The sequence below is a fragment of the Dipteris shenzhenensis genome, chromosome 13 (genome assembly GCF_047967505.1).
Source record: "Dipteris shenzhenensis isolate YYH24624 ecotype China chromosome 13, Dip_SZ_1.0, whole genome shotgun sequence".
NCBI lineage: Eukaryota > Viridiplantae > Streptophyta > Polypodiopsida > Gleicheniales > Dipteridaceae > Dipteris > Dipteris shenzhenensis.
Genome location: NC_141608.1, coordinates 31,682,439 through 31,754,527, shown reverse-complemented (window position 1 = coordinate 31,754,527; position 72,089 = coordinate 31,682,439). Strand labels below are relative to the sequence as shown.

The following is a 72,089-nucleotide window of genomic DNA, read 5'->3' as shown; positions in this document are numbered from 1 at the left end:
TGTTGGCGTTTGACCCATCACGCATTAAATCACATGGGCTCATTTACATTGCACTATCTAGAATAATAGACCAAAAATTTTATTTTTGCTCCACAATATAGAAAACAAACATATCAAATGTGATAGAATAGTATTACAAGAAATTCAAAGACTAAAAAACGAAAAAGCATGGATGTTCGACCAACTAGACTTTTCAAGAACAAGCAAAAACACACAAAACATTCAATCACTAAACACATCATCCTTAATCTCTCAGAAACAAGAATTTTGGCAAACAAAAGCATCATAGCAGCAACATTCATCTGCATGCAAGAAACACATATGAAAAATATGATGCATTGCACATTTCAACTAATACACAATGACGAAGGAGTGGGATTTGGAACATTTTTTAGGAAAAAACTTAGGCTTCTTAAAACGCAATACCAAAATGAACAAGGAGCTCAATGCTTGCTCACAATATTCGAGAAACAAACAAAATCAAATGATTGCAATAATCAATGTTTATAAGAATCCTACATCAATTATAATATCTTACTTGAAGCACTAAAAAAAAGGAGCAAATTCATAAGTCAAAACACAACCACCTACATAATTGGTGATTTTAACATTGATTTTAGCAAGAGTGCATGTATGCATGGGAGCACTGGCTCTGGTTTGTGAGTTGTATGAGTCGCTAGACACATGGAAGACTTATTAGGCTATGTAGTTCCAATCAAATTGATTATTAGGGTATGAAGTTTTTTATTTGAAGGCTAGTAAAACCGGTGCTTTTTTAAAGGGGAAAAAAAGGAAACCTAAGTATTGGAAGGTAATTGGGAGCTATTTTGCTCTGAACATTGGCAACCGTGCTGGGAATTGGTATGCGATGTAGATGGGGTCATGATCCATGCTTGCGTTGTTCTGAAGAAACTACTCGTCAAAAGTGCGCCTATCCAAATGTGGTCAATTTGAGACCTGTAAATTGTTGTGGAGGTTTTGTTCACTAATAGGAGACTAATAGCAGGTGATTTTCTTCCATGAGATTTTGTAGGGGCAGTTGCTTTTGAGAAATTTGTCACATATTAATGTGTTACAGCCTTGACGTGGCCATTAGCCCCATTCACAAGACCATCGGCTATGTTGTAGTTGCCTGCACATAGCTCGACAACATTATTTGGTTTTAGCTTTATTTCTTTGTGCAAGCCAATAGTCTTGCTGGGATCATTCGATAAGGAAAGAGTGTTGGAACAAGCCAATAATCTTGCTAAAGTCATTCAATAAGGAAAGAGTGCTAGGACAATTGCCATATTTGTTATCCACTGCTTGGAGAGTGTAAATGTTACCAATTGTATGGCAGAACACCATTTCGTTATGCGCACGCACAAGTTTGTTTGTGCAGAACAGATGAGGTATCATCAAGTCTAGTGGTGGCTTATGGTAACATACCGAATTGATTGTATCAATGTCTTGTTGACTTTGTGCGTTTGTCCAAAATTTGTCTGTGTTAGTGAACAATAAATCATTTTGGCGCATGACAGTGGTGAGTTGGTAACACTTGATCCGTTCTTTTCAAAAAAATTGCTTTAGAGGGTTTCGATGTTGGAATACCCACTTGTCACAGACGGGGTAACTGGTATAGGTCTCCTATTATTATGATGTCCAAGACCCCAAATGGGGTGTTGTGAATGTGCTTGATAGCGCATAACCGCTTATCCAATTTAGGCAAGTTTTTGCAGTTTATCAATATATTCAATGTGGAATGGAGAGTAGCACCATTGATATGGCAAGCGGCCCTTACTTGTGTAAGCCATTTTTAGTATTTTCATAGTCGATGGGTCGGAGGTAGAATCTTTATTATATTGACACAATAGCTCTTGGTGAAGAGCATGCATGAGTGTTGTCTTGCATGTTCCAGCTCCTCCAGTCAAGAATATGTAAATGCACTCATCTGGTCTATTTTTCTTTTTCCACATTATGTTGTCAAACACACGCCTTTGTTCTGCATTCAGTCGTCATACTTGGGAGTAATGCTCTTCTGTGGAGATTAATCTTGCTGGTGGATATAGATACTGGTAAGTGTTAGCACTTTCTCTTATTTTATCGTTTCTTGTTTTTAGAGAAGGAATGTCAATTGGTTGATCTTTGACACAATCATAATGGATCACGTCTACATATCGGATGAGTCCAACAAAATAGCATTGTTGAACATTTCAGCCAATACATTATCATTTGCATTCATAGCCATCTCATGCACCTGTTGCTCAAAATTTGACCAAGCTTTTGCATTTTGATCGTCCGCATCTATCCGAAAATTAATTTTTTTATGCACGTCGTCAATCTGATGGGTGTGTTTGGTGTAAGCGTCTTGCCATGTTTCATGTGTTTGTTTCAAGGTTTCTTCTGATTTGTAGTAAGGAATGTAGAGCATCAATTGTTCTCTATAATAGTTTTCTGGGTCTTGATGTTGATCGAAGTGTGTGAACCTAAGCACTTGCGATTTCTTTAACTTTTTGTACGTTGTTCTATTGTATTCCGATACGAATTCGGCAAGCGAAATGAAGCTCAAGACTTGCTGGTCGTGTGATGTAGTGATCTGTAATTGAAGCACACATGATGTCGGTTGAGTCATCAGGTAATGTTTGCAAGACTTTATTAGGTTTTAGCACAGCTGCACGCTATTGCAATGGTGCTATATTTATGAACTGCATTGTACGAAAAGCATGGTGCATTGGGAGTGAAAGGATTAGGTAGACTGCCTGCTGTGCCGACATCTATTGCAAGTTTTAAAATGCTACTTGCAATGACTCGAGGAGCAATGCCAGATCATAGGATATGTATTAATCCACAAAGCGTGTTACTAGATCAGTGGATTTACCATCAAAAAAAGGGGCCCCTTCCACCCAAAGCAAATCATGATCATGCTTGCTACCATGGTTTTGAAAATTGGTCGCAAAGTAGAAATGTGTGATCTTCCCGAAAAATTGTGAATCAGCCTTTAAAAGCTTTCTCAAGGCTTGGGAGGTCACTCATCATATGTAACAATATACATGAGTTCAACAAAAGGCTATTTTTAATTCCTAAATTTTACAAAAATTAATTTACATAAGGGAATATTTAAAGTAGTTTTGGAAAAAAATTACAGATTTATATAGAAAAAGGGTACATTTTATTAAGAGAAAATTTACAGGTAAGGGATTTTACAAATAAGCCTTGAACGCACGTGATATAGAGGGTGTATACATAGTGAACCCCCCGAGTCTCAAGGCTTTCATTCGGTGATCATAATACCATGCACATGTGACGGGGTCATCACGGACTAACTCGTGCATTGGAAGCTAGGTTTTATTACTATTGCACTCAGTTGACCACAACTCCCTTATTCTGTCCAACAACGGTGACCAATTACTCCCTTAGTCTGTCCAACAATGGTGACCAATTGCTCTCGCCACTTGTAAACGTCACAAAGAATGTCAGTGGACCCTCGGTGGATCTAGTTGGGAATCACTGTAAACAATCTTTTCCGTTGGCGTTGCAAGTAGTGCAGAGATATGTGGATGCTTTCAAGCTCTCGGTAACCAATATCTGACTTCAAGAGTACATCTAAGTTGGGTTTGGTTTTGACATCCTTAGCAATTATAACCCTACTGTTCAACTGTGCCTTCTACATATGAATCCACACTGAACTAGCAACAAAGTGTATTAAGATCTTTACTGCTTTGAAAAAAAGGTTTTGGATGTGAGTTGCAAAGCATCAGTCCCTATGCAGGATCTCCCATTGGGCAACTTTTTGGTAGCTGAGCATATTGAGCATATGCTCATACCTTAGCTGACCAAAGAATAGCATTGGGTAGTTTAGCTCCTCGTGATGTCTGTCTTTATATATACCCATTGGCTTTTGGTTTTCACTTGGAGCAACCGCTGTGATGGTTGAGATTGTATCAAAAATCTCGGCTGTGTCAACATATCCATGTACTAATGCATCTGTGAAGGGGTCAGCCTCTTGTTCTAGAGTCATACTTTCCTCTATAAATCAAGTATCGCTATTGCATTGTGCATTCATCCTACACTAGAAATATGGAAGCCACAGTTGTGAGATGGAGACACCGTCTTGCTTGTACAAGGGTGTTTCAACGAGCCTTTTTAATGCTTTCATTACTAGATTTGGGCAAACATTACTAGTAGTGTATGGAGTTTGATACTCTAGTTTTTGCTTTATTGCGACTCCAATTGTCATGTTATTGTCTAGTTGTTGTAGGAGCATGATTTGAATGATGTCTAAGTTAGTTGTAACTTTGATGATGCTCTCTTTTAGCAAATACTAGCCAAAGTGTAAATATTGTCATATTTGGCCAAAGGTTTTGCCTGTGGTGCAACGAGCCTTTCTTCAAGTCCAGTAAGTAGCTGTACTTGTACAATTGGGCTATTTAATTTTGTATTCATGGGCGACGTTAAGGTAGGCACTTAACCATGCTCAACTTGCCACTTACAGCTAGAACATATAGAACTACTAGTTGCTTTGATACGGTCCTTGTCTCTGATTATAGTCTCTACTAGTAGCGCAATGATTTCTACAGTTGCTTCTTTGATCTAGTATTTGAATAGTAATCTTTTGCAACAATAGCAAGGATGTGTATGATTGTCTGAGATAAGTGATAGAAATTTATTGATTGGCCTGATACGCTTTCATTTGCCTATCCCTTTGTGTGTTTGGTCATAGAATTTGTTTTCAAGATATTGGAGATGGCAAACTATCTGGATTACTATTTGCCCCTCCATCCGCTGCTGTTCCGACATAATTCTTGCTACTTGGGTCCATGTTGATGAAGGCATGGCTGCTACAAGTGATAAGATTTCTTTGTCGAATGTATCAGGCCATTTTCTAGAATGAGTTTGTGGTTGTTGTTCATCAATACCTTCGACTAAAGTTTCTACTAGAACCTTAGTAAACTAGTGTTTTCTTCTGAGGTACCATATGTGAACCAGCACCTTCTCCAAAGGAACGTTTTGTTTGTCATTGAATTTTATGTAGGTCTCGATGATGATCGTTCTTACCGTTTGCTTAAGCATAGTACCCATGATGAGCTGTATTGCCTCGTCATCTTCCTTTGACCAAAGATGTCATATCTTTCTAGTGCCTATGTTGTGCATGTTAGCTTGGCAAATTGTCTCTTTGTGTGAAGTTTTTTGACATTTACAACATGGATTTAAGTGTCGTATTGAAGGTGCATTACCTAGTTGAACAACTCGCTCGAAGTGTGGTCCATCCATTGGATCATTATGGTAAAGAAGTTATAGTGGTTCTATTTCTAACATATATAAACCTTTCTTCTAGACAGTGGCCATATGTAAATTGGCCACTACAGGGACTTAGAAGCCCAATAATTTGTCCCCACGGAGTCTACTCTTTGATGCGAGTCTGCTCATACATGCTAGGTATTCTTCACAATTTTGCATGCCATGGAAATCATGCAAAAAGCTATGTGTTAGAAAATTCTCCAAGAAGACTTTTGCATCTGTGTAGTACATTGTCAGAGAATACATGAATTGGTTTACTATTGCAGCTCAAATTTCTTTGGTTGTTGAGTTCATATTTAGCAAGTATTTTATTGTGTCAAATAAGCAGTCATTGGGTGCATAGGCATAGTTTGCAGCATGCGTTACGTGTTTCTCGTATAGTACAGCATCTATTAGATCAAGGTCTACCCGTACAGGAGATCATATTTAGCAAGTATTTTAGTGTCAAATAAGTAGTCACCGGGTGCATAGGCGTAGTCTGCAGCATGCGTTGTGTTTCTCATATAGTATAGCATTTATTAGATCAGGGTCTACCTATATAGTCTACCTATATAGGAGAACATGCAGTTTCGATAGTGAGTCTTGTGTAGATTTTGGATGGCTTGCTTGGATTCTCAATGATAGATGGTGTATCAATGTTCACTATAGGTTCAAAGTGACCCACATGTGATGGGCGATCATCATGAAGGATCTATAAAGGCGTGGCATTAAAATTCATGCCATGTCTTATATAAACTCATTTTTCCTGTAGTCACCATACATAGGTTGATTTTTTAAAGAATGTTTCATTTGATATAGTTCTTGTGTAGAGATAGTACTTCTCTTTCATTTTGTCAGTGTCAAGTTTACCGTGCTTGTAGCTTGCAAAGTGTGCTTTCTTTCTTGCAATCTATATATTTTCTTTGTGGTACTTTGTATTGTGTATTTGTTATTGGTTTGATCTTTGGCAAATGGATGAGCTATTTCTTTTCACGAATTATGTATTTTTTCCTCATCTTGTTTACTCCATAAAACATATTTCCTTTTCTTATTCATTAGGACTAGAGGTGAATCGGTAGGGGGCTACTTTGTCTCATCAATCAATAAGACATTGCATTTGTTTTACACCACAAGTTTCTCTCGTTGAACGCATGATTTTGGACAATGTCAAACTCATTTGAAATAAAAATGGATTCTATTGGCAATCACAGTCTAATTTGGGCAGATTGCAAATAAGTTAAATGAGAAGGACTTCATCTACAAAACCCTTGGAACATCCTTATCTATTAACTCCTTCTCAGTTCCTTCTTCTCTTACCTGTTGGAGCTCTCTCTCTAGAAACCTCCCTTGTAGCCCAGTGCCTACATGTGGTGCCATGTGTCTGTCTTGGACCTTTCACTTTTAGCCCTCTCTTGGGCCTACTAGTGCACCCTTCATTTAATGGCTAGACATAGGGATCCCCAAGGTCTAGGCCTTCGAATCTACAAGCACTGTCAATCCCTTTGGCTTCCCACCTTGCCATAACTAAGTTGTGGGACTTCCGTGGTTATGGTTGATGTTTTCTTCCCTTAAAACCCTCTCTAGAAAAGATCCGGTCATACTTGCAGAATCAAGATCTACAGAGAGAAGAATAAAGGCCTTCACTTTTTGAGGTACCTTCATGAAGGAACACAAAAGGTACCTTCACAAGTGAAGGGACTCCAAAAGGATACCTTCACAAGGGAAGGGACTCCAAAAAGGTATCTTCACAAGTGAAGGGACCTCAACAGGCACCTTCACAAGTGAAGGGACCAAAAGGTACCTTCACAAGTCAAGGTTCCCCAAAAGGTATCTTCACGAGTGAAGGGACCCCAAAAGGTACCTTCACAAGTGAAGGGAATCACATGTATAAATATCTCTCAAATTATGGAATGAATCTCCCACTCCTTGGGGTTCAATGTTCAGTTCACTTGGTGTTCATGTTCTTGTTCTCCTTGGCTCCATGCTCCCTTAATATGATAGCATGCTCTAACCTTGCAATCCCTCATCCTTCTTCTCCTCCTCCTCCTCCTCCCTTCTCCTCCTCCTCCTCTTCCCTGTTCATTATCCTCCTCCTCCTTCCTCCTTCTCACCCTTATTCACTCCTCAACCCTAAACCCTATTAATGCATGAAGGGGACTAGCTCTCCACTCCTTTGCAACTCTTTCTAAACCCTGGAACTCCTTCTAAACCGTGGAACCCTATTTAGCTTTCTCAACCCTATCCTCCTTCTAAACCCTTGAACTCCCATGGAGGTGAGAAGAAGAAGCTTGCATTTACTCTTTATATTTATTCTGCAATGTTTTTCTGAAACCATCTTTCAAGCTCATGATATTACAAGCAGAGCTTTGCCATTACTCCACGCACACACTGACCTCATCTTTGATTCTCTAGATTGTATTTCTGGCCCTTGTTGTTGTTTGGTTGTTGGGGCTTGTCTGTTGTACTTTCCTTCATGTGATTTTATCGTCGAAGTAGTCCTTGACGTGTTGTTGAGTATGTGCAAAGTTCCTCTTCTCTTGTAGATTGCACAAAAAGAATATGCAGGTTGGTGATGTGGAACAATTGGCACTTGATGTTGAGGGTTTTGAATACCATGTGTACCTTTTTTTCTTTTGAAATTGCTTGGCATTTCTCTTTTTTGTCTTGTACGTGGTATGTAGATGCAAATGTTGAGAGGCCTTTTATTTGGTTACATTGTATGGCATCAAATGTGGCTCAAAAAGACACACTCTTTTACTGGATGTATTCTATTTGTATAGAATGTATGTCTCCTTGGGTCTTTGCCTTTGAGCCATTATTTACTGAGAGGAATGTTAATAAGAGAGAAAAGGATGAGGTTGTTGATGATGAGGCTTTGGGCTTGAATGTATGGCTTGGAGCCCATGGGGGTAAATTTTTAGTATTGGCCACGTCAATAAATTTGAGTTGAGTGTACCTGGTTTTGCATAATTTGCATTAATATCATATGTGGTGTTCATATCAACTTCCTATTGCCACCTTAGGAGTGTAAAAGTGCAAGTTTGGAGCTTGCTGGGTGTCTATTGTTGCCTAAAGTAGATATCCAATATGAACACCTATTCACATAAGAACATTTGAGGACTGTACCTTGATTTTGAGATTGAGTGCTTGACATGTTGGTGCCCTTCCTCTTCAATAGGATTTTATTTGTGCATCTAGCATGTCTAAAGTGTAAAAACTTGTGCATGTGTATGTGGACCTAACCCATGTGTCTAGGTGTAAATTTATAGAGTTGTAGGATTCTAGAGAATCATGTCTACAAATTTTATTCGATGACACCATGGTTGAGAAACCATGTTATTACTTGTGGTTCGGTCCCCAATTGGAGTTTTATCGAATGCCACTTTTGTATTTGTTTTTATCTTTCTTTCTTTCAAAGACCAAGAGCATCATTAGGAACATGTTTCATGGAGGAACGTCTTTCATTTTTTCCTTTGGATTTTCTTGAAGCTTTTCTACTTGAGTCAATAGGCGTGTTGGCAAGCTGGACTACTATAGAGAGGTGACACTTGAATTCATATCTAGATATGCTTTTGGAAAAAGTCCTCTTGATTTTGTAAGATGGATGGTTGGACTGTGTTCCAATCCTTCAATGTTTGTAGGTGGTCATGCATGTAGATCTGTAGAAGCTGCTCCGCTTTTGATCTCTTGGGTTTGATTCTTTTCATGTGTCAAAAGCATTCCATTTGTGGCTGGGATGGGATGTAGCTCTTTAGGTTGAGAAACTTCTGTAATTGATGACTTCATGCTTGGTGTATGTCCCATTTTTGTGGATATAGAGTCACTTCTTGTAGGCTCTGCACACTAGCATCGGGGTACCCATTCTTCTTTTAGCACATTGCATGGTCTAACAAGAGTGATAATTTTTCTTGGGATAGGGGGGTTCTCAGCTTTCTTGATGCGTCTTTAGGGGATCCATGCCCATTTTAATCTAGTGTAATCCCTTGGTTTTTGCCATCTACTTTTGTTAGGTTCAATTGATTGTACATTTATGATACCTTTCTTAGCTCCTTTCTTCTTCTTTTTCTTTTTCCTCACTGGTCGATCTTCCATTGAGCACGTTACTGATCGAGGATTCCTCTGAACACAATGGTAGAGAATCCGCATTACTATCCAATGCCTTTGATGACTGTATAGGCTTTGTTTTATTTGTGTCATTGGATTGAGAATTATTCCCACTTGAATCACCTCTATGTGTGGAACCTATCTTTCCAATTCTGCTTCAATCATTGCTCAATCTCGCTCAATTGATTCTTCAATCACTAGTGCAACATCATATACCTCCCTTATAGTTTTGCAACTATAATGATCCATTAGCTTGTGAATTTCCTCATGCAATCCTTTAACAAAATACTCGATTAGTTGGTGCTCTGTTAGTGACATGTTTTCCTCTATGATAATATTTTTTAGCTTGTTGAAATAATCTATCACAATATCCCGATTCTTTTGAACTACCCTTAGCAATCTCAATTCTTGAATCCCACTATGTGATCTTTTGTGATTGTGAAAATTTGTGGAGGACACATTTTGATTAAGATCCATCATTGTTCCATTTGTGGCTACGAATTGTTGTATAAAATGTTGTTGTAGCATGAGTCATGAGCTTTGTATTGCCAGATCCATTTTGCAGTACCATTTAAATGGTTCTCCCATGAGAGCTTGTGGGAATATGTTAAAATAAACTTCCTCCTACTTAAAGGTGTCTCCTATGTTGAGGATGGTGTAAATTGCACCATCTAGATAGGGTATTAGGGGCAAACCCTAACCCTAAGGGATACTCATGTATATACTCATGTTTATGAGCAATACAACATAGTGTACTAGTGTACAGCTAGCTATCTTTGGTGCACTCCTCTCTCTCTCTCTCTCTCTCTCACACATGCACACACACACACACACACACACACACACACTTTGAGTTTGTTTCTTTTCAAGAGTTTCCATCAAGAGAGAGTATAAGCCCTTGCTACAGCCAACAAGCCCTCCAGGCACTTGACAGCCTTTTCCCCATAGAAGTTTTCCAAAACTTTCATTGTGCTATACATGGGAGATGAAGGTGCCAAGGTTCTCTAACAATTGATGACATTTTAATCTTAAACTAGATAAGAAAATTTTATATAATATATGATGCAAAATACTTTTCAAAATGTTATCGTGCTATATCAATCAAGGTTGCCAGAATGTGAGTACAGGTTCTACCATGTCGATGTTTAGCATGCTCTTAGTTGTCTCAAAGGCTCATATCCACACAATAATGTAACATTGTATCTAGTTGCTATCATTTTTAAATTGCATTTTGATTCCTCTTTTTGCCATGCACATTCATCAAGTTTCTTTAAAGGCTTTCAACTTTCTTAGTATCAAAGCCATATTACCACTCTTTCTAAGCCATACTACCACTCTTTCCAAACATAAAATCACGAGCTCATCATGAGAAGGTCACAAATTTTTTATTTTTCCTTAGTCAAATAGCCAAGATATTCAAGCAACCACTCATGGAAAAATACACCATCCATACATAAATGTGATTCTCTTTGTGGATTTATTGCATAATCGTTTGAAAAGGGAGCATAAACAATAAAGAGTTTAAGCATTAGATTATTAGCATATTTTGATCAAAGGATGAAATCAGGATATCTTTTAATGTTGTAACAATTGTTCCTAATAGTGAATCAATAAGGTAAGTGCACAAACATTGGCCATGCCTTACCATAACAATATAATTATCTATGCAAGTGAGGATGTCAAGAACTCAAAAATACATGAGTGTTTGGAAAGGTATAGCTTTTTCTTTGTGGCCCTATTTTGCCAAATGATAAATGATAAGCATATTGAAAGGCTCATTGTAGCTTGGTCCTCTTATTTAGGACTTGATTTATATGCATAATATTCATTTTCATGTGCTCAATGCTTGATGTGATTTATTAATGTGCTATATTAAATGTATTAATTGGCCTTGTCTATTATCACATTTATGATCTTGTGTCTCTCACAATATGTAATTCAAAAACTCCAATCTTCCTGTTAAAGTTCAACCAATCAAAATGTTCATCCCAAAACTTGTTTCCAACCGAATCTTTCTTTTCTCTTTTGATTTAGTTCTACCTTATTTACTCCCTTTTCTTACTTATAATATCCACCTCTACTTTATCCATATCTCTAGAAGTTAAGGAGCTTTCTTGGAGTGCTTTTGACAAGCGAGGTCTGCATGGTAGATAGAGGTTGTTGCTTGTTTAGGGGAAAACTTTCATGTATAAAGTATCAAAGAGAAAATCAATGGACATATCAATTGCTCTTACTTAAATACTTTTAATGAAAGGTGGATATTCTATTTTACTTTTATATTTATTCATTTCAAAGGTATCAAGGAAAGGTAAAGAACAAATTAAGGAAAAGGAAAAATAAAACTTTATAGGATATTGTATTCACTTTGTCATGTCACACTATTCGACTCAAAAAATGGACAACAGACGTTGTTGAGCCGCATGCTAATAATCATTTTTTAATGGTAATAAATATTATATTCTCGTGCTAGGGATAGAACAAAGGTGCATTATATAAAGTATAACTTTCTAATTCACTTTGTCATGTCACACTATTCGACTCAAAAAATGGACAACTGATGTTGTTGAGCCGCATGCTAATAATCATTTTTTACTGGTAATAAATATTATATTCTCATGCTAGGGATAGAAAAAAGGTGCATTATATAAAGTATAACTTTTTGGCAACTTGATGAGGCTATGAACTCTGCTCCTAAGTATCGACCGAACATTTTTTATAATTGCAAACTAAGAGATAAATATGTTCAAACATACTTTCTAGTTCACAAGGACCTAGTTGAAGGACAAAATTCACCTAACATGGCTAAATGCGAACCAATCAATTTGTTCACAAGGCAAAATTTGAACACCGGTTCAAATTTTGGTCATGAAAATATAACATTTTTGAATGCAATAATTTTGTTCTAAATCTCCTTTGGTTGTAACCGACAATTTGCCTCATACCCCCACTACACTCACTCAATTTTGAATGCATGTATTGAATAGCTCTTTATTTACTTAACATTCAAAGGTTTTTATTAAGTGTAAGTAAATCTAAATAACAATAAACACCACTATAGGTTGGGAAGACAAAGGTAGCTTGACCACGAGAGGGGATTTCGAGGAAAATATATGAAGAGAGAAAAATGCATATTTTTTAAGGCTTAGATGTATAATGGAAAACCTTACAAATTATGCGCTTTTAGAAAATCGATCAAAGGTTTCTAGACCAACAACACATGTCATTAGAGCACACATCAAAACATCTACGCACTTGCAAGGCCAAGCCTAATTGTAAGGTACTGAAAATGAAAGTCTTAGCTCCTTAAACTTTAGTGAATATAAAATAATAGATAACTCCATTTGATATGTAAAATGATGTGAACATGAATATTGTGGCAAGATGTGAGTGTAGCACAACTGTAATGGTTGCCTAGCATAAATACAAGGTAGTGGTTGGATACACAGAATAGTGGAGGTGGTTCATGATTGTTGGATCTTTGAAGTAACCATGAGTCATATAAAGACACATGCATTAGCACTCTCTGGGGCCTGATCATGGGAATCTTAATGTACATAGGTTGCTTTGGACTTAGTTAACTCGATCTTCAAGGTCATGCACATTGGTTATGGAGTGTGTAAAAATAACCACAGATACTTTGCAACAAGTTTGCAACTTTGTGAACATTACTACTTGTGTTGCTTTAGCATGAAAAAATATAAGAAACAAGGCAATTGATTTGCATGCTCTTGAATCCATCACTAATGAGTCATGGGATATATGTTAATATTATCTCATAATGCGAGTATTTAAGTGTGGGTGGATATGTACATGTAAGAGTTATGAGTGATACAACAAACATCCACAAATTCACAATACTATGAGATACTCACTTCACACTTGATGAGGCTTCTACTCTTGCTCTTGCTATAACTTAAGCCTATGAGATATTGTTCGTAGTATCGAGTCATGATTGTCACCGATATGTAGTTTGCTTTTGAAATAGCATCTAATCAAGTCCACCCTGATCTAAGAACTTAAAGTCTAGAATTTGCAAAGTCGTCGTCAACATTGTGAGCATTACCCCATGCGTTGTGTAAGTACCTTGTTATAATCAACACACACAATGCAAGAGTGGGATGAACTTGTGACTAGTGACCTTGTGAGAGCAAAATAATGATAGTGATGTTATTGATAATTATGTTGATTGAGGGAAGAGGAGGTAAGAAAGCTCCAAAGTGAAGTAGAAAATGATGATGTAGTCGAACAATATGAAGGCAAGGAACATGTGAAGTATGTAAAGAATAATGATGATGATGATTTCATGATGAGGATGGGCAGGAACATGCATTTTTCCCAAGTAGAATTGAAAAAAGCAAGAGAGAGTTAGTGCTTTCTCAACTTTAAAAGAAGAAAACAAATTATATTTATCCATTTTCAAAGCTTTATAAAAAGCTCCCTAGAAACAAAGGTTTGGTCTCGATGTATACATACATACATGCATGCACACATACATTCATGCATACGTGCATGCATGCATGCACACATACATGCATACATATATACATAAATATGTAAGTAAATAAATATCTAGAGAGAGAGAGAGAGAGAGAGAGAGGGGGGGGGGGGGGGAGAGGGAGAGGGAGAGAGAGAGAGAGGGGGGGGAGGGGGAGGGAGGGGAGATCATGTGAGTTCATACCTCCTTAGTGTTCGATATTGGAAAAGAAGTTCTTGGGGTGTGTGTGTGTGTGTGTGTGTGAGAGAGAGAGAGAGAGAGAGAGAGAGGGGGGGGGGGGGGAGATCATGCGAGTTCATACCTCCTTAGTGTTCGATATTGGAAAAGAAGTTCTTGGTGTGTGTGTGTGTGAGAGAGAGAGAGAGAGAGAGAGAGAGAGAGAGAGAGAGAGAGAGAGATCATACCTCCTAGTATTATATATTCATAAAGAAATTCTTGATCGAACCATAATGCAATCAATGATATCTTTCCCTTTTGTAAAAACTTGCGACAGAAAGTGTCAATGTGTTTGCTAGATTAGCTATATATATTGAGAGGAGGTGCTTGTACTTAGTTGCAACTTCTCGGATATATTAAGCTAGATATTTAGTGCAATGCAACACATGCTAGGATGTTTCGGCAATCTTGTATCCTTGCTCACTTCTTTGCGCTATTCCTTTGAGCTCTATTTTATTCCTTGAGTGATGTCTGTTATAGTCATGGGGGCTGTGTCCCTTTGTGTTTGCATCACCTCTCATGAAGGCACATTTACATTGTGGAAGTGTATATGCATACATGCCTGTGAGTGAGATACCTTGGCTCTCATGTCTAGTGTGCTTCTTTTGAAGAGGATAAAAGAGAGCCTTAGGTCAGCATCTACCCAACTAAAATTTTAGATTCGTTGGTTGGATTGCTAGTCTTAATAGGCGATCAACCAATTAGAATTTCACACTTTTTAGATATATTGTTCGCCGATTTTCAGTTGGAATTTTGGAGTTACGGGTTTGACTACCCTTTAATAGGAAACGGGCTGGCTAAGCTTCCACACCCTCACCCTCCCTCTCAAACACCCCTTCCCCCCCCCCCCCTCTTTCTCTCTCTTTTCTCCCTTTCTCTCTACTATACCCCCCCACCTCTCTCTCTCCTGTGTGTGTTCTTTTTTTTCCCCCCGTTCACACACCCACTCACCTAGACACACACGGCCATCTAAGAGAGGCACAACTGCCCATAGGTTGCACTAATAAGTAGCAGGGGTCTTCCCAAGGTAATTAAATGTGGGTAGCCAACTTAGGTGGGCGATTGCCCAAATTGCCTAACGTGTTGCTCTATTTAGAACCATCAAAGCAGGTACATACCACCTGGTGCCCACCCATGCGTGAGGCATAATTGGTAGTGTGTGGCTATACATCAAGTGGATAGAAGATTAAACAAGAGTGCATAATTGCTTGTGCACACTGCCTCTTAGTATATTGAGACAAAGTGTGTTTTGGATGCAAAAGTGAAAGCAAATGAATTTTGCCCAACATTGGGCTATTGAAAGGCAAATTTAGTCTTGAAGGTAAAAAGCTTTGGAGGATGATCTTCATAAATGGCAATTTGAAACACACAGCTCAAGAATTGCATATAAAAGGAGTTTCAATCTTCCACCATATCACAAGGTAATAGTAAAAAAAGGGGTGAACTGACGAGTACATAGGGAGGAGATGTCTTCCTATTGGCGGGCACAATCATCAAGACCCCTTGTCAATATGAAGTTTGAAACGGGTGGGGGCTCTTGGTTTCCCAAAATTCATGAAATGCGCCACAAATCAACGAGCACTAAGTGGTAGCCATGTTGAGCGCTTAGAGTATAAATTTCCTAAGAGGGTGTTCCCACGCAACTGTAGCTGGAGCATGTATGCCGAAGAAATGCCCAAAAATGCATGTGAGTGCTTCGAAACCTTTCATGGGCATTGAATTCTCCATCAACAAAATAGGCAAGCATCAAGTGCCACATCCTCTTGTGCTGAAGCATCTTGCCATAGCACATCGTTGGCAACATGCCTTAAGGGCATGCTTGCATGCATACCCGGTGTGCCGGGGTGGCCACTCAGCTCGTTCACACGTTAAGAGTGTTGCGAGTGGCAGATTGGCCTCCTAGTGGCCATATAGATTCTTGGAGGCCCTAGCCCCTCTGTTTGAGCACTTGTGTGCTCAATTGAGTTCGCACATGTGCTTGTGCACCTGGCCAACGATCTCGCACTAGTTGTCTACGTGAGCTTCTCTGTACTTTGCTTTGACCCATTCTATACGCTTGGCTTTGCTCTGCTCCCGCTCTGCCTTGTGCACTCGCATCTCTATTTCGTGTGGCCTCGATGGCTAGAGGTCATTTCACTAACGCACTAGTTGCTGGTAAACTGAGGGCGATGGCGGTGGCTCTGCGAAAGTGGGGCATCGATGCCGAATTCGCTACGCGGGGGGCATTGGGGGGGGACACACGGGTGGCACGTTCAAAACGTCATTCTCAACGCATTCGGCACGTGGGGTGTGTGTGTGCGTGCGCTCGCGTGGGAACGGCTTCGAAACATGAAGACATGGTAGAGATGTAGAGGGATGATTCAGAAAACCAAAGATGATCACCATCATATAATGATCATAATGCGTCATGATGATGATGATCACAATGACCATGATCATCATTGATAAATGTATATATATATATATATATATACACACACACAAATGAGAATCATTAAATTTTCGAAGTGTTGATCGTCTTCTCCATCTTCTTCTTCTTCTTCTGCTTCATTTCCTCCATCAATTTTCACTTCACACTCCAAATTTTCTGCTCCTCCCCTCCCGATCCTCTCTTCATCCTCCTCCAACCTCCCATTCGTAACCCTGGCGCAGAAGATCGGGAAGTCGATCCGTCGCCCTGGTGTCATGTCCAAGGCCCTTGTCTATGCCGATATCAATTTGAATCGCCCCAAAGAGTACTGGGACTACGAGTCCCTCACCGTCCAATGGGGGTCCGCCCACTTCCTCCCTCGCTCGCTCCAATTCCGTTGAATTATTGATCGCCAATTTTAAGACGTTGCTGCTTGCACCCTCTATTTGCTTTTTTGAGCTGATCCGATCCATTTCTGCTGTCGACCCAGTGATCAAGAGGACTACGAAGTGGTACGGAAAGTGGGGCGTGGCAAGTACAGTGAGGTTTTCGAGGGTATCAACACTGTCAACAGCGAGCGTTGTATCATCAAAATACTGAAGCCAGTCAAGAAAAAGAAGGTGTCAGCTCGCTTTCACACTGTTGGAAGGAACTTCGACTCCTGCGCTGACATTTAAAACAAGATCTTCTAATTGAACACTAGTTAATCCAATCCATGCGCTTAAAGGGGCGATACAGAAGCCTTCATATCCTATAGAGGAAGATTCTACTTAGTCTATGAAATATTAGCAATGGTCCGCCCGTGGCCAGTCTTGTCATGCGCCACTCTGAGCTGTGAAGGTTTGGCAGGTTTGTTTTTTTGCGATCTAGTGGTCCGGTATAATTGTCCGCATGAGCAACGAAACACAGTTTAAGTTTGAAAACTTGTCCAAAGTTTTTTCAGTTCTGGACCCAACTCTACTGTGGTCTGTAGTTAGACATCGCATTAGCATAAGTGTTACAGCTATTAGATGTCCATACAAAATCGTATTTACGGTGATTAGTTTGGAGTAATTGACCTTGTTTGCTTCTGTATGGAGTCCTTTTGGTTGGTTTAGAGGTTTTTAATTTAAGCACGAAGGTAGACGTTTATCTTTTATGGCTTGTTATTTGGCTATTGCGGTCACGCTTTGGTAACCTGAGCATAGGCTAATCTACAGGTCTATTGAACCTTTCTTTGCTTCTGTCATCTCATGTGCCTAAAACATGGACAGTGCTTATGAATCGAACAAAAAGCTGAATTGCTATGGGCGATTGAGTTTCTTGGTGCCACAGTGCATTCAGCATAATAACCTAAGAGCTTGCTGACTTTTCTTGGCAAGATGCTGAATGAAACTCTGACTTAGTTGATGGTCTGCTTTTTCTTGTCTGCTGTTTTCTTGATTTATATGTGATCAAGTTTCTGGTCTTGACAGATCAAGAGAGAAATCAAAATTCTTCAGAATCTTTGTGGGGGACCGAATATTGTGAAGCTTTTTGACATAGTTCGGGATCCTCAATCCAAAACACCAAGCCTGATCTTTGAATATGTGAATAACACGGATTTTAAAGTTCTGTATCCGACATTGACAGATTACGACATTCGGTATTACATTTATGAGCTACTCAAGGTAAGTTTTAAAAAGCTTGGTTTGCTTGACTACAGTTATATGGCCTTTTCCTTTTTGAAACTTGCGGTACAGTGAAAGGTACATTATGAGCAGCTCTAGGAGAGAATGGGAATGTAAATTACCAAATAATTAATTGTCATTTGGAGAAGAAAAATTTCTGGTCCAGCATTTCCATTACGCTGGGAATGAATGGCTCTACTCTGAGTCATATGGTTGCGGGCAGATATTTGAGGATTGGTTGTCAATTACCCTTCCAAACCTTCTAGCCATCGAAATGATAACATGTCTTCTTGTTACAAGGGGCCATCTACTTTCCTTGCAGACCTGAGGATTGGGTTGCACCTTCTGAGTGGTGGTGTGTTGTAGATGGCTGAACTTATGCTGCAGTCTTCCTCTTTTTGCTTGATTCTGTGCTCTCTAGCAGATATCATTGATCTCTTTTACTTCCCTGCCCTTTTTCCCATTCTTTATCAGTTTGATGCTTTTTGCCCTAGACATTTATACGGATGCAATATGATACAGGCACTTGATTACTGCCATTCTCAAGGAATCATGCACAGGGATGTGAAACCTCACAATGTGATGATTGATCATGAGCAAAAGAAGTTGCGTCTCATTGACTGGGGCCTAGCAGAGTTTTATCACCCAGGGAAGGAATACAATGTTCGAGTGGCTTCAAGGTTTTGTTCCGATATTGCAGACTTTTAATTTTGGCATTTGGTTCAATTTGTTTAAAGCTACGTTGTACTACCACGAAACTCAGTCTTGTTTGTCTACGCATGCTTTGTAGATATTTCAAAGGTCCAGAGCTTCTCGTGGATTTGCAGGACTATGACTATTCTCTAGATATGTGGAGCCTTGGTTGCATGTTTGCAGGGATGGTAAGTCAGCCATTTAGCGTATGGATAGAAACTTGAAAATTGGTAGATTAGATGTTTTGTGTGAGTTTGTTTTCTTTTTACGTTATATTGCTTCAGCCTTGGGTCAAGAGTTGGTGAGGTTACTTTTAAAGCGCGTTTGGTCTTGCATTTTGTTTTTTGCTTTTGTTTCGCTCGATGGCATATGTTCTATGGAAAACCACATAGTGCATGTGCAATATAAAAGGTCATCTTGCAGATGTAATGGTCTTGTTCCCCAGCATCAAAAAACTGCAGCAAAGACTCTTTTGGGTGACTCTTTGGGGTGATTCTCTTGTTTTTCGGGGGTGTGGTACAGATATCTCAGGCAATTGTTCGTAAATATGTGTGTATAATTGAGATGAGAGGGATACACACATAGTCTGAAACTCTAGACATGTCCTACGTAGTGTAAAATGTCATATGCAGGGCTTCTGGGATGGTTTTTTCGATACTTCTGGAGTGTTGATGTAATTTTAAAATTAGGAAACATTATAGGGTTTTGCAAATGACTTGTGTCTTGTATGAGAATGTGTAGTGGGAATCTACAGATATCTGAGCCAAATGTTAGTAAATGTGTGTGTAAAATTGAGAAGAGAGGCATACACATAGTCTGAAATCCTGACATGTCCTACGTATGAGAAGAGTATTTCTTTTACTCTAGCCCCATATAGGTAATTACAATGAGAGAAAAACGCCCTGAGGTAATCATATAAGAGATAAAAATGACCCTGAGGTAATTATATAGGCAATTACAGTTATATAGGTAATTACAAGATAAAAATTACCTCAAGGGTCTAATAACTTTTCAACTGCTATTCCTGACATCTCAGTATGTCCTAATGATCACCCTCATTTATTAGACGTCTCTGAATAGTTTTGCAAAGCCTGAGCCTTTCGAAATTTCCAATGGGTGAACACTTCCAACTGTGTTCTCTGAAGGCCAATAAACAGTTCTAGGCTGACTCTTACCCATAAGCAGCCTGATCAGCTCCTCCAGGCCCACCTGCCTCATTTTATGTGACCCATAGGCTGCCAGATCTGGTCCGTGGTGGGGTCTCTTGGCAATCCATATTCTGCCTCCTCTTCGCCCCCTGGGCCTCTCTCCTTGCCCATAATTGGCCAATTGTACTTTTCCTTCTGCGAAGTCTTCCAGTCTCCATGGCTGGGCATACTGCCAATGTGGCAGCCTTCCTTGCTGTCAACATGGCAGTCTACATGCTGTCCGATAGGAGGCCAATTGTAATTGTTAGGCCTCCATGTGGCAGTACATTCCAGTTTTAATGCGACATGACTTTGGATGGGTCAGGAGTCAGTTTGACAGTGTTTAGAGAGACCCTAGGGTAGTTTGAGGTAACTCATGCGTGTACATAATGGTTTGGTTTTGTGTATGAAACCATGATAGGTGCCAGGGACTAGAAGGTTCCTTCGATTTTCTTATGCATGGGTATATGATTGCTATGTAAAATTACCTTGGGGTAATTAATGAACATGGCAGTTAATTGTATTTCAAGAAAGGGGCCAAAAAGGCCCTAAGGTAAAGCATAAGGTCTATCACTTGGCATGATGCCAAGTAGTGGTAAGAACATTCTAGGGTCTAGGGGTCATCACACTTTGGGTAGAAGGATCTCGAGGTGCGCGAGTCCCTGACATACACACCAAGAGCTTCACTTTTTGAAGCTTGTTTGTGTGTCATTCTTTAATCATCGTAATCCACAATAGGCTTAGTAATTGATTGTGAAGTGCCAGCACTCAACTGTTTGGAGTGCCATCTACCTCAACATTGTAGTGCATTGATTGTAATTTGTTCAACCTATTGTCCTTTCACATTGAGAGAAGAATGCACTGGTGCTAGGAGTAAATTGTCCACAGGATCAACCTATGGCTTAATTAGGTCAACAGCCTAATTTCATTTGTTTCTAATTTAGTTGGCTGGAGATCTCCTTTGCATACCCGTTATTTGTGATTTTGATTTGTCAATTAACTGGTTGGGACTTGGAGAGTAGACTGTCCATTTTACATTGTGAAGATGCTGACAAAGATATTGCACACACGTGCTTGGTGCTAGTTGTGATCGTGGCAAGGGTCCTTTTGTTTGTGACAATTTGGTATCAGAGCAGTTAGGTTGCATTATGTTGTGCTGTGTTGTACTTGATTCTGTCAACACAGAAGCTGACGTGTGCAAGCGGAGTTAGCTTTTGAGTTAACGAGTAGAAGCCCATAATTCCAGCACAGAACGTCGGAAGTGGCAGAATTGGTTGTCTATTGTATGAAACGAAGGACTGACTGCGATGGTCTATGGAGGCACAAGTTTGAGGTGACAAATTGCAGTGGTTTGGTGACTTGCGAAAAGTTATTGTAAAAAGTGTGGCTATCAGTCGGATTGTGAATGTATTGCTCAGCCGGAATTGCTGAAGATGGGCATCAAATTTGTGACCCAGGAAGTTTATGATGACACCGGTAATTGACAACGCATAGATAGCAGTCTACTTGTTTTGAAATTAGAAGAGCACGACGCACAGAGTGCGGAACTGAAGGATTACTTCACCAGACAAATGAAGGACTTAAAGGACTTGGTTACAGCCCAAACACAGATGTTTATGGTGCTACAAGCTACGGTTACAGGTTTGATAGCAGAACCCGTAGGAGTATACATGTGGTTTCCTCCTTCACAGCCGAGACTTCACAAAAGTGCCTCTCGTCTTTGTTCATCCAACCTCTCTAAAGTGGCTAACCTGACTGTACATGCTTCTACTGCATCCATAGTTTGTTCCACTGCTATTCTCAGGGTAGGCAACTCTAACTCAATTGGCAAAACTGCTTCTGTTCCATACACCAAGTGAAATGGAGAGTATCCTGTAGCCACCGTATGTGTAATACGATAGGCCCACAAAGCAAAGGGCAGCCACTTTTCCCATTCAGATCTGGTCCTTTGGATCATCTTAGCAATAATTTCACACAGTATTCCATTAGTCTTCTCCGCAAGACCATTGCATTGAGGGTAGTAGGGGCATAACATCTATAGCAGACACCTTCTCGGGATCCTCAATCCCATCTTGAGACACAACATGCCCCAAAAGCTTTACTTTATCCTCTGCAAGGTGACATTTAAGAGGATTTAGATTACCCTGGGCGTCATCTATCCTGTGAAGCGCCAAACGGGTCTTTTCCGAATGATCCATTTTAGAGCTATAAATATAGAAATCATCTCTGAAGACTCATATAAACTTGCCTAGGTAGGCCTCAAACAATTCATTCATAAACTTTTGAAAAGTAGAGGGGCATTCATATCACGACTCTGTATGCATAAGTCCAAAAGGTGTCACGAAGGTAGTTTTCTGCTGGCGGTCCTCCACAATCCCAAGCTGAAAGTACCCCAAATTACCATCATATGGTGTACCACCTGCCACCTGATCCAGAATCTCATCCTGAAATGGGAGGGGATAAAAATCTCTTTTAGTGCATGCATTCAAAGGACACATGTCTACACAGATTGGCCACTTTTCCCCTTTCCTTGGAGTTAGTAAACAATTTGTGAATCTCCAACTTCAGGGCATCCGCCTGAATCAAACCCAATCTTCTAAGCTTCCGCACATTGGCTTGGCATTAGGTTCTAACTTGATCTCATGCTGCACCATTGTCACTGTACCCATCTGCCAAAAAAAGCTGAGGGAAATCATCCAACATATCCAAGTAAGCTTCTATCTCTGAGTTGTCCAACTGTGGATTCAATATCCTTGCATTTGCTGGCCTCCTTTCACATCTGTCTGCTGCATCTTCTTCTTCTTCTGGGGTCCTCATTACACTCCAAGTTATGCCAAATACCTTAACATTAGAGCCTCTGGCTCCTCAATAGTTGTCTTCTTTGTATTTGTATCATATTCATTATATCCTGTGGATGAAGTCTCCTCTGACTTCTGATCTGACTTCTCATATCCTGTGGATGAAGTCTCCTCTGACTTCTCATCTCTTGTCAATTCTTTCTTCCCATTTTTCAAGCTGTACTTTACTTTTTAGTGTCATCATGCAGGATTGACTCTCCAGGGGCCCACTTTTGTATTGCTCCAACTTGATGCTGCCACGGCCGCCCCAATATAATGGGGTATGCATTCTTGTCTAGCTTTGTCAGGAGTATGTGGAAAGTACACATGGCTGCAACATCACATACATCCACCCGAGCAATAGCTCCTGAAGACTTATCCCTGGATCTTATGCAAGGAAGGAGCGTTGCTTTTCAAGCCAACCTCCTGCATTGTCTGTTCACTGATAGGATTGATGGTGGCCCCACCATCAACATACGCATTCATTAGAGGCATACCATTTATTGAGGCTGTCACAACAGAGATCTGATTACTTAAATCTATGCTTACATATTTGGTGTCTGCTGTTCCTTTCTTCTTCCTCGATCTATGTGAACTGGTTGCCCTCACAAACTGCCGTCTCAAAGCAGGGATGACTGCAAGCAATTGAGGACTGGTGATACTTGTCTTCACTCCACGCAGATAAGCGATGAGATCATAATCCTGCACTCCTTGGTCCAATGGGAAATCTGCTAAACCAATCTTATGTATGGAAGATTTCTTCTTCTTTCTCTTCCTTTCGTATACCTTTCGCCTCCAACAAAGCTATGGGCTTATCATTTTCCATCTTTCCTACCAATCGAGGGCAATCATACTTTACATGCCCTTTCTCATGGCATTCAAAGCAGATAATATTAAAGCGATCACGCGGAATTCTTGGCTCCATCCTGTGCACATTAGCTGGCGGGGCCTGCACCAGATGCAACTTAAGCTCATTGAACTCTGCTATCATACCGCTAGTAGGTGGCATAACAACTGTACTAGTCATTTTAGAGGATGTACCTGCTCCCATTGAAGTCAATGGCATGGGCTTGATTGGCTTTCCGTCTCAATGGGGGATCCACCCGTAAGAAATCTGTTCAACTTCAAAATGCTCCAGTCCAGTAGTGGACACAAGTACAAGTAGCCTCACCGGCTCACCCTCAGCGTGTCCATGGCTTCCTCTTGCCTTTGCAGACACAGCCCTTGCGGCAGCTGCCTCATACTTGCTCCACACTGATTCAAAGCGTACTTCAAAGCTCTTCACTGAGTGCCCCTCCAGCTGGCTTAACTTATACACTTGAACCAGCAAGACATTAGGAGATTTTCCACCCTGAACAGCCCCCCAATCATTCTGGAAGTGTCCTATGCCAGGCTAATGCCATCCCTTCCAAGAAGCAGACAAGAACGTGGCCCACATAGCTTCTGGCCAGCCAGCATGCGGCTGGCTCTCACAAAATTCTGGAGGTATGCCTCAATATCCTCCCCCTCCTTGCCTTGGAAAATGGGCACCTCCGCCATTCTCACAACAATATCAAATCATACCTGCAACTAAAGGAAAAGAGCAGTCCCCAAACTGTTCAACTCAGCAACTTCCAAGAAAAACAGTTTATAAACATATCTTCACACGGAGCAACACCCAAGTGCATATTTGACAACTCAAAACTATTATTGGTATCAAAAGCCCTCTCCAAGCCTTTTGATTTTTATGGTCAAACTGACTGTATCAGTAGACTATACCCTTTGACTGCAAGTTATCTTTCATTGACAACCCTAGCTGTTTCCTGCATCAGTACTTATGTGACCAACCACAATTGCCACTGGAATTTCAAACTCAAACTCCACTGAAGAACAGACAAAGAAGGCTAAGTAGGTTGGATAAGCTGTAGGCGGGGACGAATGGACACGGCATAGGAAGGTTCCGGTGCAAAGAAAAGCTTGTACACCACTCGGATTGACCGCATCACCACCTTACACCTCAACCACCTTTGGCACTACGCCAAACAGCACCAAATGTTTCAAACAACTTCAAGTAACATCGCCCCAGCAAAGCACTGCCAATTCGCATCCCTTAGCGCCAATAATCAAACGCAGCAAGAAACATAATCCAGAACACCCCTGCAATCAGCATTGCCATACAAGGTGAAATATCAAACATATCACGAACATCAATCGAGAAGACACAACCACCACCAGTACTGAACCAATAAGCCCAATGCAAACAATGCGATCAACCCTCCCGTTGGGCAAATCTTCACAATATGCTTTGAAACGTAGCCAGCAGTAGCACTTCTTCCCGCTTATCAACTACGCAATTCATCACTTTACACCATCACAGCTTGAAAAAACGATTCTATCCATCGCCAATGTTGCTCTCAAAGCAAGACACGAAGCATCAGATTTATCATGTTGTTGCCATCGTGTCATAGTTCATCACACGACATCTATGCCTCCTCTAATTCTTTCCATTAGAATACAACCTCTTCCAATCATGTCGCTACGCTCCTCCTCCACAGGCCGACTCGTTTGCTTAGTGCTTTAGTTACCTTTTTCCTTTTATCACCTCTCCCTCGCGTGACCATAGGCTTATCCGGCATCTCCACCATAAATGAGAGGACATTTGTGCCCGAGATGCAGGCAGGGGCGAAGGAGGGAAGAGGCAGGCTGACACACATGAAAAACCAAACGCCAAAAGCGTCATTCTATTCATTCCTTGTACATCATGTCTCTCTCTGTACATACATTTTTTCCAAAACCACGAGAGCACTTCTTTGTGTCTCTCTCTCCCCCTCTCCAGAGAAATCCCCTCTATCGACACCCAAATCTCTAGATACTTCCCTCTTCAAACTCATTCACACTCGATCCTTACTTCAGAAACTTAAGCACTCTAAAACCCAAACCCCCCTACCCCCCATGGGATCACGTTTTGCACACAGAAAGAAAATCCTGTAACTCTCTTCGTGACTCCAATTTGCTTGATTTCAGAGTTATTCTGGAGCTCTCATGATTTCCCATCTCTCTTTGGATTCTATAGCGAACTGGGATTACATGGCTTGACATTTTTATACACTTTTGCAGAAACTAATTTTTACATATGACACTAGGGGCCTTGCTGAGTGTTATACTAAGAAGCTCAAAAACTAGTATATCCTGAGATGACAAGAGATGTGATTGAGTGTCATCTATTACCCTGGTGCCATGGCAGCTCTTTGGTGGGATGCGAAGATAGTATTTGCCTATGTGGTCGCCTCTTGTTGTGGTGGGAGACGTGGTCTCCGGGTGAAGCTATATTGAGAGTGACACCTCTTCATTGGCTATCCCCTTTGAGTAGAGTTGAGATAGGCTAGACCTCCATCATGTGTGCTCTGGTCAACCTGTGTGTTGTGCATGGTCGCGTCTCTGGTTCTATAGCTCCACGTTGTCTCTTTGTGCTGATCCACTTGCCCTCAGATCAGCTAGCTCCTCCTTCTCTGCTCCACTATGTTGTGGGACTGACTCAAATGTATAGAAATTTGTGACATGTTGATGTGCTCGACCCATCTGTGTCTCTTGTGGCACTCTCACTTCTTGCTGTCTGATCTATCTCAGTACGGTCTCTTTGTGTCTCTGTATCTCAATCAGATAGAGATCAACGGAGGCCCTAGTCATGAAAGTGGATTAGTCCAGAGTGTGCCCCAAAACCGTGTCCCTCCTGAAAAAGGCAATAATATTGTCCACAGATCTCATAATAGATTGGGCAAGTACATAGGAAATGCTCCCTCGTCTCCACCTCCAGTTTGTGTAGCTTGCAGGTCTGCTGCTCTCTAAATGTTCCTTCGGCTCTCCTTGCCTCGATCCTTAGCTGATGGGTGTCCAATGGCAATCCTTGGTGCATGTGAGACTCCTCTATCCTCTAGGTATTGTGGTTTGATAATCACTCGTTCCTTTGATACTTTGAAAATGTGGTCACGACAGAACTAGATCTTGGTGGGGAACTCCTAGTCCCCCCCCCCCCCCTTGTTGGTGACATATAGCGCTAGAATAGATCCAATCGTATGATACGATTGATCTCATCTCGTGGGATTAAGGGGGATGAAGCCTCCAAACTATATTGAAAGGGAGGGAGTTAGTCCAGCTTAATAGCTAACCTGACTAATAAGGCATCTGGATATACATGCGTGCTCGGTCGTGCTAACCCCTCTAGTCGTGTAGATGACTAATGCTAGCCTCGGTAGTCTCCAACTAAGCAAAGTCCAAACTGTGTGAAGGTATGTCACTCTATGAAAGATGGCATCACTTTGGTGTGTTCATGGAGAACTTTGCTTGTACTATTTGATGAGGGGATGAGGGCTTACTTTGAATCATCCATGATTCCATAATCACTTGTAGCCTCTCAAATCTCCTCCAATCAGTCGTCGAGAAATCACTCCCCTAGAAGGATGATGTATACATGGATGTCGGCTTGACTAGTGTATCAAACAGCCATCCCTTCGTCGAGATGTATTGGAAGTGTGCCTGCTCTAGTCGGGCTTGAGCTCCGTAACCTCGTGTAACCCGTGCCTTGTCTGCATGAATCATCATGGAAATTGGTCCCATGAGGACTGCCCCTAGATAAGTGTAGGACTGCAGAGTCTCCCCTCGATAAGTGAAACCGTGTCAATGAAGTGCTATTCGTAAGATATTAAAAATCATAACCTTGGCCTTGCCAAGGTTGATTGTGAAGTCTTTCTCCTTGCAATACACCTCTAGGGCCTCTAGGTGTCTCTGTAGGTCTGCTATTGAAAGTGGATCTAAGGACTATATCCTGTGCGTACAACAATATCTATATCAGAGAGAGAGAGAGAGAGAGAGAGAGAGAGAGAGAGAGAAAGAGAGATGTATTAATGTCTGCAAGAGGCCTCGCGGGCCTATGAGACGAAGTGCAAAACCAAAAGGTTAACTCATACAAGCCATTGAGGGCTGAAGCAAAGGGTTCACTAAGACCCTTGCTGAAAGCTAAAGCGCTAAACTAGTGAACAAAATACCAGAGTCGCAAAATAACAGAAGAGTATCAGGTGCTCAGAGCTAGCGCTCCTAGTACATGCTCAGGTTCCATATATCTGGGTAACCTGGTGGCTCTTTGATGAGATGTGAGGAGCTCTTGTATCTATGTCAGATGGCCAGACGGAAAGAGTCAACCAAGTTCTGGAAGAAATGCTTCGACATTATATTTAGTCACACCTTGTCGAGCTGTCTCTCGATGCGGTGGAGGGTATGGTCTCCTCGATCTCTGGATTCGGTGGGCTACGTCGGTCACCTTTGAGGAGGGCTGAAATAGGCCGAACCTCAATTGTGCGTGCTTTGGTTCCTCTCCGTGTTGCACGTGGAATGTGTCTCTCCTCTGGAAGCATCGTGGTGGACACTCCCATTGCTAATCCATGATGCTCTCATCTCATCAAGCTCCTCTCCCTCAGCCTCACCGGCAGCTGAGTCAGATGCATAGAAGTTTGTAACAAGTGTCTGAGCTAAAGTGTCTGAGCTCTGTTGATCTCGTTGACTTGTGGCATCAGTCTGTGTTGCTCTCTGGTCTGTTGCATCAGTATATCTCTGTGTCGTCGCATCTCAATCAGATAGAGCCCAACACTAACCTGATCGAGAAAATGGATCAGCCGTGTAAGTGGACCAAAGCCATGCCATTTTTGAAAGAGGTAGTGATATTGTCCTCGAATCTCATAATAGACTGGGGGCAGACACATAGAAAGTGCTCCTTTGTCTTGATCTCCTCCATGTGGCATAGTGTGCAAGTCCTCTGCCCTCTGGGTATACCTGCAGCTCTCCTTGCCTCAAGCAGAGAGAGAGAGAGAGAGAGAGAGAGAGAGAGTAGTTTTTTGATTAGAAGCATTTCGTCATATGCACGCTTGGGGCTATTTCTAAAATTTTTGTGTATAACTTGTTTAAAAGGCTTGAAAAGAGTATATGTATTTGGAACATAACTTCATGGGTCTAATGCAAGCACAGATAAATGTTTTAACTTGTTTGTGTCATTGATCAGATTTTTCGAAAGGAACCATTCTTCTATGGCCATGACAATTATGACCAATTGGTGAAAATTGCCAAAGTGAGTAAGTCTAGTTCAAAGTGTGTAGTGAATTTTTGCACTATTTTTTATGCTTTTTCTAACTGCGGGAGTCTATTTACTAGGTACTTGGCACAGATGAGTTGAATGCATATTTGAACAAGTATTGTCTAGAGCTTGATCCCCACCTTGAGGCATTGGTTGGAAGGTTAGCAATAATTCTTAAAGGCAAATGTCAAGATTATGTTAGTAATTTTTTTGCTCTTTGTTGTAAAATCCAATTTATTGATAATTTTTTGGTTCCTTATTAGGTTAAGTTTATATAATCTTGATAGTGAAATCCATGAAGCTGCGTGGATTAACTTGGCTGCTATTTCTTACAACAGACATATATTTGAATGTGTCTTGAATGTCATGCAAATGTGTCATATTAACTTTAAACACTTTTGATATGGCTAAATATGACGTGATTCTATAGGTTCTCTCATCTTTGCACAATCAAGAGTGATTTATTTCATATTACGGGCTATTTAAAAAAAAATGATGAAGAAATCTGCTCTATTCTATCTTTTAGTCATTATATGTTTTGAATTCCGGCTTTGGGTATGTTTAGGATTCTTGAATGTAGAATCAAAATCCAAAGTGGGGAGCTTCAAAGCCCATTTTCTTTTGAATTTTTTGGTTTTTACTATTTTTGGAGTTTAGAGCAGTGTAGTATTCACAAAAAACTGAGGTTTAATGTGAGGTGGATGACATTTTTGGAATTTAACGATCAAATTCCAAAATAGAGGGTTTTAAAACCAGGGAATTCGAAGGCATATTAGTTCTATTTTTTCTTAAAACCTCCATAAAAATCTTAAAATTTTAAGTTGAAGATTTTCTATTTACAAGTGAAGAAAAATGCTTAGCATGAACATTCGCATTGATTGCTAATTTCCTACCTATTAAGAGTGTTCAAGCATGTAAGGCCAACTCTAGTGTCTAATTGAATAAGCATAATGAGCTCTCTCTCTCTCTCTCTCTCTCTCTCTCTCTCTCCCCTTAGGTATTGTTTTGTTTTGGTAACCCCACCAACCTCCTTATTTATTTATTTTTCTTATTTTTAATTTGAAAAATAGTTTCAATTTTGTTTTCTTGTGTTTTGGTTTATCTATGTGTTAGCATGGGTGTTTCTTTTGTTTTCATTAAATATCTGCCCGGCCCGTGTGCCAAGAAAGACCAAAATCCAAGAGGACGGTCAACAGCTGTGACTCCTCCCCGGACCAATCCACTCCCTCCCAGAACGTGAAGATGTTGTCTAGGATGTTGCGCTCTTGGACGAACCCGATTTGTGTGTCGTGAATGATGTCAGTAAGATGGGGCCGTAATTGCAAACTCAAGTCCTTGGCGGGGATCTTGTATGCAGTATCAAGCAAAGTGATCAGTCTTTATTGCCGGATGTCTAATCTGTCTCCCCCTTTTGGGATCAAACAAATCCACCTCTTGCTCAGGGACTGAGAAAGGGAGCCTGTGTCGAAAATCTTTTGGCAAGCTACTTGGAAAGGGGTGGAGATGATCTCCCAGAAGCTCCGGAAGAAGACCAGAGTCAAGCCATCCTCGCCAGGACACTTTTGGGTCGGGAGAGCCTTGAGGGCTTCCTAAAGCTTCTTATCCGTGAAAGGCTCCTCCAGACTGTTGCACAAATCTTGTGAGACTACTAAACTTGTGGTCAGGTCTAAAATCTCCTACGGGTCAGTGTGCTTGATGCTCCGCGGATCTCGAAGACATTGCAGCTGTGTGCTTGTCGATCGGGGCCCAGTGGTTTGAAAGAACTGCTTCGTGATCCTGTCTCCTTGCTGTACCCACCGGGCTCGGGAAGAGTGATTGGAGAACTCGGCCCGCCAAATCTCCGTGTCTTGAAGCTCAAGGCGAGCACACTCAAACTTGCCACTAAGCTCCTTGAGCCTCTCTATGGAGGCGAGGTCTCTCCGCTATGCCCGCTCGCGCTCTTGAAGAGCCCTCCTTCGCCTAAGGGCATGAGCTTGCAACTCCTCACTGCTCCTCTGGATCGTATCGGCCACCCACGAAGCCCAGCCCTCGCACGGTGCCGTCTCTGATTGCTGCCAAATGTCTACCATGACCTGTTGAATCTCCTCGTCCTGCAGGTCCTCTGGAATGCGGATCCCCTTTTGGGGAAGACCTCGGCGGGGCTGCTCTAAGTGGAGTACTGCTGGAGAGTGATTTGACAGCGTGGCACTTGCCAGAATCTCAGTAGAGCCACCTCTGTGCAGTGCCCAGTCCCCAACGTAGAAGCGGTCTAGCCTCTCAAGTGGTCCATCATGTCTCCTTTGTCCGAAAGAGAAGAGGAGACTGCTAGGTATCCTATTGAACTCTGGCTCTCGCCATGGGTCTTTGCCACTGATCATGAAAATGAATTGCTTCCAAATGCTTCGCTCTACTATTGGCATCTCACAGAAGGAGGCGTCGCCCTACTTGTCCTCCCGAAACTCCATGTTGTTGAAGTCCCCTCCAACAAATGAGGAGTCTACATTTGGAAGACACTCTGACAACCTCTTGCAAAAGGCCGGATGATGATGTCTACACGCTGGGGCATACACGTTCAGGATCCCAATCTTGGACTCTCCCATCCTAACTGCCATCCAAACTGCCCGTCTTGGGATAAGCTTGCCTTGATCATAAACCTCTGGAGCCACTGTCTGTGAGACCGAGATACAGACCCCTCCGCTTCGTCCTACTGCAGGGGACCACACCTTCGGGCCTCTCCTCTGGTGAAGGTGGTGTCGCCGTCTAATGTCTGATGCTGAGAACATATGCTCGTGAATCAAAAGGATGTCCACTGTCCGCCCTACCACTGCCCTCTGCAACTCGTGCCGAAGGATCAGGTACTGCGGTTGACTACGAGCACAGTCATGGAGCCCGTGCACGTTCCAACTCACTATGGTCCAGCTCATGAGGACGGGGATGCAGAAAACAAGGCTCTCCTGTGAGTGGGTGGCTGTTCCAGAAAGACCGCCTCGTGTGACTTTGTCGGGGGTTCGGAGGGCGAGTAGTCCGTGTCTGTACGTCGACATACTAAGGTGGACTCCGGCTCAATGCCAATCTTCTGTGCCCACTTCATCATGGAGACTTCCACCTCGAACAACTCGGCACACTTCTGGAGTGGCTAGTAGTATGCGTGATCAACCTTTGCCTCAAGCGGCAATCTGATAACTCCTACCGCCAAACCACACATCGTCTTCTCCCGCGTGAAGCACAGCTGAAAATTCACCTCAACGCCATGGGCGTGTCAAAGATACAGTCCCTGTGGCCCCATCTACTTGTCCATCATGCGTGAAATCTGATCTCCCATAATAGCATCAAACACCACTGAGAACCACTTCTCCAACCTTGTGGAGGCGAACTGGAATCTCCAAACTGGGTGTGTCTGGGAGCCCACTATGTCGATCGAACCCCCTTTCCGGGGCTGCAAGATTAGAAGCATTACCTCCATGGGAAGAGGGTAAGAGCGCTGAATCTCCAGATAATTCTAGGGTTCCAATCTCCAGAAGTCCTGCGGTAAGAGACCCCCAGGCTAGAAATTGAGTTGCTGACCGGGAGGACGAGCCCCTTTCCTATGGCTCCCTCCTCGAGTGGAGAGAGGGGACATGATGCTGCGGTGAGGAAGCGGAAGGGGACGCCATCTTACCCTTGCCTGTTGGTAGGGGTGTCGAGGTAGGGGAGGGGAGGGGGGCTGAAGAACCTGCTAAGGAGGTGGAGAGGGGGGCGGAGGGGGAGGGGGAGGGGGGGGAGGCAGAGGGAGGGAGGCGGGCGGTGAGGATGACCATAGCAGGAGGGGCGAGGGGGGGGAGGGGGCGGGGGGAATCCAGGAGGGAGGGGGGGGAGTGGAGAGGGAGAGGGATCTGGAGGAGGGGGGGAAGTAGGGGCGACCACAGGCCCTCTCTGTTGATCAGGCTTTGCGGGGCTCTGGATCCACTCCTCCTTAGCCATCGTTGCTGGGCTAACATCCACAGCCTCTGCCATCGCAACATCAGGAGCTCTTGGGGATCGTTGTTGATACAAGGGTGAATGCGGACGCTTAACCTCCATCACGAGAGGATCTCGTGGCTGGGCAATGGCCCTTGCAACTGGGGGGGTGGGTCTCCACGTATGGGTTCCTACTGCTGCTCCTCCTCCTCAGGTGCCTATCGAAAAACTCTGTCTCTCTCTTTGCATCTAGCCCTATGCCTGTGGTGCTGTCGGGCCTGTTTTTTTTTAAACCTAGGTTCAGTCCCCTTCTGAAGGGGTCACCCAGGGGGTCTGAGACTCTTGCTACTCTTATCTGGGGGGGTGTTGGGCTCTGGCCTGCTGACTCTGACTGCTCTACGGCGGTGAGGGGGAGGAGATTGGCCTTGGCCGCGGGGGCAATCTCTGGCTAGGTGACCCATTTGTCTACAACGAAGACACTGGCCTAGTAACCTAGAAATCTCCACTCATTGGCGAAGTGTACCCCCTTCAAGGGTCTCTAGGAGGATCAACTTTGGGAGGGACTCTGGGCTCTCAACCACCAGTTTGATCCTGGGGACCTCGTCATCTGCTACCACTGATGCGGCCGAATTAGGCGGAGACTTGAGCACAATGCCAAATGCTCGACCAATGGAGGGGAGGATGATTGTATACTCCTTTGGGAGCCCTGGGAAGCTGAGCGTAATCGAAAAACGGGGAACATGGTGTGTCGTGCATAGTTACCAGGGAACGGCGTTCTGTCATCTTGGAACGTGGGAACGTCGTTCCCAGGTGGAGTGCCTATCGGGAACGCTCGAGAACATTCCCAGTTTGGGGAACGCTAGGGAACGTGGCCGGAACGGCCAAGGAACGGCTAGGGTTTGGCGTTCTCGGTTCGGGGTTGCGCGGGGAACGTCTTTAGCTGCCGACGAGGGGTTTTCCCACACTCCCTCTCACTCCCTTCTACTCCCTCTCCTTCCACTCAGCCCCCTCCCCTCCCACTCCCTCCTTCTCCCTCTCCTTCCACTCCTTCCACTCCCTTCTACTCAGCCCTCTCCTTCTACTCCCTTGAACCTTCTCCACTCAGCCCCCTCCCCTTCCTTTCCCTTTCTCCACCCCCTTCCACTCAGCCACTCAGCCCCCTATCCTTCCACTCAGCCTCCTCTCCTTCACTCCCTTCTCCACTTGCTTCCACTCAGCCACTCCCCCCCCTCTCCTTCCACTGAGCCTGAGATGAGCATGAGGATGATGACCCCCAAGTTGAGGATGATGATGAGGCTCAGCAGGATGAGGGAGAGTCCTCTGTTCTTGTAGACCATTAGGCGGCAAGCCTGACTCTCTATTTTCCTATATACCATGTACTTGACTCGAGAGTCTCGAGTCCTTTTTTGTATTTACTATTTGGTATTGAGGCCTTCTGTTCAGGCTTGAGGCATGGCCTCCTTTTCTTGTATTTTGCATATTATATGCTCGAGCTTTCTATGATCTGCAATTCTATGACTTAAAGCTTTAAACTTTAAAGTTTATGCACATTGCACATTGCAATTTGCATTGATGTATATTTCGGTTTTCTAAGGATTTTGTCTTTAAAAGTCCAAAGATAAAATGGAAAGCTTAAAGCTGCTACATCTGGTTATTCTTAGCATATTTTGGTATCTTTCCATGTGATTTGATGACGTGGTGTTTCTGTTCCCATTCCCCCTTCCCGAAACGTTCCCGTTTCGACCCCCTCCTCCTGTTCCTGTTCCGTGGTAACTATGGTGTCGTGTCCATGTCCTCCACCGTAAAGCAATGGTACCAAGGAAAGAGGTACACCATATGCGGGCCAAGGAGGATGATGGGTCTCTGCTCCACAAGTGTCAAGGCAGTATCGAGGGAGCTCAGCTGGATGAGGAAGACGCCTCTTCCATAGATAGTGACCTCCTGAATGTGGTCACCCTCTAGTGCCAAGCTCGCGTGGATCCACTCTCGCACTTGTCGCTGTGAGACCTACAATTCTGCCCACAATCGCCTTGTTCTGGAGGGATTGAGCTGCTTGCTGTACCTGTTGCTTGTCGGTTGGAGAAAGAAGGACCTTAACGGTTGTGGGATTCAAGGGTGCTGCCATAGAGCCTTTTCGCCAGACCAAAGGTTAGCACCAAGATCTTCCTTCTCCTAACAAGCACAAATGCTTCTGTTGCGAATGAAGAAGAGGAAGGAAGGAGATGAAGAGGCGGAGAGGAGGAGGAGATGGGGCGAGGGGGGATGGAGAAGGCGGGGAGGAGGCGGCGGGAAAAGAGCGGGAAGAGGCGGGGGAGGAGTGGGAAGAGGCGGGGGCAGCGGGGGGAAGGTGAGGTGGAGAAAGCAGCGGGGGGGCGGGAACAAAGGCGCAGAGAGGACGGGAAAGATGTGGAGGGGGAGGCAGAGGGGGGAGGAGATGGAGGTGGGGACGGAGAGGGAGGTGGAGACGGGGAGGGAGGTGGAGGCGGGATGGCAGGAAGGGAGGCGGGATGCAAGTGGGGGAGGAGGCGGAGGCGAGGGATGGCAGAAGGGTGGAGAGGAGGCGGAGAGGAGAGGAAAGGAGAGGAGGAAGAGGCGGAGGTGGAAGGGCGGAGGCGAAGGCGGAAGGGTGGAGAGGAGGCAGAAGGAGAAGGCGGGCATGTAACACTTGCTTTATTAATAAAAAGGCGAACCCATGTGTCTAGGGGAAGGGTGCATTAGAGTGCTGGAGAAATCGCCAATGTTATCATGGGAGTGGCAGTGAATCCCTTTCACCCTGTTGTCTTGCACCCTAGCCCCACGTGTCCTTGCCCTCCTTCCCCTTCTTTCTTGCACATCTTACTGCCCTTGCCTCCCATCTTTCCTACCTATCTCTGCTCACTCCCATGGACATAAAGAGTGGGCTTTGTGGGGCTATTCTGAAAACCAAGGGACAGTAAGTGTGCATGAATTTTAGCATACCGTGCCCGGGGTGCCTGCTTCAAATCATAAAGGGCTTTTCTCAGCTGGCATACCTTGTTTTCAAAGCCAACAGCCTCAAAGCCAGGAGGTTGTGTCACGGAGGAGATGATAGCCACCATGTAGGTGGCTATTAACTAGACTACTAAATGGGTTGATGTGGTGAAACGCGAGCCTACAAGGCGTTTCACTCACCATTCTTGAGCAGCAAACAGAGAACCAGTAAGGCTGTAGCTTGAGACCTTTATTGAGACACTAAGAGGCTCAGGCCTGTTTCTAGCTGGCTTCTTGATTTGATTTTCCTCTACACAGACAATGTGGTCTTACTCTCTTACATAGGGTTTGAAGGTGGGCTTCACATAGACAGATTCCTGCCTTTTAGTATAGTCTCCATGCCCCCTTGATTTTGCGCACTTACCATGAGGCAAACTAGGTCGTTCAGGAGGATCTCATACATTAACACACGTGCAGACCTGGTTAGCACCTGAGCTCAATTTTTACAGAAAGCATTGTCCATAGATCTCAGAGGAGGGTTTCATCGACCTGCTTGGCTATGTTAGGATCCACCTCCCCCTCGCTTTGAGGATCTCGATCGGGCAGTTCTGCGTTTCTTCTCACCATTTTTATGCATTGAGATTGGAAGGGATGATGGTAGCTTCCCAGAGGGCTGCATTTGCAGTTTATGCAACTTGTAAGAGTTTGTTGAGAGGAGTACTGTGCTGCTTTTAGATGAGGCACAAATATGAGGCTTGGGGATCTTCCGTCATGGTCGCTGCTCTGGGGCATAGTAGATTGGGGTGACAATAGCACTTGTCTGACGAAGGGCTTACTTTGAGGCGGCCATCATAGTTACATGAAAACCCGTTTCATCTTGTTCAAAACCTCGAAACGCAAAACAGACGAAACGTTTTGAAATAGGACGAAACGATTTCAATGAAACCTTAGCATAATATCTTAGGAGAGTCCATTGGGATCCATTGTCTTGTGCTCTATGATATAATTCATGAATGCACATGAGACTTCTCATTCAGCTTGGCTAATGCTAGCTCCAATAGGGGGCACCTAGTGTAAGGATGATTAGGTGATCCAAGTTTGTAAAAATAAGTTTCCTCTCCAGATCATTGAGGGAATGCTTAGATGCTCGTATCGCAAAAGAGGTTTTTGTCCCCTTTCAAAAAGAAATTTTGTGGAAGAATTGGATTCTTGAAGGCAAACGCATTGATCACAAGCTCAAAACGACGAACGAGCTAGATTTTATTGGCAAGTGCAAAGGACAAGTGGCTCGTGTGACTCACTTACTGGAGGGTGTCAGTGACCTATTAATAAGATTCTTAAAAACTTGATGTGGTTTCAAAGGTGCGGATTTTTGTTTTCTGTCTTGACTTGCATTTACTCTAGTCTATACACGTGCCAAAGCTTGCTTGCCAGCTTTGGCTGGAGCTGTTTAATGGGACCCTAAAGATTAGCTATTCAATGTATTTGTACAAATGGTTCAAAATATTAGTATGTGTTCTATGTTTGGAAAGCTTTTTTATGCTAAATTTTTCCCGAAGTTAGAAGAGGAAAACCCAATACTACAAAACAAAGATATTCAACTATGAACCTTTTCACTAATATACTATTGTCTTTAATGGAGTACAGCGTGTATGGTTATATGTTTTTAGTGTAATTGCTCCACTATTTATTCACATCCTATTTTCATATAAAGTCAAAGACAAAAGCTATATGCCAAATCTTTCTGTTTATTAAGCTCTTACAACCACGATGTCAAGATTTATGAAATGGAAGGTATTACTATTTGGTGTTGTACTTTTTCTTCTTCTAATGTAATTGATGTTATTGGGTAGTGAGAGCCTTGGATTTCTCAAGAGATACCTTTTGATTGGTGTTTTTCTATTTTGTCTCTTGTATATTTCCATTGTTAGCAGTGTTAGCAACAGGCTTATTGTTACTTGCATGGTTACCATAGCCACACCTCTGAGTTGTGTGACGGTGGTGTGCTTGGATGTGAGATATGAGAAACTAGGGTTTCATCGGAGGTTGAGATCTCAAGCCAGGAGGCGTATGCCTCGGTGATCAAGCCATCCAATAAGAGATGGAGTTCGACAATTGAAAAAGGAAGGCGCTGATCAGTGGAGGTGTGACAAGAAGGTCAATGTGTCTTAAGAGCTCCCTAAAATCTCACAGGTGCACACTGCAGATGTGAACCACACGCTGATGCAATTCCAAACTTTGGTTCGACGGGGATGCTAAATGGGACAAACTACTCGATCAGGAAGATGAAGATTTGGAAGATCAGATTTGGATTGTGGGATTAATTGAAGGACGAGATCCAAAACCGAAGGATCAGAAGGATACGTGAGGGAAGGTACTCTAGGTGGCAAATTGAAATGGCATCAAGGAATGGATGCAGAAAGATGCTGATACATTAACAATGATCATTGGGACGACTGCAGCTTCAGTGCTTGTGGACATACAGTTGGGATGTCCAGTATAGAGAGTATAGAGCAATGGTCAGAAAATGCAGGCTCCCCAGTATATGAGGATGATAGTACATGTTGCTCAGTGCATGCTGAGGACAAGGCTGTATCTTTCGTAGTGGATGAGGGAGATGAAGACCAATTTGAGATGGATTTTGTGTTGATAACTTGCACTGACTGGAGTATTGCTCCGGATCTCACAGGAGTGCTGATGGGAGTACTTCTTGGCTTGTTTTGACAGCAAGCGACAAACTAGAGCCCATGGGTATGTAATCTTCTCGTATTTATATGATGATTATAGTAGAATGCTTGACACTCAATGCTTGTTAGGTTGGAGGGTGAAAACCTTCGAAACAGGTATGGGAGGAACTTTCTTAGCAGAGGCACTAGGAGCTTGCTATTGGTTGGTGGACCTAGTTGGTGTGGATAGCACTACGAAGTCATTTATAGGTGATACTGACGATGAAGACTTCTCAAGGAGGACCAGAGGCATCTACAGACTGGAGTACTACTATACCTTGGTGGGCTCAGGGCTTGAATATGACACTTGGAGCTTGTGTCAAGAGACAGCCCAGATTAATTTCAGGGTTTCTGGATGTATGTTGTGGATCTTGCAAGTTGCATAACAGGTTGAAACAGACATAGGAAACTTGGTACTGGGTTTCTGGATGTATGTTGTGGATCTTGCAAGTTGCATAAGGGGTTGAAACAGACATAGGAAACTTGATACATTTCAGGGTCTGGCTGGCTCACAAATTGAGGAAGGGGCAACTGGAAGTACCCAGAGACTGTACCTGAGTTGTATGGTGTGCTGGGCATGGCCATCTCTATCTCTAGTGGTAAAACTGCCTCAGTACCATACACCAACTCAAAAGGGGTGTGACCTGTAGATGTTTTATGAGTGATGTTGTAAGCCCACACGGCTTCAGTGACCTTTTGATCCCATTGGCTCCTATTCCCTGCGGCCATTTTTCCCATGGTTTTACAAAGGAGGCCATTGGTCCGCTCTGTTTGACCGGATGCTGGATAATAGATGCTAGAAGTGTGATGATCAATGCCCATGCGATCCATGAGTAACTCCACTGATTCATTTAAGAATGGACTCCCATGGTCAGAGACTATCTCCATGGGTGTCCCAAACCTTGTGCAGATACGTTCAAAGATGAAATTTGAAACTGCCTTGCCATTTGCAGCAGAGAGGGCGATAGCTTCAGCCCACTTAGTGACATACTGAGTGGCTACCAAAAGATACTTCTTTTTGCAGGCAGTCATGGGCAAGGGTCCGACAAAATCTATTCCCCACTTCTGAAACGGATGGATGGACATCACTGGGTGATGTTGCCTGAGACGCAAATCCTTCCTACCGAAGAATTGACATGGTTCATAGGTTTTGCAATACAAAGTGACATCCTTGAACAAGGTTGGCCAATAGTATCCAGCATGTAAAATCTTCTTAGCTGTATAGTCACTGGCATAGTGGCCTCCACAAAATCCATCATGATAATGCTTCAATACCTTAGGCACTTCATCTGCATCAATGGCCCATCTGAGTACCCCATCCATGCCTTGACGGTACAACACCCCATCAAGGAGGGTATAGCGCCTACTATCTCTGCAGATCTTCTTTCTCTCATACCTAGTACTTTCTGAAGGAAAGGAGAGAGCGGTCAAAAACTTGTAGATACCACCATACCAAGGATCCCCAACTTCTATGGCTGCTACCAGGGTTACATCAAGGCACTCCTCTGCCATTGGAGGATGGCACTATGGTGGTATCTGTGTACCGGCTTGGTTCTTGAGTTGCAAGGGTATGGCAGAGGTGGTATCAGGACGTGATTTCAACACATTTCTCAAGGTGTTCCTGAGAGCTTCTGAGATGGAGCAGACGGAGTATGTATTTCTTTGGGTCATTGAGGGCTCACAATGTGACAATGAGAGGGGATGTCAGAAATTGGGGTCCATTGTCGCCCCATATGAGGAGAGCACAGGGATAAGGTACCAATGTAGGAGGGTTTGAGAGTCTGCTGTGTATCAAGTTTGGATGCCACATGGGCAGATCTAGGTGGAGGGAATCATCCACACGTCAGCCACGTGGGCAGCACTGTAGGCTGCCACATAGTCCACTGTTAGAGGTGGGGTGAGTAGGATGTAGCAAGACCAGGACGTCTGATACTGCAGCAAGTACATGCTGTACTTCGGCAGATGCAGGTCCTACTGGAGCATTCAGAATGGTCGTGGATCTGCTGCAAGAGGCGTGGCTTCTGTGCAGAAGCAGGTGCTGCTAAAAGCTCTGGAGATGGAAAGAATGGAAGGCTGTTGCAGGGCCAGAAGCTACAGCAGGCTGGTCGGCAGATTTGCAGGGCCAGAAAGGCTGCAGCAGGGCTGGAGCAGGAGTGAGCAACCTGGCACAGACAAGGGACCAGGGCAGTCCCTGGAGGAACAGGTCGGCAGCAGAAGAGAATGCCTTGTGGGACAGTTGGATCAGCAACAGACTGGGTCAGCCCAGTCTGTGGCTGGCTGGCTGGACCTACAGACAGGGTTGGCCAGTCTGGAGGGTCTGAAGCCCTCTATAAAAGGCCCCATTGTGGGGCACATTCAATGTGCGTTGTCCCATCCTTTTCTGATGTAGCGTGCAATTCTTCTAAAAGCTCTCCCACCTATATACTTCTTTTCCAGGTCGAGCTTGATATGAGAGAGAGAGAGAGAGAGAGAGAGAGAGAGAGAGAGAGAGAGAGTCATTTCAAATCATCGGAGTTTTTTTGGAAGCTTTCTGATCCATCAATTTGATTTTAAGTAGTATTATGTGCGGTTTTGTGCTATGCAGGCATAGCAGGAAACCCTGGGCAAAATTTATTAATTCTGACAATCAGCATCTTGTAACCCCTGAGGTCAGTACATCATTGTTATCTGCTTTGCATGTACAGAACTGGTGGAGAATTAATAGTTAAAAGATTATGCACTTGCTTTTTATGAGAAACCAACTTTTGCAGGCTATTGATTTTCTGGACAAGCTGCTTCGTTATGATCACCAAGAAAGGCTGACTGCACGGGAAGCAATGGTAAGCAGGTTTATGACTCGAGTGTATTCTTTGAGCCAATTTTGTGGAAAGAGCCTGATTTTTGGGATGCTCCTTTTTGCAGGCACACCCATACTTCTACCCTGTTCGAACTGCAGAAGCAAGCAGTCGTCGAGCCCTCGCTCCAATCACATGAGCTCTCATAGTTCGGTTGATTGGAGCTTGATTCTTGTAGTATATTTAAGGAGCTTCTGGGTGGGAGAACTACTGTGAGAGGGATGCTCACACGAGAGATTTCCGATGTATTGTACTTTAGGCACACTGCATGTCGAGTTGTTGGTTAATTCAGACCCATAGTGAAAGATTATTTCCTTTTCTGCCCATGCCCTGAGGCTACATTTATGCACTTGCACTTGCGGAAATAGGTGCAGTGTGCACCTTTTGATTCAGTGGAGGTAATTGGATGCAAGTGAGATAAGTAGTTGTCTTAACATTTATGTTGGAGATTAGGGCGGAATAGAAACTAGCAGGGGGATAAAGGCAGGGGAACTCCAAGGTCGTAAGTATTCCCAATCAAACTGGTATGTTATCAATGCTTCAGAATGTTGTGGTTCCACATTCTGGGTGCTGGACTATGCATATTCTTGTTCAAGATCTCAGTTTCAAAGGGCTTTACACTGAAATTATTTTACGAGGGCAACTTCTTCTGTTATGTAAGGTCTGTAGACTAGTATGTTGTTCATGCTACAATGATTGTATTGCATATCAAGTTGTTTCCCTAACAATTTAAAACAAGCCAGAGGTCGGAAAAGAAAATTATGTGTTGCACTTACCTATTTAAGAAATAATCAGCTATGGTACCGTAATTTAGCCTCTATGGTGCTTATATGGTGTCTCCACCAATTCATGAATGGTTATTTAGAAAACTCAGTTGCCAAAACTGTTTTCCAGAACCCCACTGAGGGAGAGTCCAAGAAATAATCAGCAGCCTCTTAATCAGCTGTTGTATTTTAATCTAGCCTCTATGGTGTCTAGTGCAAATTTATCAATGGTTAATTAGTAAACTTAGGTGCTAAAGGCTGTTTTCCAGAACCCCACTGAGGGGCAGTCCTCGCTTCTAGCCTTTCGAATGAGAAAAAAGAATACACACAGATTACAGGAAGCAACTAGTGGCCTCTGAGTGGGGTCAGGTCTCTCTCGCTACACCTTCCCCGTCTCCAGTGAATTCAGCTCAGTTGCGAAGGAGAGTCCTACCTTCCAGCATTTCAAAAGCAGTTTCTGAGTGGGGTCAGATCTCTCTCATTGCATCTTCCCCTTCGCTAGTGAATTCAGACTCAGAGCTGGCAAACCATTCTTCTGACTTCAATCGAGGAAGGAAGCTCTTGCTAGAGGGTACCTCCATAGATTGTTAACCATTATCATGGGGGTGATCAGTCTTTAGTGTAAAGTGAGATACTCATAGAAAAGCGAAAGAGGTTTTTTCATTTTGTCAGTCCTGTGTTAAAGAGTCTAGAATGATGACACATGGAGCTGAAGTGTTTTTTTCTTTCTGCACACAGCTTGATAGAGGACCGAAGGAACATGGTTTCTCTTCTTCCACGTGAAGTGCACTTCACAAATCTGTTTGCTGATGTGGTAGCGGCCTCAACCAAACACCCTATAATAAAGACCGTCATTCAGCAGTTGCAATGACTGACATGAGATCTACATGTAGAGTAATCTGCAATGTTTGCTGATGTGGTGGTAGCCTCAGCCAAACACTCTACAATAAAGGCCATCATTCAGGAGTTGCATGAGGTCTACATGTAGAGTCCTATGCAATGTTTACCAGGAAGATATGATGAACTGCTCCTCTCCATGTATATCAATGCTGTCGAGGAATTTATTTGAAATGATTTTTAAGATCTAAGCTAATACATACTATATTAGCTACCTTAGGCTCTCGCTATTGAAGCCTTGTAGGTTGGTGCCTCCATGAGCTGAACCCATCACCACATTGGAGACCCACGCCGAAGCCATTGGTTTAAGGCTTAGTGGCATGTGTTTGCCTTTGTGCTCATATGTTTACCTATTTATTACATTCTTTCTCTTGTTGACCTTGTGGTTTTTTATCCATCCTTTGGTTTGTCTATGTAATTTTACTTTTTAGAAAGAATTATTCGATTCTTGTAAATGTTTTGCATAATATGTTGAAATAGTATAAAATGCACTATTTTTAGAGGACTCTAAAAGATGCACGAGACAAAATTTAACCTAGCCCTAATTCGAGTGCAAAGGATGCTTGGGATAAGTTAGCCTCTTTGTATTAGATAGACAGACAGGGAAGCAAGGGTTGCATATTTCTACAATGCAATTAAATGCCTTAAAGATGGATGAGGGGGAAAGCATGGATGCTTGTTTGACATAGGTCAAGGACTTCAAAGAGCAATTGCCTAAAATTGGAATTATGCTAGATAGTGAGGTTGTGCTCATGACAACAAGTGGACCTCTTGACTCACATCAAGGGTTTGCAACCACGTTGAGGTTGGTGCTCATGAGCAATCCTAGCCATTACGCCTTTGATCAATTGGTTGCTTTATTCTTGCAGGAAGAGCAAAGCCATGCAATCGGGATGCCTCTATTTCAAGTGATTGGGCATTTGCTACACATCATTAGGTTAATGCAAAAACATCAAGGCCTTGTGGGAAACCGAAGCATTGGTCGTAGTTGAGCTTATTGCAAAATCAAGTGATCTTGTCTCTCTTCGACATGTTTGGTATGAGTGTTTTGGGCATTTGAATTATGGTATCTTGGTTAGATTGCATTCACAAAATATGGTGGTTGATCTCCCAAAGATGTATCCATTGTCCAAACATGCTTTTGAGGGATGCCTACTTCGAAAAATGCATGGATGTTCTTTCCCTAAAGATGGGAGTCTTTGTACAGCTGTTGAGTTGCATTTGGTTCACAGTGACATGTTTGGACCAATGTCGAGAGCATCTATTGAGGAGGTACTTATTCTTTGTTACTTTCGTGGATGACTTCACTCGACATTCTTGGGTTTACCCATTGAGATCCAAATCAAATGTCCTTGCTTGCTTTAAGCAATTCCTTGCTGTGGTTGAGATTGAAAGCGACACAAGCTTCTTACACTCCATATTGATAGGGGTCATCTGTCTCGAGAACTTGTTGAGATTTTAGCATCTCGTGCTAGCATATACATTAGTGTATGGCACATACACACCACAACAAAATGGTGTTGTGGAATGCACCTTGATGGAGATGGCATACTATATGATGAAGGATAAGTCTTTGCTCGACAAATTCTAGTTAGATGCCATTATATGCGCCAAGTATCTCTTAAACAAGTCACCCCACCAAAGCATTGAATGCTAAAACATCTATGAGGCTTGGATAGGTCGTAAGTTGGTCATCTCACACACGAGTGTTTGGATGCCTTGCATATGCACATGTTCCATCTCAATTAATGCATAAGCTTGAGAACAAGGCAATTAATGTAATTTATATTGGTTACAGCTCAGAAAGAAAAGGATAATGGTTATATTAGCCAAGTACAAGCAAGGTTATCATTAGTAGATATATTGTCTTTGCTAAAAAATTTGTCATGTCGTTGTTGGATTGTCAAAAATAGCCAACTATTGTTACTTTTGATGTTTGATACAGGGTTTGATTTACAATCACAAACAAGATTTGATTTTCAGCTTGAATTGCCTCCCATTGATCGAATTGAGAGTTGTCATAAGACAACACAAAACAATCCCTAGATGGGACAACAAACAAGTTGAGCCTACATTTGGATGCATGGGGGCAGCCTAAGAGGTCACGTGCAAGGACATTTAGTGGAAGTTGCATTCCCACAGATTGCAATGAAGAGCCATTGTGCCACAATGATGTCTTTGAGAGCAAAGATTGGATGGATGCTATGAAAATTGAGCTAGAATCCATTCATCAGAATGACACTTGGGAGTTGTGTGACTTGCTTGAAGGCAAGCATGCTATATGGAGCCAACCCTGGAGTGTGGAAAATGGTGTAAAAGGAAAGCACGATGGATGATCATCAGGGCAAAAGTTCGGCAAGCCAAAGAAAAGGCGAGTGTGTTGTATGCAAGAGCCTCAGGGCGTGAGCTTGTTCATGTCACCAAGCATGTATATAAGCTCAAGAGGAAGGCTTGATTTTGCGGATACATTTGCACCCACGTTACGCATTACTACCATCAGGTGCCATAGTTGTTAGGGAATGCTGTTCTCTAGCTATGGAACGCTAGAATGGCGTTCAGCATTAGCAAAGCTGTTAAGCGTGTCTTTCGATACTTGAAAGGAACTCAAGGTTTGGGCCTTCCCTATGGTCACCATTCTTCACTTATAATGCATGCTTTTACAAACAACGATTGGACTGGATGCTTAACACTGGAGTGTCACATAGTAGCAACCGTCTTATGCTCGGAGCTTCATGTATCTCTTGATTAAGCAAAAAGCAGCCTACAACTGCTACTTCTAGCTATGAATCTAAGTATAGGGCAACTTTTACAGCCACGGTGAAATGTATTTGGATACGAAAACTACTTGCAGGTCGTGATGTTTGTCAGAGGTCTCCTGATAGTCAAAGTGCTTTAGCATTGCACGGAATCTAGTGTTTCATGCACGTACTAAGCACATTGAGGTTCATTACCATTATGTCAGAGAGACAATCAACAAGGATATCACTTGTCTTATATTCTGACACAAGAAAATTCGGTAGATATCTTCACCAAGGCGCTTCCTCAAGCTTTACACTTGGTTCCATTTGTTACATGATTCTAGCATCCATGTACTTCCATAGGTTGCTATATCATTTTGGATGAACATGTTCAACCAGCTCCAAGTATGTCTGAGATGTTTCTAGAGTACTTCACCCATACCTTCCTTAGGTTTAGACCCCTGGTATGGCCTTGTAGGCTAGTACTAGTTAGTACATTTGCTGCAATAGACTTTTAGTTCAAGTTCATTTTTTTCCCCCTTGCACTCGCATTTCTACTCCCTTGCTTCCACAACCCTATATACCCTACTTGACAATCAATCCTTTTCTAGTGTTTTCTTCCACGATAGGTGCCTCATTGATGCTTGATTTGTATGGTTGGTCTTTTCAAGCATTAATAGAAAGTTCTTTTCTAGAATAAAAATATTGCCTTTATCCATAGCAATGGTACAATTCAGCAACTCGTCTTGCATCTATGTTGAAGTGGGCAAGTCATCGTTCAAGGAGTGCTCCTTACCAATGAAAGGCAAGTACAACAAGCAAAGTTCCTTGTGATGGTTCTCAGGGTCTTTTGTTTTATTGTAATTGTTGAACTGGATCACCTTTCCACGCTTTGTTTTTTTGGAGTTAGTCTTGTTGTTTTTGCGTATTCACTAGCAAAAGACGCTAGGCATATGTGCTAGAGGTTTGGTCCACTTTGCAAGTACTTGGTAATTGTATCTGCAAATAAAATGTCTAAACTAAGCGGTCCAATTTTCTCTAATTGCCATCATCGCTTTATCAAGAAAGTGTCTTGGTTTGATGGGTTGTTGTTGATGTACAAACATTCCTTGATGTTGCTTATAATAGGCACTGAGAGTGATAAGTAGATAGCTTGTTGTGCACTAATATGCTGCATGTTTAATCTTGTGCTACCAACCTTGCATACAGGCTCATTCACATGGGCATTCGTTTCTATGCATTGCGATAGAGCATGCTTGACTGCTTCAATTGTAGCCTTGTCAACTTTTGTGATGTACAAGTGTAGTACAAGTGTAGTGAGCTACATCACCAAGTGTAGTAAGCTCCCTAATGATTTTTATATCCCTCTGGGAACTACCTAGCAGCCCTATTCTTAAGGCCTCCGGGCTCCATGCTCAACTGTATATTTTATAAAGTGTCTATAAAAACCGATGAAGCCCACAAAAGAACGTAATTGAATCACATTTTTTGGCTTTGGCATTTGTTAAATGGCACAAATTTTACATAGCTCGGTATGGATACCCCCTTGTGAAATCACATGCTTAAGTAAAACACTAGCTTGGACATAGAAACACTCTTAGTTGGATTAAGTGAGATACCTACTTGCGTGCAGTATGACTATTGTACACAAGGGACTGAAATGCCATTGGAACAACCTCCCCCAAATACTACAAAATCATTGGGATGGCTACATGGGCACCACTTGTATCAGCAGTATTGCCAGACCTCATCACCATCTATCATTATTCAACATCAAGCTAGCCAAATGATCCAAATGTTAGAACTATTCACTAGCTTGGCCAAGGAAGAATATGCAAGAGAATTGGATAGAAAAACTGCAACAGAAATCGAAGACCAATTCCAGGCAATTGCCATAGAGGTCAAGGCACTTCGGGTGCAGATAGATGAGAAGGAGGTAGAAGAAGTGCACATGAACCAAGCTCTCCAAGCTCAAGAGAAGACAATGAGTGATGTGACCTCCAACCTCCACCAAAGTCAAACACAGCTGATAGCAGCAATAGTACAAGCAACGGCAATATTACAGACCTACTATAACTTCTTGACATCCGCACATGCTCAGCAGCAGATAGAGGTAGTGGCACAAGCTCGACTCACTCTAATTCACAGAGAAGAAGAGCTCCAGGATTGCAAAGATAAGCTTGAAGACATGAAACAATCTTTGGCAGTACGAGCCTTCAACATTAATGAGCTTACAAGGGAATGTAGAATCTTAAAGGACCAACTTGCTACTGCTCAAGAGGCCAGCACTTCAAAAGCACAAGTCTTGGACCAATGGTCCAATACCACTGAAGACATTCCTCAACAGGCAAAGGTCATCTTGCAAATGAGAAAGCTTAAGGAGGCATATACAACCATCTACCACCAATACAAAGAAAAAATGAATGAGATGCACTCCCAAAAGATAATCATCTCCAAGCTTGAACTCCAATTGCTAGTGCACAACAATGAGGCCTTGGAAGACAGGATGTGCACACTTTTCGAGCAAAAACCTACGAGCAAAAAAGTCCGAGCGATAATTTTTGACACCAACCATGCTTGTGTATTTCTCAAAGGAATATACAATTATTTCTTAATTTCTCATTTATGGAACCATATACTTACTTATTTTTCATTATAACCCTCATTTTAGAGAACATCATCTATGTATGAACAAATAGTGAACACTTTAGAAACTCCTATAAATACCTCCCTATCATACTCTCTTTTAAGGATTATGGTAATTAAATCAATTTAAAAGAGTTTCCCTAATCTTTAAGAATGCCATATTTGAAGCTCTCATATAACAAGGTATACCATATTCCTTGGATGAGTAGGAAAAAGATATTGGAAGCCTCATACTTCAGGCCATTATAATCGATCATAAATTAATCTCTAATACATTATTAAATATGGGAAGGCAAGGAATGAATTTTCAAAATATTCCCAATTCTCCAAACCTAAGTACTTTTAAGGAAATGTGGTCTCTATTGAACTCCTTCCTACCATAATATGAATTAGGGAGAAGTTGTAACTCTCATATACATCTTGAAATTTTTACTTTTTATATTTTATAACTATCAAAAGTATAATTTTAAGCCTACCATTGCATAGATCATGAAATTTTGAATATTTTTCCTTTTTACAACTCCTTAATCTGAGATAAGGAGCAAAAGTTATGACCCCTTCTGCGTAGGCTCTCCAAGGGTATTCTGCCGGCAGAATAGGGTTGGGGGGCAAGCTCTTCAAACCATATTCCTCTGGAAAAATACACTTAGAGGGTCTATTAAAAAAGTATTATATTATTTTCTTAGGTCATCCTGAGGAACTATAAAGAGGATATTTGCTCAAAATTTCATGATCCAACCAATGGTGAAAGGAAAAGAAAGGATTTTTGAAAGTGATAAAATAAGTCACCACTTGGACATTATATACGTGTATTATATAAAGGTATATTTATATCTATATCTATTTATTAGTATTTCATATTTACTTACATATTCCTTGAAATAATTTGGATTTTTTTACTCCCCAAAAATGACTTGAGCCTATATATTTTGACCCCTCCTACCTTTTGTCTGCTTGTCACTCGGGGGTTTTTGCTTGAAAAATGGAAACCCCTTTGAAGACAACACCAATGAAGCCCCACTACAATGCACAACAGTGGTGTACCAAGAGCTTTGGCTGCTTTACAAGTGGAAGATCACCTCAACGCATGCATGCTTATCCAATGGGAGCAACTCCAAATCAGAATCATATCTACTCATCCAACAATCAAATGGGAACATTCCATAGGGACGAAAACTCTGTGCATAATTTGCCAAGACTTGTCCGAAGATGAGAAAAATATATTCTGCCTGTCTACACATGCCGGGTTTATAGCACTCAGGATGGATGCTTTCATTGCATATGTATGCCTCATGGGGTAGTTCTCCCCTTAGGGTTATTCCAGGTTTGTTGCCATTGCTACAAAGGCCAACACTATTATTTGCAAGGCACGACATAACCGACATCCCACCCATGTAGCTCATGATCCCATCGCACCAGCAAAAAGAAGTGTCGGAAGATGACAGGGCCTATCTCACATCCAGCTTCCCATATCTAACCACTCTCTCTGCCAACCTCATAACCTCACTTACCCTTGCTGCTACCACCCTCTTAACCTTCCCTGTGTTCCATCCTAATATCTATTCCCTCCATCGTCTCTTTGCTCATGCCTCTCATAATTTTCAACTAACCCAACAGCCACAAACTTACGAGCCCCTCACACCTAGCTTCTTCCCCTCCCTTGCTAATCCTATCCTTGAGGATTACCAAGCTGCTCAAACCATTTGCCCAGTTCTTACCCCCCTCCCCTCTGCTCCCCCTTCCATGACTAACACTCTTCCATATTTCTCCCCCATATCCCCAGATTCTCTCCCTGCCTCATCATCACCTCCGACACTACTTGTGCTTCCATCAGTATTAAATGACATAGTTTTGATTTTGAATATCAGGATCCAGATATTCGTACTCCCATGCCAAGTTCCAATGATGGGTATGATTTTAATGAGATACCACTTCCCAGTAACCCCATTAAGGAATTTTGGAGCAAATATCTTGATATGAAAACTCAAGGTGGATGGACCCTAGACAACTTTCCTACCAACCTTCGTCAATGTCAAATTAGTGAAGGTTGGATAAGCAAGTTGGATCCACAACTTGATTGGCGCCATCCCAAGCTCTTTGATGTAATCTTCTTGAAGGAGTACCTATGTGCACCTCCATGTCTCAGAACCCATCCCAAGTTCTATGCAGTTCCACGATGTAAAAAATGGGAAGCCAACATACACACTTTGGATGAAGATCGAACCATTAATTGGCCAATGATCGAACCATACTCTGGTGTAGAATGGAATATCCAAGGCACAATGATCCGAGCACTTCAGCAGCATGAGCAAATAATGCGCGGCAACATTGATCGCTTCCTTCGCCTAAGTGCTATATTCTGTAAAACATTGGGATTCATTCTGGAGGTCCCATGTTACCTCTTACCTCGATACCCATTTGCCTCCACTTAGTTTCAATCCCAATGAACGGGTCGATGCTCAGATTACAAGCTGACTCTATCAAAGCGTGATCTTCTTAGAAGCATGCCACATATCTCTATTTGAACAAATGGTAGATACAAGATACTTGGAAACTGAGCAAAAATTGTATGGTTCCAAGGCTTTACAGTAGGATCGACTGGCATGACACAAGTTCCGCAGCCACTGGACTAAAGGCATGACAATCTAGGTATGTGGTCGTGCAATAAGCCATAACCCGAGGACAGGTAATAAAATGGATCTGGGAGTATGTTGTCTCTGTTCCAACATGGACTTAGGTAGAACAGAATGTGTGTGTAGAGCAGCGGCAAAGCTCCGCTTGTACTTGCATAAAGCTAGAAATAATCCCTCTTAGAAATCCAACTTGCATGTTCTACATGCAAGCTCTACATGCAAGTTCTACATGCAACTCCTACATGCGAGTTCTACGTGCAACTCCTACATGTGAGTTCTACATGCAACTCCTACATGCGAGTTCTACATGTGTGAGTTCTACATGCAGCTCCTACATGCGAGTTCTACATGCAACTCCTACATGCAAGTTCTACATGCAACTCCTACATGCGAGTTCTACATGCAACTCCTACATGCAACTTCTATATGCAAGTTCTACATGTAGAGAGAGAATGTCTTACAATTCCTACATGCAGAGAGAGAAGCTCTCCAACTTGTATAAATACCCCATAATGGAATGAAGCCCGCACTCTTTGGGGCATTGTGTTGAGTTCTACTTTGGTATTCCAAGCAATTGTCTCCAGTGTCCATGCTTCCTTGCACTCCACGTACAAAAGCATGTCCTGACCTTGCAACTCCTCCTTTCCTCCCCTCTAACCTTGCAACCCACCCTCTCCCTCTCCTCCTCCCTCCTCTTCCTCCCTTCTTCTCCTCCCTCTTCCTCCTCCTCCTCCCTCCTGCTCCTCCTCCCTCCTTCTCCTCCTCCCTCTTCCTCCTCCTCCTCCTCCCTCCTTCTCCTCCTCCCTCCTCCTCCCTCCTCCTCCTCCTCCTCCTCCTCCTCCCCCTCCTTCTCCCTCCTCCTCCTCCTCCTCCTCCTCCCTCCTCTCTCTTCTTTCCCCCATGCTCTTACACCTTCTTCCTCTCCCACTCCTATTCTCCCCCTAAACCCTTAGTTCCTCAACCCTTAACCTCCATGATCTACGAGGGAGATGAGTTCTCCACCATGTATGCTACCCTGAACCTTGGATCCTCCTTCTAAACCTGGAACCTCTTCTAAACTCTGGAACCTCTCTCTAAACCTTGGAATCTCTTTCTAACCCTTAAACCTCTTTCTAAACCTTGGAACCTCTTCTAAACCTTGGAACCTCCTTCTAACCCTAGAACCTCTTCTAAACTCTAGAGCCTCTCTCTAAACCTTGGAATTTCTAACCCTTGAACTCCTCCTAAACCCTGCAATGCCCAATGAAGGCAAAAGTGAGAGTGCTCTCAACGGAAGCAAGAACGGAAGAAGGAGAGAGAGAGACAGAGAGCCACACAAGTTTTGGTGGGTGTAGAACCACCCTAATCTTCTTTTTCATTCATTTATATATGTGTTTGAGTATTGTACATAATCGGGGTAAAGGCACAGTGACCTTTAACCCCCACAACCTCCCACTTAAAGGACAATGTGCCTTTAAGGGAGAACAACCAGTGAGCATACTATCCCAATGCCCATCAATACATGACAATACTCAAACCGCTGACTAGGTAGACTCTTTGTCAGCATATCTGCAGGGTTATCATCTGTATGAACCTTGACAAGCTCTATGCGCTTGTCCTCAAGTACCTCCCTGATGAAATGGTACCTGACCTCAACGTGTTTGGTCTTTGCATGAAAGACCGGATTCCGTGCTAGCTGAATAGCACTCATGGAATCACTATGCAATGTCGGTACACCTATATGAATCCCCAAATCTCCCACTAGCTGATCAAGTCATATAGCCTCCTTGCAACCCTCTGTGGCTGCAACATACTCAGCCTCTGTGGTAGACAAAGCAACGCAATTCTGTGCGTGAGACATCCACGACACTGCACCACCTGCAAAGGTGAACACATAACCAGAAGTGGATCTCCTACTATCCACATGCCCTGCATAGTCTGAATCTGTGTACCCAAGTACATGCATGTCTCCTCTACCAAAGCAGATGCACATCTCCTTGGTACGCTTCATGTACCTCATGATGCACTTGACTGCCTCCCAATGCCTCTTTCCTGGATTAGCCATATACCAGCTAACAACTCCCACTGCAAATGCAATGTCTGGTCTAGTAGCTATCATAGCATACATAAGACTCCCAACTGCTGATGCATAAGGAACCTTGGCCATCATGGCCCTTTCCTCATCTGATTTGGGACCTATCTGTATGACTCACTTTCACATATGGAGGCAATGGAGTACTCACTGCCTTCCCCCCCTCCATATTGAAACGCTGTAATACTTTTGTAACATACTCTTTTTGTGAAAGTTAAAGGAGTTTCCTACTCCGATCACGCGTGATGCGCATACCAAGAATATGACATGCAAGTCCCAAATCCTTCATATCAAAGGCCTCATGCAACTTGGCCTTTAATGCATCTAGCTCATAAGTATTCTTGCTAGCCAATAGCATATCATCCACATATAGTGCCAAGATCATCAGGCTATTATCCTTAGCCCTTTTAGTGTATAGGCAGTGATCGATTTCACTCCTTCTAAAACCCTGGGACCGAATGAAAGCATCAAACTTTTGATACCATTCTCTAGGGGCTTGCTTAAGACCATAGAGACTCTTCTTAACTAGATGCTCTTTGCCCTTTTCTTCAAAGCCTTCCGGCTGCACCATGTAAATTTCCTCATGCAAATCCCCATGCAAGAAAGCTGTCTTGACATCCATCTGCATAAGCTCCATATCCTCTAATGCCACTAGTCCAAGCATGCATCTAAGTGTGGTCATCTTCACAACCGGAGAGAATATCTCATCAAAGTCCACACCCTTCTCTTGCTTGAACCCTTTAGCGACCAAATGGGCCTTGTACCTAGGCACATCATCACCTGTGACCTTCATTTTGTAGACCCATTTACATGGCAATGCTTTCTTTCCATGTGGCAAAGAAACTAAGTCCCAAGTCTTATTCTTCATAAGTGAACTCATCTCTGATTGCATAGCATACTTCCACTTGCGTTGATCCTCACGCATCATAGCCTCTCTGTAGCAAGAAGGCTCCCCGCAATTAGTAAGCATCACATAGTCTACCCCTGGAACAAACCTATCAGGCGGTCTAGACACTCTAGATGATCTTCTCAAGGGCATTTCAGCTTGCTGTCCAACCTGCATATCAGCCACATTTGGCTCATCATTTCCACCAATAGATGATCCATCATCTACCCTTGATTGTATACTTGTAGGAGTACTTGGTGGTACTATTTCTTGCACATTTGGTGCATGGACAGCTTGCTGTCTATCAACATATGTAGGTGGATTCTCCTCATTTCCATATCCTTCATGGGTGCCTTATGCATCTTCTTCTCATTGAAGACTACATCATGGCTGTGTATGATCTTCTTTGCTTCTGGATCCCAGAGACGATAGCCCATCTCTCCACTTTCACCATAACCTAGAAAGATGCATTTCCTAGACTTAGGATCTAGCTTCTTTCGAAGCTCTTTTGGCACATGTGCATATGCCTCACACCCAAATATATGCAAATGAGAGTAAGAAGGCTTCTTGCCACTCCATGCCTCTTTAGGAATACCACAATCCAAACTCTTACTAGGTGATCTATTGATCACATGCACTGCAGTCTTCATTGCCTCAGCCCAAAAACCACCAGAAAGACTTGCATTGGAAAGCATGCATTGCAACCTTTCTTGAATGGTACAGTTCATCTTTTCTGCAACTGGATTTTGCTCTAGAGTACGAGGGGATGTGAGCTCCCTCTTAATCCCACGTGTATCACAGAAATGCTGAAAGTCATGAGAGAGATACTCTCCACCATTGTCCGTAGGCATTTAAGCATTCTACCTGACTGATTCTCAACCAAGGCCAGCCATTTCTGAAATACCTAGAACACATCACTCTTCCGAGCTATAGCATAAGCCCACACTTTCCTAGTTGCATCATCAATGAATGTCACATAGTATTCAGCCCCGCCTAATGACCGTGTAGGCATGGGACCACATACATCTGAATGCACCAAATCAAACATTTCAAACTCTTTCTTTCCCTTTCTTTTATGGGCTGATTTAGTCTGCTTCCCATAGAGACAATGCTCACAAAATTCAAAATCAGAGAAACTCAAATGCGGTACATAACCCAAACGGCATAAGAGTTTCATTCCATTCTGGCTCATGTGCCCCAACCTGCAATGCCACAAAGAAGTACTTGGCTGCTCGGTTATTGCAACAACATGATCAAATAAAAGCCAAAAGTGGTGTGAAAACCAGCATCATCTAGTTGACCCACTGAAATAAGACTCTTGGTCAGCTTAGGCACATGTCTCACATGTTTCAAAACAAATGCAGACCCATTTGCAAAAGAAAACTTTATGTCACCTGCTCCCACTATGTCACATGCATAGTCATTTCCAAGATGCACACAACCTGTCTTTCCACTGTCATAAGTGGAGAACCATTCCCTATGGGGAGTAACATGGAATGAAGCACCAGAATCCAAAATCCAATCCTGGGAATATGCATCATCTGAAGTGGTAAGCAACTCTGCAGATAAACTAGACATGAAGAGAACGTCATTGTCACTATCATGTGTGACTGCATTGATCTCCTCGATCTTCACTTTTCCTTTGTCCTCCCTTGGACTCTCTTCCTTCTGATTTGCACCCCAATTTGCATTCTTTTTCTTATCCTTTTGCTCTCTTTTCAGCTTGTAGCAATCCTTTTTCATATGGCCCTTCTTGCCACAATGGTAACACTCAATGTTCCGTGCCCTGGATTTGCTACGAGACTTCCCTCTTCCTTGGGACTTCCCCTTGAACTGTGATCTTCCCCTTTGCACATTTAAGGCTACATCCTGCTTGTTGCCATCCATAGACTTTCGTCTAATCTCCTCGGCCAACAAGCTACCCACAACATCATCAAATTTCAGTACTCCACCAGGTGCAGAGTTACTGACAGCTGTACGGAAGGTATCCCATGAGGATGGCAATGAACATAAGAGAAATATTGCCTTAGTCTCCGCATCAAAATTCATTTTCTGAGCTTGAAGCTGGCTGAAAATAATATTGAATTCATTCAAGTGAGAAGCAATGGAGACCCCTTCCTTCATCTGTAGCTCAAACAACCTCTTCATGAGGTAAACTTTATTAGAGGCAGTTTCCTTCTCATAAGTGGCACACAGTTTCTTCCATAAATCTTCCATAGTCTGCTCATTTACTACTGTGAATAAACTGACTCTGCAAGATGAAGTCTAATAGTAGACTTTGCTAATGCATCCAACTCATTCCAATCATCCTCAGACATATTTGCAGGCTTAGCTTCAATCCCTGCCAAGGGTTTAATCTGCTTCTTTTGAATAAGCACATCCCTTATCTGTTCTTTCCACAAAGAAAAGTTTGTCGCATCAAACTTTTTAATGTTGAAAAACTCCTTTTCAGACATGGAAGAGGATGCCATAATGCAAGTAAAACAAAATCCCAAATGCTAGTGCATACAAGAGAGAATCACACCAAATACCAGGTGCACCCAAATGTGTATGCCACAATAGAGTGAAATATCACCAAAACTCAAAGCTCAAAGCATCAAAAGATGCATCTGACTCATGTGCATATACTATGCATCCATATGAGCAAATCTGGCCCAAAAGAAAATGCCAATAAGTGCCAAATGACTCAAGCATGAACACCATGCATGAACACCATCGACTGGCATATGCATCAATAATGTCTCATCCAAGAGAGCATAACACTATCAGTGCATCACTTGCAATGTGTCAAAGCTGTCCCTTAGCATAAAATAGCATCCATGTGCAAAGCGTCCATAAAAAAAAAGTTCCCACAAGGCAATTTGGGCCTATCAACGCATCCAATAAGGACCGCAATGCATCCAAATGGCCTACAAATCATCCACTGCAACCCAATGCACACCAGGAATGAGCGCACACTGCTCAAACACTGCAACCAGAGTGATTTGCATAAGGTATGCTCAAGAAATCATAGTCCTACGGTAATGATCGCTGCTAAAAATAGAACCTGAGATGCCTCAAAACATGGGCGCCATTGCATAATCGGACTCAGTAAGAAAATCTGCAAATATCTCTTCTACCAAAACTCCAAAATCCCAACCGATGAGTGAGAAATGGGAGTCAACACTTATCCACTGCCATGTGGCATAAATCTAAGGTTTCAAAACCTTAGAATGAAAAATGCATAACAGAGAGACGAAATCAAATACACAGAGATCTATAACTCTGAAAATCCTCCACCGAATTACGCAAGGACTGACAGGTAGGGATTTTTGGGCGTCCGAAACGCAATGGGACAGATGGTTTTGGAAACTGTGGTCTCAATCACTGGGTCCAACACACGGACTGAAAAAAGTTTTTGGAAATAGAGCTGTTTGTAAACTCAACCGGAGTGCGAATGATGAGCAACATAGAAGTTTTAGGACCTCCTGAGTCCACCGGAACTGACAGATCTGCAAATGGTTGCTCCAAACTTGAGTTCCAACACCCAGGCAAAAAACGCAGGAACTGACACAGTGAGTCAGAAATCCAATGAAATGATCCCAGATTCAAGAATGAAGGTGTTTCCAAGCTCTTGAAGTGAAGTGGACACCAAAAGCAAGCAATAGTTGCCTGTACAAGTCAATATGGAGTCTCTATTATCGAACGGAACAGGGAAAAGCTCAAAAAACGACTTTTTCTTTGAAAATACTTAACAGGCTCTCAAAACCACTTCACAAAGCCAAAGTGACTTTTCCAAAGGTTCCTCCAAGGTCTCTGCACACTCGGATGCAAGTAAAGTCACCCACAAAGCTTCCCACAGAGCTTCTCCTTCCTCCCACAGAGCTGCTGAGCTTCAAGCATTCACGCACGCTTAGCTAGATCACCCGGGCTCTGATACCAGTTGAGAGTGCTCTCAATGGAAGCAAGAACGGAAGAAGGAGAGAGAGAGACAGAGAGCCACACAAGTTTTGGTGGGTGCAGAACCACCCTAATCTTCTTTTTCATTCATTTATATATGTGTTTGAGTATTGTACATAACCGGGGTAAAGGCACAGTGACCTTTAACCCCCACAAAAAGCCGTCATTACCTCAACCATGATGATACATGCTCCTTTTACACATGCGTGCACTATGTTTGCTTACCACACTTAAGCCTACGTCTCTCATCGGAATACGACTCAAGGTTTTAAGCTACACGTATACTACAAATGACAACCCCGATATATCTGTAGGTGACAAAAAGCCTCGGAACCTTGCATATTGAAAATACCTGGCTCTTCCTACAGAAGCCGTAGGAAAGAGCCAATAGACATGATACCTTAAACGGGCCTTAATATCACTTACTCTAAGCATTATGCAAAGTAGAATGCCCACCAGATGTCATTTTCATGTTTAGGGATGCATTTTTTCCTGTTTTTCACCACTTGTCATGCATGAGGGTCAAAAGACACGCATCGGGGTGTCTCATTCAAATGTGTGAGTATTCGATGGGAATGATACTTTGTATGGGCCTTAATATCATCCAATTTAAGTTTCTGGTATAGAATTTTTTCCCATAGGATGTAATTTGTATAGTCGAGGATGCATATTTATCCGTATCTCACCAACTGTCATACACGAGGGTCAAAGAACATGCATTGGGGTGTGTCATTCGAACGTGCGAGTATCCGATGGGAAAAATAATTTTCATGGGATTTATTATCATCCAATTGAAGTCCCATTCAAACTATTTGTCGCATCAAATCTCTTTTGTAGGGCTAGGGATGCATTTTTCCTTTTTTTCCACCACTCACCATGCATGAGAAGACTAAAACACGCATTGGGGTGCTTCATTCAAATGTTAAAGTCTCCAATGGTCACGGTACTTTGCATGATCCTTAATCTCATCCAATTGGATTCCTTTGAAAAGTATTGTGCCCATTAGATATCATTTCCATGGTTGACACATTTTTATTCGATCCTCACGACCTGTCATACACAAAGGTCAAAAAACACGCATCGGGGTGCCTCATTCGAATGTGCGATTCATTAATGGGCATGATGCTTTGCAAGAGACTTAATCTCATTGAATTTAAGGTTTTTGTAAAGTATGGTTCCCCTCATATATTATTTGAATTACATTTTTCTCTATTTCTCACCACATGGCATGTTTCAGGGTTAAAAACATGCATCGGGGTACCTCATTCGAGCGTGGAAGTCTTAGATGGGGACAATACTTTGTATAGGCCTTAATCTCATCTAATTTAAGGCCTCTATAGAGTAGTATTCCCATAAAAATCTCATTTTCATGGTCAGGGTTGCATTTTTCCTTGAAGTTCCAAAAACACACATCGGGGTTTCTCATTCAAAAGTGTGAGTCTTTGATGGATGTGGTACTTTGCATGGGTTTTAATATCATCCAATTTAAATCCCACGTAAAGTGTTGTGCCCATTAGTCTCACAATGGTTGAGTTATTGCAACTTGCCCCATACTATTAAGAGTTTTTTTTATAGCAGCTTTGAGCTAAGGAGGAATTACCCTTGGTTGTAGATTCTTTGGTTACCACTTTGGTTATTGATACATGAGTAGTAGATGAGGAAGTTCCAATCATGATAGTCAAGGTCAAGAAGCAGAGTATATCTATTGTGATAATGGATGGTGGCTAAGGAGTTAATACCATCTTAGAGGACGTGGCCAAGTGACTAAAGATTAAGAATGTGAAACCTTGTTCCTTCCGAGTATGCATGGTAGATCAACAACCAGTGGAGCCCAAAGGAATGCTTCAAGATGTCATTATCACTATAGGAGAGATACATTATAAGTCAGTTTGACCATTTCTTTGGATATGAATGCCTATCTAGCTTTGTTGGGTATGCCCTAGTTGGAAAGTGCTAAGGTATTACATGATTGGGATCCAAGATTATGACAGTCAAAACTAGGGATACCGAGGTAAAAATCCCCACTAATCCAAGCAAGATTTTGAGCAGTTGTCGACCTAAAGATTTGGAAGTCAAAGATTTGTTTCCATAGGATTTTGAGTGTTGGCTAATAGAAATCCAAATATTGCCTGTGGGAGAGATTGACATATTTCAAGTGGTAGTAGCTGATCTCAAGCAGAAAATGGACAAGACATTGGCAGAGCAATAGAATATGTACCTAGTTATTTCACTGAAGATATCACCGGAGAACACTAGACTAAGATAAAGATAACTCCACTTGGTATAGTTGGTAAAATTAGATTTCAATAGCACCCAAGGATCAGTTACAAACTGTTACCAAATGGGGTGTATATGCCACTAAAGTCATGCCATTTGGTCGATGTAATGCCCCATCCACTTTTTAGAGGTTTAGTTGAGACTTTTACATATTGTCTAACCAAGTCTATTGCATCAAGTTGTGCAATTGACATTATATTGGCACAGCTAAACAGTAGATTGGACTACCTGGTCTATTACACTAGTTAGTTGATGACACCACCCAAGTGAAACTACATCACTATTTAGTGTGAAGCCCTTGGGATGGTTTATAGTGTCTAGAAATTTAGACACTTTGTTTGGAAAACCATTCATTTTCTATGTGGATCACCATGCTTTACTCTACTTGATCAACAAAACAATGATTTATGGACGTTGGGTGAGGTGGATGCTCATGCTATATAGGAATTTGATTTCAAAATCTTTCATGAACTAGGGAAGTTCCATGCAGGGGCAGACTATTTGTCATGGTTGCTTGCCTCAGATGAAAATCGAGGATTGACAATCGAGCTCCCAAATGCCCATTTGTTTGCTATGGATTTTTGTAAAACTGATATGATGAAATACTTCAGTACCTATCACAAGCCACATTTCTTGAGCAAATGCCTCGAGATAAGCACAAGTAGTTAGCTTTGAAAGATAGGAAATATACTTTGATTGGTGTTGAGCTATACCGACAAGGTGTAGATGAAGTATTGCGCCAATGGGTCTTGCCACATGAACACTCACCAAGGTGCATACCGGGCCTGCAAGAGGTCACTTTAGTGGCAAACTAACAGCTTGAAAAGTTCTACAAGTAGATTTATGGTGGAGTACTCTGCTTAGAGATGCACATGCTTGGTGTTTTGAAATGTAATGTTTGTTAAAGAATAGGCAGATTACTTCCATAGCATCATATGCCAGGTCATGGGTAGCCTTCCAGAGATGGGGCTTGGACTATATTGGGCCCTTCAAGAATGTGGCTCAGTAGACATAGAAATAAGTACATATTGTTGCCATAGATTATTATACCAATTGGGTAGAGTTGTGAAATTTCCCAAATTTCCTTTCATGGCAATCAAAATCTTAAATTTCACTCCTCACAAGAAACATATTTACATTAGCTCTTTTCACATATTCATCAACTCAACATTTATTTGTACTAGGAGCATCTCATTCTTTCTTTTCATGATTACGAGTATCATGATAATATTAGGAAAGATTTATTTCTACCTGAAAAGGGGGATCCTTTCTAGTTGGGATGTATATTAAGCATCTTATTGATATGCATATAGCATTATCATGAGTCATTAATCATGGACCAATCATACGCCACCAAGGTGATTGTGTGAGACTTCACCTTGGGTTAACTAAAACATACCTTGAAGAGGGATTTCGTATGGACCTATCATCATCATTACTAGTCCAATCATATGGAATTAGTCCACACAACCAGATAAACATGCTTATGTTTCTAGCTTCCTTTACTCATTAATACTTTTTCTACACAAGAAATCTCTACTTCTTAATACAAATCTAGGATTGAGCTTCAAATGATCACAGGCATAGGATGCCAAATTTCTGTGGTAGTTGGCACATATTGGTTTTGACCATATTTAGCTAGTTTACCTTTTTGGTTACCTTCTTGGCCCAAAAGCTAGATACTTTGTTCTTTCTTTTGGTCTTGCACATAGATCATTTTTATGGGAATTCATCATAATTAGTCTCTTCTTTGAATTAAACATGAATATTACCATTTTTAATCATGCAAAGAGGTGGTGTTCATGCCCCAATCCCTCTACCCTAAGCTTAAATCTTAGTACCATGGCAAGAGGGTGGAACCTTAATTTGCTCTAGTACATCCTCTCCACATAGACTCCTTGGCTAACTAGGGGTTGCTAATAGTAGGCTAATTGGACGTTACCCATGACCTCTATCTAATTGGGTGGTGAGTTCTAGATGGTGCTTAATCATCAAATTTGTTCCCAGTCTTTGGTTCGATGAAAATGTTCGTGGTTAGCTGACTTGGAATGAGGGAGGCATGGCTAAATATGGCCTGAATGCTTTTTACCACTTAGACCTATCTTTGAGATGGTTTTGTTCAACCTTAGCCCTAGGGTGTTCGACTTAAACCTCTCTTTGAGATGGTTCTCTTTAACCCCTTAGCCCTAGGGCCTTCCATCCTAGGCTCCAAGAAGAACTTGTTGTCGAGAGAAGGGGTTGAAGCACTTATCTCCCTCACACCCTTTCAATCTGCATAGGGCTTGGTGGGTTCTTTACCTCCACACATGCTATTATATTATAAATTCTTATGGTTCTTTAATTAGTTCAATGTGAGGGTTGCCTTACAAACATAATGTATAAACCAGTCCCAACCCACCTTTACTTATGTTTCCTCCCAAGTCTTTTGTTTCTTTCCAACTTGTACCCAAAATAGCTCATCATTCCTAAACATTCTTAAAACTTTTCCCACTTCTTTCTTCAATAATTTTCTCAGTTTCCCCTCTTTCTTCGAAAGGTTTGGGACCTCATCTCTCTCAGACTCACACTCTCTCCTCCAAGCATGACATCCTTTATTCACAGAGATCAAGGCTTCTTTTGCCCCCATGCAGCCTCTTGCCAGAGGAGGTCAAGGCCCTCTACCCTATTGTCTCCCTCTAAGTCCATTCTCCTGCATACACACCATAACACTAACACTAGTACACTCCAATCCCTACCTCCTCCCTTGGCAAGAGCTCAAACTCTTGTCCCCTAGCCCCCTCCCCCCCTTGTAGGCCTAGACATCTTTCCTCTTTCTGAACCTGAAAGTCCACTGAGCTCTCCTCTTCCTTGCTTTGTGCTTCCTAAGCCCTAACATTTTGGTACAGAGGAGTTCAAGAGGCTTGTCATCCTTCCCCTCCAAGCTCCAATTTTAACATGTCGAGAGAAGGGGTTGAAGCACTTATGTCCCTCACTTATTCTTATGGTTCTTTACCTTCACCCATGCTGCTATATTCTGAATTCTTATGGTTCTTTATTTAGTTTAATTTGAGGGTTGCCTTCAAACATAATGTACATATTGGTCCCCTAGTCCCACAACCCATCTTTACTTATGTTTCCTCGCAGTCTTTTGTCTCTCTCCAACTTGGTACCCAAAATAGCTCATCATGCCTACACATTCTTAAACTTCCTTTTTCAGTAAGTTTCTCGCTGTCCCTCTTCCTCCAAGACCCAACATCCTACTGTAGCAAGAGGTTTGGACTCGCTCTTTCCTCCAAGCACAACATCCTTAGTCGCAAGAGGTCAAGGCTTTTTTGCCCTCATCTCCAAGTGCTGCCTCATGCCAGAAGAGGTCAAGGCTCTCTACCCTATTGTCTCCTGCTAAGTCCATTCTCCTGCATACACACCCTTCATAACACTAACAAGCTTCAAATTTTTCAAAAAGAACGAAAGAACAATTCGAGAGGGGCGGGGAAAGAAGAGAGAGGAGAGAAGGGGAAGGAGTTATAAGACAAAGCTAAGAGTAGAAAAGAGCGATAACTTCACCAGCAAAGCTAAGTAGATGTTCTCACCAGTACACCCAAGCACTGGGTATTCAATGATTCCTGGTCAGAGGCCTCTCCTGTCCCTTCCCCTCTCCCATCCAAGGCAATCCCTTGCAGCAAGACGGCCGGGCCCTTTTCTTCCTGTCCCTCTCACCTCCAAATCCAATCTATTGCACCGACAAGAATAAGAGTTAATGTTCCCTTCCTTAGGTAGTATGCTCCCCCTTGCTTATTTTCTCTCCCTTGCTCTAGGCCCACCAACCTCCTACCGGGTGGCTTCCCTGTCCTTCCTTGCTCTAGGCCCAACCTCTTGCCTGGAGCTCTCTTCTTGCTAGGAGGTTGGGGTAAAATCTCCCAACCCTCTCCACTCTATACCGACCTTTTGCCACAATTCCATTTTCATGTCAAATCCATGCATGGATGATTAACACTTGTTTAAATTATGCATCCTACAGAAACTACATTGAGGGGTGTGTAATTATTCCTCTTGGCGAGCCCAAGGAAGATCCAGTCTCAAGATTCTCTTAATGGGACTCCAGTCTACTTTCAAAGTCTGTACAATCCAATGAACTTTCTTAACATGGGCACATCATTGTGGTGCAGCACCCTCCCCATGCACCTCAAGGCAAATCTGAGCAGGTGTTCTAACTTCTGTCGGATCTTCAGACCTTATAGAGTTAATAGTTCATTTAGTAGTTTCTTTCTACATTGATAGAAATTATGCAGCTACTCGCAGTCAAACTCAAATCATCTTTAAATCAGACAGCACAAGAATTCTTGTGTTCAATCTTGGATAAAGCTTACCGAGACTTTGGTAGTCAATACACAAACAAAGATTTTTACATGGAAACTTCATGCGCCCATCAGCTATGGAGAATTCATCAGAGTTCCTAGAAAAATCATATTCCTTGTTGTCTTCAGGTGACGAATCCAAGACTAAGTCTACTTGTGGCACGTATCCTTCCTCCACCATTGACAAATTTAGTCTCTTTAATTTGATTAAGACATAACTACTTTGTGGGTGATCTTTCCCACCCACAATGAACTCATTTACATCGTCATCAACTTCGATCCAGGCACCCCCAGGCTTCTTAAAAGCATGTGCACATTTTCTGGCCTCTTGCATGTTGTGGATGTCCTGCCATGTGTGCAAATCACCATAGATATGTGAAAGGAGCATGTAAGCAGCAGCATCATTCGGATCCAATTGAACAACACGCTTAAAGCATAGTCTTCCTAGCTCCATGTTGCTAAATGTTTTGCAGCCAGTAAGCAATGATCTCCATCCTATAACATCTGGAGGAAATGGCATGGTCTGAAGTAAATATTCAGCTTCTTTCAGGTGTCCTGTACGGCAAAGAAGATCAATCATGCAATTATAGTGTTTGACATTCGGTGCTATTCCATGTTCTTTGAGAGATTTGAAAAACATCTGGCCTTCTTCAAGGAGCCCAGCATGAGTGCATGCAGCAAGAATACTAATAATGATCCCATCATCAGGCTTCATGCCTTGTCTCTGCATGACCTCTAGACATTGCCTTGCCAGATTGAGGTTGCCATGAAGAGCATAACCAGCAATAATTGCACCCCATGACTCCACGTCATGATTGGTCAACTGAGTAAAAACCTTGTATGCCTCTTCTAGCTTACTGCATTTGGCATACATGTCAATGAGGGTGTTCCCAACTAACAAGTCGTTTCCTAGTCCACTTCCAACAATCTGATGATGTATCAAGCAGCCCTGGCTGAAGGCTCCAACAGTCCCACATGCTTTTAATATGCCTAAAAACATGACTTTGCTTGGCTTTCGCCCCTCCTGATGCATGTTCTTATACAGTTTAAGAGCAGAAAGGTCGTTCCCATTCTGGACATACCCTGTAACCATTGCACCCCATGATACCACGTCTCGAATTGATAGTCTGTCAAACACAGAGCGCGCCTCCTCTAGACTTCTGCATTTTGCATACATGTCAACAATGGTATTTCCTATATCTGCATCCAATTCAAGTCCGGCTTTGACTACATGACCATGAGCTATCCTGCCCTGATGTATGGCTCGCATACTGGAACATGCCATCAAGGTGCACAAGTGTATCACATTGTTTGGCATTATGCCCTCCTGCTGCATTTCATTAAAAAGTTCCAGGGCCTGAAGGCCATGTCCATGCTGTGCATAACCAGCAATCATTGCACCCCAAGATACTACGTCTCGTTTCACTAATTCATCAAACACATGGCGGGCCACCTCTACACTACCACATTTTGCATACATGTCAACAAGAGTGTTCCCAACAACCACATCTGCATCAAATCCATGTTTGATCATCTGATCATGTATAAGAAGACCCTGCCATAGAGCTCCTATACTGCCACAGGCTTTCAAGAGGCATATATATATTAATTTGTTTGGCTTGATGCCCTGAAGTTGCATTACCTCAAAGTGCTTTAAAGCACGAAGACCATGCCCATGCTGTGAATATCCTGAGATCATTTCAACCCACGATCCCACCTCTCGATTGGGCAGTGCAGAAAACACATTGCAAGCATCATCCATGCTTCCACATTTGAAATACATTTCAATAAGCCTGTTTCCAATAGCCAAATCTGATTCAAAGCCAATTCTGATGATCTGATCATGTGTCAGCAAACCTTGCTGAAGTGATCCTGTGCTACTACAAGTTTGTAAGATGCACAAAAGAATGACTTGGTCGGGCTTTACTCCCTCCTGTTGCATTTTCTGGAAAAGTTTAACAGCAAAATGATTGTGCCCACGCTGTGTATACCCTGCAATTATTGCACACCATAATATAACATCTCGATCAGGTGACATGTCAAACACTGTGTGCGCTTCCTCTAAGCTCCCAGATATCACATACATGTGAACAAGTGTGCTTCCAATGATCAAATCAGATTCAAGTCCATTCCTGATAATCTGGGCATGTACCAGCCTGCCCTGTCTAGTGTCTCCAATCATGCAACATGCTTTCAAAACACTAGGGAATATAACTTCATTTGGGTTTACACCCTCCTTCTGCATCTTTTCAAATTGCTCAAGAACAGAAAAACCATCTTCCTGATGGGCATAGCCTGTAATCAGTGCACCCCATGACACCACATCTCGATTTAGCAATGTGTCGAAGAGTTCATGTGCCTCCTCTAGACTTCCACATTTGGCATACGTGTCAATAAGGGAGTTTACTAGGACCACATCCTGTTCTAGTCCACTTCTGATGATCATGTTATGGGTGAGCCTGCCCTGCCGAATAGCCCCTATGCAACCGCATGCTTTCAAGGCACATAGAAATATGCCTTTGCCTGGCATTATGCCGTCCTGTTGCATATTCTCAAATAGTTGAAGGGCAGGAATCATGTGCCCATGCTGTGCATATCCTACAATCATTGCACCCCATGAGACCATATCACGATTGGGCAACCTGTCAAAAACCACATGTGCGTCATTCAGAAATCCACATTTCACATACATGTCAACCAAGGAACTTCCCATGACAATATCTGGTTCAAGTCCATTTCTGACAATTTGGCTATGTATAAGCCTGCCCTGATCTAGTTCCTCTGTGGTGCCACAAGCTTTCAGCATACTGGCAAATATGACATTGTTAGGGTTGATGCCCTGCTGTTGCATTTTCACAAAAAGATCAATTGCATGAAGGCCCTGTCCGTGCGCAGCATATCCTGCAATCATTGTGCCCCATGATATGACATCTCGATGTTGCAACTTGTCAAACACTTCCTGTGCCTCCTCAATGCATCCACCTTTAGCATACATGTCAACAAGGGTGCTCCCAACAACCATATCTGATTCCAGACCAAATTCTACGATCTGAAGATGTATCAACCTGCCCTGCCAAACAGCTCCCCCACCACTATATGCTTTCAATATGCAAGAAAGAGTGACTTTGTCTGGCTTTATGCCCTCCTGCTGCATTTCATGGTACAATTTAACCGCCCCATCATTCTCTCCAAGTTTCACATGTGCTGAAATAAGGGAATTCCATGTATATACACTTGGCTTTGAAACCCTGTAGAACACCTTTTTAGCTTCCAACAAGCTACCACCTGACGCAAACAAGCGAATAAGGTGGTCCCCCAAAATATTTATCGAATCAAGTCCACGACATACCATAAGGGAATGCACTCGCCTGCCGGATACTAGGTCCCTGTTTTTTATGCACACTTGCAAAAGAGAATAACTGGCCTCCCTTGATATGGAAAATCCCTGCTTGCCCATATGGTCTGCAGGCTCTTCCAGATGTTCCTCCTTGAACTAACTTAAAGACTCAAAAGTAGAGTCATGAAAAGCACCTGTAAACAAGCAGTTTTAATAAATGACTGTTCAGGAGCCTTCCCACTCATCTGCTCTGCCCAACAGCCTGCTTCGAGAAGGGCCGGCCATGCAGCAACAGCCACGGCCCCACCACTCCCCAACCCCTGCTCCTTGAAAATTTAAAAAAGGAACTCTCTCCTTCCAGCTCTCTGTCCGCAGATCTTGTTGCAGATGTCCAAGGACGTCCAAGTCTTGTGAGATCTTCACATGCCTCACAAGCTTGTAAGCCGGATTGATTTCGAAATTCACGTCCCCAAGTTTAGGCGGCAAGTCTTCTAAGGTCTTCAAATAATCAATCAAGATGGCGGCCGTAGGCTTGTACCTTTTGTTTATGTTATGTGTAGTGGCCTGAGCTTCAAATCTGGGATGCAGATATATTGAAGCTCTGTGGCCTCTGTTGCAGGTTCCAGCTGGCGCAGCCGCTCTCATTTTTGCGTGCCTGGCAATAGAGCTCAACAGCGGAGCTGACTGTTGTTGAGCGCTCAACACCAAAGCTCAAGGAGAGGAGCCATCGAAGGGTTGAGCTTCGAGAGCGTCTGTGAGCGTCCTATGCCAATTTCGACGTCGCCCATCATCGCCGTTACAGACTGATGTTCAGCTCGATGGTCATCAAGGTAAGCTTTTGAGGGAGCTAAGGGTGTTTACAGACGAGATTGCCAACGCCCGGAATGCTGTAGTCCGGTTTATGGAGTTTTAGCGTGGTACGCTGGAGGGCTGGGGGTCGAAGGCAAGTCTCGCATTCCTGGGTCCTTCAGGGTCCTTGTATCTTCCCTGCTCCCTAAGTTTTCCGTAAAGGACAGTGAGGTGTCACCGAATAAATAAGGTGGGGGAAAGAGTTCTCCATGAGATGTCTGGTTGGTGTAAGTGCCTCACACAGCAAAGCCGGCTCTCAAAACAAATTGCCCGTTCATGTCCCAGATGCATTCAATGCACCAGCCCTCCCACTTATGTTCGAGTGACTTGCTCTCGTGATCTTCTCGATATCAACATATCTCATCAGAAATATGCTCACTCTGCAGACAATGCGCATTCTCGAGTGACCCATGGAAAGTTTCAGAAGCGAAAAATGTTGATTTTAAAATTCCCATTTGAATTTTTATGATTGCGCTAACTTTCGATTCCTATTTGTATCCCCATCTCTTTTTTGGTTTCAATTCGCCCCTTCTTCATGCACCATCTCGGGTAGGCCACATGAATGAAATTCATCTTGTTAAATCTAAAGTTGAGCCAGGTTTTGGATTTCACAAGAAGGAAATTCTGCTTCTTTAAAATTTGGCATTCCTCGCTTCTTACACACTCTATTTTGGTGGGCCGATGCTACTAGCAGGGCACCACTCATATTAGTGGTTTGCTTTGAATATTTGGATCAACCGAGATCTAAATTAGCCCCAACACAGCTCAACAGCTTCATAATTGTGGCCTCACGACTTGTGGCATTCAACTTATCGCCAATGGTGTGAAATTGACGAAATTGTTGCTAAATAGCACAATTTCATACTTGCAATATTTCATAGGCTTTTACCAACATGGCCTGCTACCACAATCGTTGTGTGGCCTGACTAGTTGTTGCTGATCTCACCCTTCCTCAATTCTCTAGGTTACCTGCTTTGGCAAAAGCTACATGGAAGAGGCATGTCCCTCGTGACTCCATAGGCATATGGTCCATGCGCCTTTTATCAATATGGTCTAGCCCTCCTATCAATTAAACTTCCTCTTATGGTGATTGCTATCCACTAGGGATCGCATTTCTAAATGGTGAAGGATTTCACCAGTATGCCACTTTTGTCATATCCAACTTGAGGACCATTTTCCATGTCTTTTGGGGTTGTCAGGTCACTAGTTCTGTGTGGCACACGTGTTCTTTTTGTGATTGCTTTCTCTTGAAAGCAAGCTCTATTGGGGACAAAGGAGCACTCAACAATATCCATTAGTGCGGTGGAATTTGATTCGAGCACTCAACAATATCCAAGAGCGCGATGGAATTTGATTCTTGTAACAAACTACCTACGAATTTGCCTATGGTGGTCTCATCTGTAGTTCTCGAAGTCTTAGGCTTTTATCGCAACCAGAATGCTCATTTTGCCATTTAATTCATAATTCCTTTGTAAAAGAAACAAGGTGAATAACATTCAATGGGCCCACCTGTCAAGAAAGGGCTGTGCACATTATCAGTATGCGTATTGTGTTCCCATAAGGCGATTGTCAATGAGTGTGTTTGTCCAAATACGATCCAAGGTAGAATTATCAATAGTGGGTGTGTAAATCAGTTGTTTTATGTTGTAGGATTCCATGAAGAAGAGTAGTTTGTCCATGTTACTTGTTTTGACATTGTTGTCAATGTTGAAGTCTCCCAAGATATATGTGACCATGTACTTATTTAGGTTTTTTAGTATGTTGTTGATTGAATGGATTAGACTATTTGTATTCGTTTGTGGTGGTTTGTAAGTGTTTATTACAACTACTTTTTTAGCAGAATGAGGCTCAAAGATTGTTAGTAAGCATTGGAGACCATCATGGAAGTAATGTTCTTGGTGTATTAGTTTTATTTCCTCTTTGTAGTAAGTTGACATTCCAGTGCCCCTTGTGTTAGTGATATGTCTAAAATTTGGGATGTGAGGGTTATGAGAAGATTTGGGGTGTGTTTCTTGTAGGCAAAGTATATGTGATGCAAGGATGTTGGTGTTGCAAAGAATGTCTTCCTTGTGCTTATGGAATGTCCTTGTGTTCAATGATTGTAAGAATGCCATGGAAGCATATTGTTCGCAAAGGTTAATGTAGTTGAAAGCACGTCTTATCTTTAAACGTTCAACTTCTTAGAGAACACACATGTCCACTTTGATGTGTTTCATTTGGAGAGGTTGTAGTATGTGCAAGTTTGAAGGATCTTGCACTCATGACAATGTAGTGTAAGCAAGGCCATGTGATTTTATGCCTGTAGGGTCAAATGCCAATTTGTCCATGGAAAGACCTTGTGATCAATGCATTATTAGAGCTGCGGCGGCTGATTGTGTGGGGAATTGATGTTGCAAATAGTGTTCGAAAAGTTCTTTCATGTTTGGAATTCACGAGTAACTTGAAATATTGGTGTCCATGAAGGATGAATTTTGCATGTGTAGAACATCGACTTGTTGGTTCGTGCTTTCAAGCCAATTTTATTGTTGTTGAAATGCACCCATATAATAAATGGTTTCTTTTGCACGTTGGATTCCATGAAAATTGCATCAGCTACATTCACTAGGCCATTCGCAATGTCAAGATTTCCCGAGCAAAGTTCAATTATCATGCCAGGCTTAAGTTTTAGCTCTGCATGGAGGCCTCCTGTTGTTTTTGGGTATGTTGGAATGTCGATCATCTAGATACGTGTCTTGTGCCTAATGTTTGTTGCTTTAAGGAAGTGGGGTTCGGATGTCAACATGTCAAAGACTTCTTCATTGTGGCTGTCTTTTGCTGCATTTGTGTAGTACAAGTGCGGGGTTTCATGTTTTATTGGTAGTGTGCATTGATATAGCTTGTTTAAGTGTTTGAGATCCATTTCTGTGTGTGTACCTATTCTAATGCGATTCAAGATCTCTAAGAACTCATGGTCATTTTGGCGCATAGGTTTTGTAAGCTCATAGTACATTATGTGGTCCTTCCAAATGGATGGTAGCATTGATAAGGTTGCGGGTTTGGTCAAGAAGATCCATGCATCTTTTGTTGGGCTTGCTTGACATAAGTCTCTGCAAATCACGACATCCACACCTCCAAACGGTTCTAAGTGATTGTGTTTTATTTCACGCATACACATATCCGCTGCTATAAATGTACTAGTGAAACCTCATAAAAATTTATTAAGTCCAAATCTTTATAGAATGCTAAAAGAGTTTGGAGTGTCTCCGCTGATAGAGCCTTGTATGCTGATGTCATAAGTGGTAGGTGGAGTGTATAGTGTATAGTTGTACCACTGACATTGAATGCAGCTTTCCCAGTGTATGCTAGGA

General features: G+C 42.6%; 2 protein-coding genes across 2 annotated transcripts; one reads left to right on the top strand and one right to left on the bottom strand.

The window, feature by feature from the left end:
- Nucleotides 1-16,574: 16,574 nt before the first annotated feature.
- LOC147895293 (casein kinase II subunit alpha-2) lies at nucleotides 16,575-43,136 on the top strand. The gene is made up of 10 exons (XM_087384176.1): nucleotides 16,575-16,842; nucleotides 16,972-17,101; nucleotides 17,936-18,130; nucleotides 18,653-18,810; nucleotides 18,921-19,011; nucleotides 28,876-28,941; nucleotides 29,025-29,107; nucleotides 41,122-41,185; nucleotides 41,288-41,356; nucleotides 41,439-43,136. The coding sequence occupies exons 1-10, from the start codon at nucleotides 16,757-16,759 to the stop codon at nucleotides 41,508-41,510; spliced, it is 1,014 nt and encodes a 337-aa protein (XP_087240302.1). The 5' UTR covers nucleotides 16,575-16,756; the 3' UTR covers nucleotides 41,511-43,136.
- Nucleotides 43,137-64,506: 21,370 nt separating this feature from the next.
- On the bottom strand, nucleotides 64,507-69,129 carry LOC147895292 (putative pentatricopeptide repeat-containing protein At1g69350, mitochondrial). The gene is made up of 2 exons (XM_087383445.1): nucleotides 68,432-69,129; nucleotides 64,507-68,087 (listed from the first exon to the last, which is right to left on the bottom strand). The coding sequence occupies exon 2, from the start codon at nucleotides 68,011-68,013 to the stop codon at nucleotides 64,507-64,509; it is 3,507 nt and encodes a 1,168-aa protein (XP_087239571.1). The 5' UTR covers nucleotides 68,014-68,087; nucleotides 68,432-69,129.
- Between the last annotated feature and the right edge of the window lie 2,960 nt (nucleotides 69,130-72,089).

Bases quoted from the DNA above. Each gene is read 5' to 3' on its own strand.
- LOC147895292 (XM_087383445.1), bottom strand. From the start codon at position 68,013: ATGGGCAAGCAGGGATTTTCCATATCAAGGGAGGCCAGTTATTCTCTT.
- LOC147895293 (XM_087384176.1), top strand. From the start codon at position 16,757: ATGTCCAAGGCCCTTGTCTATGCCGATATCAATTTGAATCGCCCCAAA. The intron at 16,843-16,971 runs GTCCGCCCACTT...CTGTCGACCCAG, and splicing joins TCCCTCACCGTCCAATGGGG to TGATCAAGAGGACTACGAAG. The intron at 17,102-17,935 runs GTGTCAGCTCGC...TGGTCTTGACAG, and splicing joins AGCCAGTCAAGAAAAAGAAG to ATCAAGAGAGAAATCAAAAT.